Below are 71,791 nucleotides of genomic sequence, written 5' to 3' on the forward strand. Positions count from 1 at the left end.
ATGGTATTGGGATGCCATTGCAGATTGAATCCCTGTAGATGAAAACAGATACATAACCATGTTGTCTTAGGGAAATGACAGTAACTAGAATCCCAGCCTCCCATGACCCATACTCTTTTTTTGTCATAAACTTGCTATTTTGATTTTTCATGTCATATTTCCCAAAACTTTATCACAACTCAATTTTTAGTCTTATATTCAGATTGTTCCTTTTTCTTCAACAAGATTAAAGGCTCCCGGTGCTGCCTCAGCACTTACCTTGCCTTATACCCCTTCCTCGCTGGTGAATCATTGCCTCGATGCCTTTCTACATAGTCTGTCCCTCAGACTGTCCTCAGAGATCCAAACACCAATTTCCTGCTCCTTTTCTCCATTTGGCTGCTTCATGGGCATCTCAGAGTATGGCCAAAATTGGACCCTTGGCCTCCCCTCAGCTGTTATTCCCTGTCTCAACAAATGACCTCATCCTTCAGCCAGCGGCTCCTGAAGATCATTGGGGTCATCTACTAGAACTCTTCATTCCTCACTCTCATCGGCCCAACACCAGATATCATTGATTTTGCTTCCAACAAACCTCAAAATTATCCACCTCTCTCCACCTTCTTGCTAATCATTTCATTGTCACTTATTTGTACCCTAACAAACTCCTAACTTTTTTTTTAACTTTTATTTAATGAATATAAATTTCCAAAGTAGAGCTTATGGATTACAATGGACAAACTCCTAACTTATCATCTCACTCTGAATCCTTTTTCTACTCTAAAATTGCTGCTGTTTTAAAATGAAAATCTGATTTATTTTTCTTGTTTATATTTCCTAATGACTTCCTATTGGCTTTAGGAAATAGTTTAATTCCTTAGATTGTTCCAAATGCCCTTGCATGATCCACACTGGCCTCCTCAATGTTCCACACATCTTCTGTGTTCCTTCCAATTTCTAGGCCCTGGCAGATCTGTTCTGCTTCCATGGAGCACCAACACTCCAACCCACGGCCCAGCTCTTTCTGCTCAGCCCCTAGAACTCTTCAGGGAAGTCTTCAATATCTTCCAAACACCGTAGCCAACCAACAGCAGCTCTGGTGCATTCTGCATTACCTGCTCTAATTGCACGCCAGAAGTGCATATCACAGCAGAGTTACTTGTCTAATGTTTTATTGTCTCTCCTCAGACTATGATCTTTGTGAAGGGAGAACCATGTATGTCTTGTGTTTTTAATGTATAAATAATTACCCTGCCTCTTGCCTCTCTCTGATCTATCATTATGTCCAGTTTTGTCTGGTTTGTGGAAACAGCAGTCTTTTTCTTACTCACCATTATTAGTGTCACGGTCATATGGCATCACATTTTTAAAAGCTCTCTTTTGTTTCTATCAATAAAACATGTCCCAATTGAGCAGACTCTGACCACTACCAGTTGAAAGTGCTGATAGTTAAGGCTACCAGAGAGCAAGCCATCAATTACAAATCTGAAACATCATTAGATAACCAGAGTCTCTTTGGAAAGAAAAGTTATTTCTTCATCCTTTAAGAATAAGGATTAGGTAATTGCCAGAAAGAGAAATCACACAATTAAAAAAAATCTTTGACTACAAAGTTTATGTTGGTAATTGGTATTAGGAGAGAGCATAGGGGACCAGAAACAAAGAACACAACTGGTCTCTGGGTGTTTGTTAAATTCCTCCTTCCACCTTGGCAGCCCTTAGCAAGAGCCTTGGATGTTCACTGATGTCATAAAAAAAGAGTGTTAATTGTTAAAGGAACAAAAGTAGTCACTGTGCACTTGGTCCCCATGTAGGAACTCTGTCCCTATTGAATTGTAATGTGAGAATTGACTGCAAATTCTCCCCCAAAACTGTGCTCTATATGTTGTGTGTGGGCGTCAGGAAAAATTGTTGAAGTCTATGATTAGCATAGAGTTACTCCTCTATATATAAAGTCATAATAAAAATGAACCATAATGAAGAAGGAGATGGGGGAGGGAATGGGAGGTGGGATGAGAGTATGGGGGAAAGAACTACTATATTCCTAAAGCTGTATCTATGTAAAAATGCATTCATTAAATAAAAATTTAAAAAATTCCTCGTTTCAGCACATGGGATTTTATAATGCTGCTCTGTAGAGCTTAACTGAGACACAAAAGCAGGAGCCTGCACTGCAGATGCTGATCTCAAGTGGCTGAATTCTTTTCCTTCTGTCTCTAGAACAAGCAGCTCCTGGTCCCAGAACTCTCCTGTATTGCAGCGTCTTCCTTGACCCACCCTCAAGGGGCTATATACCCTGAGACCAGGAAGGGATACCCCTGAGAAGGCAGTTCCCCTAGGAGTGCATAATTAACCAGAAACAAGAACTCAGACCACAGCGCCTCCCTTCCTCACCAGGATTTGATGGGGAAGAAGAGGGCTGCCTGTTTCTCTCTGCTCTTTACTCATCTCAGTGCTCATCTTCCCACCAGTTCCCCTGAGCTTATACTCACCCAACTACAGAGAGGGTAAGTTATGAAACAGTGAAGAAGATTCATTTCTTTAAAAAGCAAATATTCCCTGAGCAGAATCCCATGAAAGAGACATTAACATGTAGAGCTCAGCATTCAAAATAGATAACAACCTAAAGTCAGCAAAGACAGGAAACAGGAACCAATAAGAAATATATTCTGCCAGAAAGTTCCCTGGGAGGTTTAATACAGATTCTGTGGAGAGAACCCTTTCCCGCCAAACTGAACACCTGCCACAACACACAAACACCCCTCTCCCCTTACCTGGAAAATCTGTGTCCTGAGCCCTTCTCTGATTTTACAGGCACTGCTAAACCAGGATGCTGAGAAGGAGGAGGAGAAAGGAAGTGAAGGGAGGAACTGTTCAAATTTGCTCATGCTAGGGACCCGCCCACCTCACTATGCAGCAGCACTAACAGAAATTCCAGCAGAGGTGGGGTTGTTCTGTGCTGGCCAGTATGGTAGCCATCAGTGACATGTAGCTGTTGAGCACTTTAAATGTGACAGTGTGACTGCAGAGATGAAATTTTAATTTTATTTTGTTTTAACAAATTTAAAGTTAAATAGCTCAGCGTGGCTAATAACTACCCATTGGAGTACAGCAAGACCCTCCGGGGAGCCAGCTGTTCAATTCTGGAAGAAACTGTAGGGTCCACAGCAGAAAGTTGCCAGCTTTTCTCAAAGACCTCTGGGTCCCTGGACGCACTGCTCCACACAGCAGACTTCCCAGCTGACATTTGTTCCTAGTGCCTCCTGCTCGAATGAGGCACTAATCTTATCTTTCCCCTCAACGATGTGAGAGAGGGACAGAGCTGCTGTTTCTAAGGTGTGCCCTCTGAAACATGTGCTGGAAGCAAAACTGGCCTTCATTTGACTGAACAAGACGCAACCAAAGTCACCCTGGGTGGTGATGCTAGGTCCATTTGAAATAGTGTAACACTGACATCTAACCACATATGCCATTAAAATAGAAACTGTGAGACTATTGTAATGGTGGCCCCAGTTCTCTACTATTCCTGTTATTTTCCCATTATAAAGCAACTCTCAATTTACCATTACATCTCACATCTGAGACTTCAGAGAGAGTTGCATACTCACCCTTGTATTGCTTTATAATCATAAATGGCTCACAATTTTAGACAGATTAGAAATAAATTTATCTTGAAATAAATTTCTCTAATTTGCCTTTTGGTTTCTTCTTTGACCCACAGTTTATTGAGAAGCATGTGCATTAATTTCCAAATATTTGAGGTATTTTTCAGATGTTTCTGCTCTTGACTTCTAACTTAATTTCATTGTTGTCAGAGTACATTTTATATTGTTTGAATTATTTTACATTTACAGAGATTTTTGTTGTCTAACATATAGTCTACATAAATATTCTATGTGCCTCTGAAAATAAAGGGTAGTGTTCTGTTGTTGGGTAGAATAGTTTACAAGGGTCAATTAGATTCATTTGGTCAATAGTGTGATCAAGTCTCCCACATTCTAATATCTTGCTATTTATTTTCTACCTGTCCAATCTTTTCTTTATTTTCTTTTAACTATTTCTCTTATTTTCTATTGAATTTTTATGATTTAATTTTTATCTGTTTTTTGTTATATGGGGTATAACCATTTTGTTCTCTTCCTAGTGTGGTATTAGGTATAACCGTTTTGGTTGCTTATTAGTATACCTCTTCAACTTCCTGCAGTCTAACTTCAAGACTGTTAAACCAGTTCACACATAGTAGAAGAACCTCATAATCATACACATCTGTTAACTCCTAGAACTTTGTTATTGTCACACATTTGCTATTTACATGTTTTATAAACCTCAAGTGATCAGTCCTGGGGATCAAGGGACCAGCACATAACATTTGGTCTTAGGACCCCCTGATCCAGTACAAGTCTGTTAATTGTTTTTTTTTTTTTTTAATTCTCCAGATTCATGAGCAAAATGCTGAAATGGAGAGCGTTAAGAGTGTATTTGGCATCCTTGTCCAAGAGGACAAATGAAATGAATAATTGAGGAACTAGACAACACTGTGAGACACAGGCATGGCTAGTCCTGACACACCACGCAGCCCATTCCTTATGGTCCCACATCTTTACACATGCCAGAAGACACATTAAAATATCCCTCAGAGAAGGCTTTTGGGCTGTTTGGAGTCTTTTGAACTTTTCTATATCTGGATGTCCATACCAGTTTCAAGGCTTAGGAAGTTTTCAGCTATACTTCAATTAACAGATCCTCAATGCCCCTTTCCTTCAGTCCTTGAGGTGTGCCCATAATGCCAATGTTGTTCACTTAATAGTGTCTTGTATGTCTCCTAGGCTTTGTCACCTGAAAAAGGTAGGGAAAATTGAATGAATTTGGATAAGGGGATACCATATTAGAGTCAGATCGAAGGAATAAAATCCATGTGTTACACAGCATAGTGGGTTAATGATCATCCACAATTACCTATTACATATTTTATGAGCCAACAGGAGAAAGGCAATCTAAGGCTTCAATCAAAAATAATGCCAAAGAAGGAGGAATGTTGATTACACTGATTTGATCAGTACGTAGTATATACACGTATTAATTATTGCACTGTCACACATACATATGCACACTCATTCTTAATAAGAACTTAGAAAAATAAGACAGGGCAGGTTTTGTCAGACAATGGGCTAGACCAGTTCTTGAAATGACTACATTCCATATCAGAGTGTGGTTCAAGTTCCAGCTATTGGACAATTCCTGTGCAGCTTCCCTCTGATGCCCAACAGAGGCAGCAGATGAGGGTGCTCATGCTTGGGTCCTCCCAACCACACGGGAGAACCAGATGGAGCTCCTGGCTCCCGGCTTCAGCCTAGCCTGGCCCAGATGTTGTGGTCATTTGGGAAGTAAACCAGTGGAAGGGGATCTCTCTTGCTCTCTTTGTGTCTGTCTCTCCTACTAATTCTGTTACTCTCTCTTTCGAAGAAGTAAATCAAGAAAGAAAGAAGGAAGGAAAGAGAGAAAAAAAAGAAAGAAAGACACTTCAAGGACTAATAGAGTACCAAAAATATAATGTACAGATATGAAAATGACACTTTGAGTTTTTTTTTTTTTTTTTTTTTGCAGCCCTTGTCTCTACTGTTGAGGAACACTGTTTTTTCTTCTATTTGCTGAACTCTTTAGTTATTGTACGATTAATCTTAAAATCTTAAAGTAAACTGAAAATAGATCATTGTAAAAATTAAAAGAGAAGGACCAGGGCTGTAGTGTAACAGGTAAAGCTGCCGCCTGCAGTTCTGGCATCCCATATGAGTGCCAGTTCAAGACTGGCTGCTCCACTTCTGATCCAGCTCTCTGCTATGGTCTGAGAAAGCAGTAAAGATGGCCCAAGTGTTTGGTCCCCTGCAACCACGTGGGAGACCTTGGATGAAGCTCCTGGCTACTTGGCTTCTGCCTGGCACAGTCCCAGTTATTGCAGCCATTTGGGAAATGAACCAGCAAATGAACCATCTCTCTGTCGCTGTCTCTGCCTCTGCCTCTCTGTAACTCTGCCTTTCAAATAAATAAGTAAATCTTTAAATAAATTAGGAGAGCTAATATGAGAGGAAGGAGGAGGAAGGGTTGGAGCATGGGCAGGAGAGAGGGTAAGGTGGGAAGTATCACTATCTTCCTAAATCTATATGATATACATGAAATTTATATACATAAAGTTAAAAAAAAGACCATAAAAAGAGTCCTGTGAATTTGTAGCCATTTGATCCTTGGAACCAGGGGAGAATCCTCCAAGTTCTGCCAGAACTTGGGCAGGTGACACAAAGATACCTGTTCAATAAAACCGGCCAGCCCTCAGTGGTGCTGCAGTTAATTTTTCAATAATTTCTTTCCTTCTCTCCATGTCCCTTTTATGGTCACAATCTGATATCTTTTTTTAAACCCATGGTCTCCCCTCTCATACCTATAAAAATATTGATGACACTTTATTAGAAGTTATGTGATAAAGATACCAGAGGATGATTTTCACAGCACTTCCCCAGAAAGTCTGTGGTGTAAAGTGAAAGCCAGTTCATTTCCCAGAACTCTCTGTTATTAAAATAAGATTGCTGATTGCAAAAGCAGCTATGCACAGTGCCACTTCCTCCCTGCCCTAGCCACAGCCATTTCCTGTCTCAGCCTTCACCTTTTGTCTTAATCATCACAACTAGCTGTGGTCCTTTCACAGCAAAGAAATGTTAGAACAGAGGAGTCATGTCCCCTACCTTGTGCATAGGATGCTGCTCCAGAAGCACTGTAGGGAGAAGCCTGGGAAAAAAAGAAATACCCCAAGAAGGTCTCTGGACTCTGAACTGTGCCAAGGTTCCTCCTTGGGCTTCTCTTCAGATTAGTGTTGGTCCAAGAGGAAAGCAGAGGGGAATTTTTCTGGGTTCACAATCTGGACAGTATAAATAGTTAACGATAATCACAGTTCTGTCTTGAATTAAGTAAAATGATCATTGTAAATCATTATAAAAATGAGTAAAACGATCAGTGCATACGTCAAGAATGTTTATAGCTAACAATGCTATATCATAAAGACAGAAAGGTCTCAAATAAACAATATAATGTTGTAACTCAATGAAGTAGAAAACTAAGAGCAAACCAAATACAATATTAGTAGAAGGAAGGAAACAATGGAGACAAGAGTTCAAATAAAAGAAATAGAAAGTAAAATCACAATACAAAAGATCAAAAAAACAAAGAGAAGATATTTATTAACATAATAAAGAAGGTAGTGCTGGTAAAGAAGAGCAGGAGTTGGAGAAGATAAGTTAAAGGTTTTAATATTGTTGCTAAGGCATAACTGCAAGACCTGAACATGAGGATAAAAAATGATTTTACATTTATAAGTGCAACAAAAAGACATCATATTTGTAGGGGGGTAAATGAGTTACAAGAGAAAATAGATCTACATAAATCTAGTTACGAAGACAGGTTTTAACACGTATTTCTCAGTCATTACTAGAATAGGCAGATAAAATAAGGAAGTACATAGAATGCTTAAATGACACATAGACCTACATAAATCTACAGTTATGATGACAAGCATTAACACATATGCCTCAGTGATTACTAGAATAGGCAGATAACAAAATAAAGAAGTGCATAGAATACTTAAATGCCTAGCCATATGTCCTTTCCCTCCCCATTTCCCTCCCTCAATCCCCTTCCTTCCTCTTTTGGTTTTTAATTTTACAAAAACATAAATTCAATTCACTCTATAATAACAGGCTTACTGTACCACTAACCATAATATTCAACAACTAAAGAGTAGAAAAACCAGTTTCACAGGAGTATAAGCAAGAGCTAAAAAGAACAATCAAATTACAAGATGTCCATTTCATTCCTATACATTTTTTTGGTATTCTATATTAACTACCACAAATCAGAGAAAACATATATTTGTCTTTTGGGGACTAGCTTATTTCACTAAGCATAATGGTTTCCAGTTGCGACTTATTTACATAGCAGAATTTTATTCTTTTGTATGGTGAGTAGTATTCCATAGTGTATAAATATCACGTCTTCTTTATCCAGTCATCAGTTGATGGACATCTGGGTTGATTTCATACGTTAACCATGGTGAATTGAGCTGCACTAAACATGGGAGTGCAAATAACTTTTTCATATGCTTATTTCATTTCATTTGCATAAATTCCCAGGAATGTTGGTTGGGTCATATGGCGGATCTATTTTCAGCTTTCTAAGAATCTCCATACTGCTTTCCATAGGGGTTTACTAGTTTACATCCTCACCAACAATATGTTAGGGTACCTTTATCCCCACATCCTCATCAGAATTATTTTTTTTCATTTTCGAGTGATAGCCATCCTAGCTGGGGTAAGGTGAAACCTCCTTGTGTTTCCCTCATGGGTAGTGATCCTGAGCATTTTCTCATGTGTCTATTGGCCATCTGTAGTTCATCTTTGAAAAAATGCCTGTCTATCCTCTTTGCTCATTTCTTAACTGGATTGTTTGAATTGTTTGTTTTGTTGTTGTTGGGTTTCCTGAGCACTCTATAGAACTTGGATATTACTCCTTTATCAGTTGCATATTTGCAAATGATTTTCCCCATTCTATCATTTCCCTTTTCATTTTGCCTAGTGTTTCCTTTGCTGTGCAAAAGTTTCTTAGCTTGATGTAATCCCATTTGTCTATTTTTTTATTTGATTGCCGGTGCCTCTGGTATCCTCTCCAAGAAATCTTTGCTTATGTCTTGCAGAGTTTCCCCAATGTTTTCCTCTAGTAATTTGATGGTATAAGTTCATAGGTATAGATCTTTGATCCACTGTGAATTGATTTTTGTATAAGGTGTAAGATAGGGGTCTTGTTTCATATGTATGCAGAGATCCAATTTTCCTAGCACCATTTGTCAAAGACACTGTCTTTTTCCCAGGGATTGATTTTAGCTTCTTTGTCAAAGATTAGTTGTTTGTATTTGAATATATTAATCTCTGGAGTTTCTGTTCCATTTGTCTACATGCCTATTTTTGTGCCAATACCACATTGTTCTGATTATAGCTGCCCTGTATTATGTCTTGAAGATTGTTATTATGATGCCTCTTGTTTTGTTTTTGCTGTTTTGTGATTGCTTTAGCTATTCTGGGGTCTCATGTTTTTATATGAATTTTAACATATTTTTTCTAGATCTGAGAGGAATACTATTGGTATTCCAATTGGGTTAGCATTAAACCTTTAAATTGCTTTGGATATTGTGGACATTTTGGTGATATTAATTCTTTCAATCTGTGAACATGGAAGATCTTCCCATTTTTGCATCTTTTTCGATTTCTTTCTTTAATATTTCACAATTTTTGTAGAAATCTTTCAAATACTTGGTTAAATTTATTGCAAGTTATTCATTGTTTTGTAGCTTTTGTAAATGTTACTGCTCTTGTAAGTTCTTTCTCAGCCTAGCATTGTTTGTGTATATAAAGGCTATTGACTTTGGTGTTTCTTTCATAATCCTACAACTTCACCAAATTCTCCTATGAGTTCCAATAGTCTTAGTGGAGTCCTTTGGTTTCCCTATATATAGAATCATGTCATTTCCAAATAGGGCTAATTTGAGTTCTTCCTTTCCAATTTATATCCCTTTGCTTTCTTTTTCTTGCCTAATAGCTCTGGCTAAAACTTCCAGAACTATATTGAATAGCAATCCTAAAAGTGGAAATCCTTCTCTGGTTCCAGATCTTAGTAGAAATGCTTCCAACTTTTTCCCATTCAATATGATGCTGGCTGTGGTGTTGTCATATAATGTCTTGATTGTGCTGAGCAATATTCCTTCTATACCCAATTTGCTTAAGGTTTTATTTTTTATCATTAAAAGATGTTGTATTTTGTCAGACGCTTTCTTTTGAATCTATTGATAGAGTCATATGGTTTTATTCTTAAATTTGTTAATATGATGTATCATATTTATTGCCATATGGATGTTGAAAATCCCTGCCTACCAGAGATAAATCACACTTGGGAAGGTCTTTATTACCGATTCAATATCTGTCTTGGTCATTGGTCTATTTAAGTTTTCTATATCTTTATGACTTAATTTTGGTAGATTGTATGTTTCCAAAATAGATCCATTTCTTCTGGATTTTCCAATTTGGTGGCATATATCCATTTGTAGTAATTCCTCATGATTCTTTTTATCTCTGAGGTATTCATTGGAACATCTCCATTTTTATCTTTCATTTCACTAATTTAGGTCTTTTCCTCTTTTTTAGTTAGTTAGGCCAATGGTGTATCTATTTTTTTCCATAAATCCACTTTTTAATTTCAATGATCTTCTGTATCTTTTTTTATTTCAATTTAATTTATCTTTTCTAATTTCATTATTTTTTCCTTTATTAATTTTGCATTTGGTTTTTGCTTGGTTTCCTAGGTGGTGAACAAGCATTTCTGACACAATAAACTGCACACAATTAAAGGGCACACTTGGGTCAGTTGTGATATGCATATATCAGTGAAACATCACCACAGTCAGGTACGGGACATGCCCATCAGCCCCACATGTCCTCCTGTCCCAGCCACCTACCCCTACCCCAGGCACCAGTGATATGCTCTGTGCTTATGTTCTCAGTAAACATCCCTTTCAGTAAACACTCGAGTGACTAATAGCCAGATCCAACCCTGTGATGTCAGACTCTTTCTGAGGAGGAGGATTTGACTCACACTACCATCATTACCACCTTCTATAATGTGGCAATTCAGTGATTCCAAATGAAGAAAACACAGTCTCATTTAAGACAGAATTTGAGATTGACAAGATGCTTTTTTTTTTTTTTAAATCAGAAGAAGGGATGTAATGTTTTGGGTTAAGGACACTGTTGAATCTCTCAGAATTTGGGAGTGAAGTGAAGAGAACTCTGTCCTCTTAGTCTAAGCACAGGATCAGACCTTAATAGAATCTTCTAGGATGTGAAGTTGTCATGTCAGTTTTTCTGCTGTACTGTTGTTATCAGTGACATCAGTTTCTCACCCTCACGTGGCATCTCATTTGATCTCAGGTTCTCCACAGACTTTCATTGGGTACCTACTATATGTTTATCAGAGAGGTTCCCAGTCTAGAGAACCATCCTTTTAGAAGGACGAACTTTACAGATATAAGAGGGATAAAAGATAATGTAGGGGCTGGCACTGTGGTGTAGTGGGTAAGGTTTCCACCTGCAATGCCGGCATCTCATACGGGCGCTGGTTTGAGTCCCGGCGGCTCCATTTCCAATCCAGCTCTCTGCTGTGGCCTGGGAAAGCAGTAGAAAATGGCCCAAGTTCTTGGACCCCTGCACCTGCATGGGAGACCTGGAAGAAACTCCTGGCTCCTGACTTCAGATAGGCACAAATCCAGCCATTGCTGTTAATTGGGGATGAACCAGTGGATGTAAGACTCTCTCTCTCTGCTTCTCCATCTCTCTCTGTAACTCTGACTTTCAAATAAATAAATAAATCTTTAAAAAAAAAAGGATAATGTTGCCAGGATATAATTAAAGGCTTGTTCATTATAGAATGTATGTCAGTGTCGCTGGCCTCTATTTGCTAGATATCAGTAGCACCCTTCCCAGTTCTGTTAACAAAATGTGTCTTCAAATATTGCTACATGTCCTGTGGGGCCCCAAACCACTCCTACTTGAGAATCCCTACCTTAGATATTCAAATTTTAATATTTTTATAACCTTAAGCCTATATATCAGTAAGGTTGTTTTTAAAAGCATGCCAAGGATTTTATAATTATGCATCTATATTCAACAAATGACTATGGAGAAGAATTTTTGGTTGTTATTGATGGAATATGTGCACAGCATATTGGCAAGTGACTTCTGACTCTCAAAAATGTCTCCGTCAACTTCAGAGCTCAATATCACGGTATCTCTGTGTCTGCTCTGATAGAATCATATTCAGAGTTAATTGCCACAAAGGAAAACAAGTTTCTAAACTTTAGTTTTGTTTTTGTCTTGGTCATATGTATGCTTTCAAATTTGATCATAGGTTATTCAGTAGATTGAGATTCTGTCAAAAATGAAATTTATTATTTTTAATCAATTCATTAGTGATGTCTACGATAGGTCAAAAGTTTTGCCGCAGACACATCACAAGTCTGCTGTGAAAGCCTCGGCACAGGTGGAAATATGGTGCCCTTCCTCTACAGAGCTCATTCCTGCCTGTCCACTTTTCCCATCTAGGAGGACTTGGGAGATTCCTCAGCACAGATTTTATAGTTAGTCAAGATCCATCCCTGACTGGCCTTGAGTGGATGGTGCCTGGGCACATTAGAGACACTTCTCCCTCTTGAGATGTTGCAGGCGCTATCCTGTGAGTAGAGGAAGTGTTGCTCTAAAACTGTGACCTTTCCTTGGACTCTAACTACCTCCACTTACTTGGAACACACAGCGTCTCTATTATAGGAACATGGCCTTCAGGACTGGCAAGACTTTGGGACTCTTCTCTACAGTGATCTCCACACAAGCGAGTCTCTCTACCCTCTGTAGGCACTAATCTGATCAATACACGGGGCTTCCTGGGGCCAAGGACAGAGGGAAATTTGTCCTTTTTCCTTACTGCCTCTTCAAACATGCCCCAGTAGGACGAGTTCTTTCTCTCCTCATAAAAGAAATCTTGGATAGGTTCTTCTCTAAGGGAAACACTCTCCCAATCCAAGCACTGTTATTCTCCCATTTATAACTAGGTTCTTCAGCAGAATAGCCAACCTGATCTTCATTTAAGGCTAAAGCTTCTCCTTATCCACTCGTGCCTGCTTCTGACCAAAGGACCTGCACTGTGGGTGGGCCTGGTTTTCTTTTTCCCCCACCCTTCCCTATGCCTCCTTCTCCTCCAGTCACCAGCCTGGTTTTGTCCTCATGGTTTTGAGGAGAAGATGAAACATTGAGGATGGGTTGGATATCATCTGGCCCTTGGGAGGAATGGAGGGACACTTAGTGGCTCTTTTTCTCATGGGGCACCACTGATGACTCCTCAGTCTTCCCTGTAAATCTGTGAATCAAATTCCAGTTGATGGCCAGCATTGTCTCTCCAGTTGGTGAATTCAACTCTCAGCACTTGGGCATCCAGAGGTCAGATCCGCACATGTTGTTGGAATCCCATCCCTGGGAAGGTGACACACTGGACAAACCATGAAAGCTCTGTCCACTCCCATATCTTGCCCTGTGTGTCTCTTATTTCTGATGGTCTCAGAGTTATATACTTTATAATAAACCAGTAAACATAGTATTCCTGGGTTCTATGAACTCTAATATCAAATTATAAAACTTGAGGAAGAAGTCATAGGAGCTCTCAATTTATAACCAGTAAGTCAGAAGTACAAGAGTTCTATTTTGAAAATGACGTCTGAATTGGGGGTAGTCTTGTGGGACAGCTGGATACCAAGAATTGGATTGAAGGACTCTTAGGCAGTGTTAGAGAACAGGTGGGTGCAAGGAGGAAACTAGACATCCAGTGTATGAATGTGTACAGCCATGGTATTTTTGAAGCTCTTCTTCATACTGCCTTCTCCATGGGAAACTTGAACTTCCTCACAACACACAGGCCAAGGGCAAGCATCTCAAGAGAGCAAGGAGGATGTGTATGGCATTTTCCTAACCTGTCTGAGAATTATTTTTTTTAAAGATTTCTTTGTTTATTTGAGAGGCAGAGTTACAGACACAAAGAGGGAGACACAGAGAGAAAGGTCTTCCTTCTGTTGGTTCACTCTCCAAACGGCCGCAATGTCCTGAGCTGGGCCAATCCAAAGCCAGAAGTGAGGAGCTACTGTTAGTGCAGGGGCCCAATTACTTAGGCCATCTTCCACTACCCTTCCAGGAGCATCAACAAGGAACTATATCAGAAGTGGGGCAGCCAGGACATGAATAGCACCCATATGGGATGCTGGCACCGCAGGCAGAGGCTTAACCTACTGTGTCACAGTGCTGGCCCCTATCCTGAGAATTCTTTGGTGTGTTTCAATCATCTTCTTTTTGTCAACATAGTCACAAGGGTCCAATCATTTCAAAGGAGGGACACAAACTATGATTCAATGGAAGAGGGACATGGTCAGACTGTAAGAATAAGAAGTAGGATATAAAATATTGCTTAGCTAAAGATTTGTATCTATTCAGAAAAGTTTTATTTTAACTGTTTTTTCCTAGTATGTGCTTCTGTTTTCAAAATTTTAAAATTTTAAAATTTGAGGGAGAGAGAAATTGAATCTTCCACTCACTAGTTCACTTTCCAAATGGCCACAACAGCCAGGGCAGAGTCAGGCTAAAGTCAAGAGCCTGGGTCTCCACTAGGATCTCTCATGTGGATTCAGAGGCCCAAAGGGCCCAAATTGGGCCATCTTCTGTTGCTTTCCCAGGCACATTAGCGCAGAGTTGGATTGGAAGTGGAATAGCTGGGACGAGAACTGGTACCCATATGATGCTGGCAGTGTAGGTAATAGCTTAACTCGCTGTGCCACAATGCCAGCCTCCCTCTTCTCTGTTTCTGCTCTGAATTTCATACTTTTTTTTCTCTGCTAACTTTGGGTTTTGATTGTTCTTTATATAGTTTATTGAGGTGTAAACTTTAGTTGTTTATCTGAGATCCTTCTTTTCTTCCCACTAAAATATTTTATTAACAATAATTATATATATATATATATATTTATGGGGTAGAATGTGACATTTCTTTATGTTCCTAGAAGCATTTTTAAATTTAAAATTTAACAACTTTTAATATTTTTCCACATTCTCTTCAAATGTAATATTATGTACACACGCATATATTCTATTTTTCTTGAAAACATGGATATTTATATCACATAATGTAGGAGTCACAACCATGATCATAAAGGGGGAAGAAAGATATATTGATATGCAGATGGTATAATTTGGGGAAGACATTAATTATAACTACCTGTATAACAATTAGGATGACATCGGCGCAATTTATATGCTCTGTCTACATGTTAACTTTCACATAGGAGGGACAACACGTGATATTTGTCATTTCTATATTTGGTTTATTTTACTTAGCATAATGATCTCCAGTTCCATCCATTTTGTTGCAAATGTCAGGATTGCATTCTTGTTATGTATGAGTAATATTTCGTTGTGTGTATATATACCACATTTTCTTTATCCAGTCATCAGTTGATGACATCTTGGTTGGTTCCATATCTTTGCTATTAAGTTGCCTGCTAAAAATATTAGTTTACAGGTATCTCTTTTATATGCTGATTTCATTTCCTTCAGATGTATTCCAAGGATTGGAGTAGCTGGGTTATATGGTAGATGTATTTTTAGTTTTGAGAACTCTCAATACTGTTTTCCATAACGGTTATGCTAATTTGCATTCCTGTCAATGTTGTATAAAAATGTGTCAAAAGTGTATCTTTTCCCTCTACAACCTCACCAGCATTTTCTATATATTTATCTATTTATTTTTGATTTTTGGGTAATACCCATTCTAACTAGGGTGAGAAGATACCTCACTGTGGATTTTATTTGCATTTCCCTGATGGCTTGTGGTCCCGAGAATTGGTTTCATGTGTCTTTGCTTTTTCTTAATATGGACATTTTTTGCTCTAACGTTCTCTCTTAGAATTGCTTTAGCAGAGGCTGGTAAGCAGCTTCCTGTGACAAAAATCACGCACACAAGTGCTGGTTTGAGTCCCAACTGCTCTACTTCGCATTCAGTTCCCTCTTGACATACCTGGGAAAGCAGTGGAAGTCAGTCCCTTGCCATTCACATGGGAGACCCATATGGAGTTCTAGGCCTGGCTTCAGCCTGCCCCAGCCCAATCATTGCAGCCATTTAGGGAGTGGACCAGAGGATGGACAGTCTTTCTTTCTCTGTCTCTTCCTCTCTGTGTATGTGACTCTGCTTTTCAGACAAATAAAGAAATATTTTAAAAAAATAACTACTCTTGCTGCACCCATAAGTTTTGATATGTTGTGTTTCCATTTTCATTTGTCTTAAGATCCTTTTATATTTCCCTTTTAATTTCTTCTGTGAACCATTTGATTTTTGGAAGTGTGTAATTTAATTTCCAAATACTTGTGAATGTTTCAATTTTTCTCATGTTACTGATTCTTAGTTTCATATCATGTGGTCAGAAAAGATACTTGATATAATTTTAACCTTCTTCGATCTATTTAAGCTTGTTTTTTGACTTAGTATATGACCTATGCTGGACGCTGTTCTGTATGTACTTGAAAATAATGTTTATTCTGCTGTTGTGGGATGAAATGTTCTGTGTATGTCTGTTAGGCCTATTTGATCTATAAGTGTTATTCAAGCCCACATTTTCCATGTGTGTCTTCTGTGTGGATGATATATCCAGTCTTGAAAATGAGGTATTGGAGTCTCCTACTTTTGTTGTACTTCTGTTTATTTCTCCTTTCAGTTCAGTTAATATTTTCTTTACATGTTTATAATTGTTATGTCTTCTTTATGAGTTAACCACTTTATTATCATATAAAGACCCTCTTCATTTATTCTGCCAATTTTTGATTTAAAGCCTTTTTTATCTGATGTAAGTATAATCACCCATACCCTTTTGATGACCATTTGCATGGAGTTTCTTCCCACCTCTTCACTCTCAGTGTATTTGTGTCTTTAAAGAAAGAGGGAGACTCTTACAGACAGCAAATAGTTTGTTGGGGGAATAGGTCAATCCTGGGATTGTGGGAATTGGACTGGGAGGAGGCTGACAAAGGCAGACCTGGAACCCAGGCCAGTAGGGGTACACCTGGAGCCTGGATCTATGGGAACCAGCATGGTTCTGGGGCATCACTGGTGTCTTGGTCTGTGGGCACAGGTCTGGATCCTGGGTCCACAGGAATTATCTTGGCACCAGGATCCATAGGTGTTGGCTTGAGAATTGGTCTGTGGATTCCGTTAGAATTTTGGGGTTCTGGGAGTTGGCTTTGGGCTAAGATGAGCCTGAAGTCTGGGGTTGTTAGGATAGACCTGTTTCTGGGGTTGGCCCGGAGCATGAGTCTGTATGGGCTGGTTTGAAGCCTGGGGGCAGGAAAGCCAGCCGGGCACTGGGGTGATCCTGGAGCCCATGTCTGCAAGAGAAGCCTCAGAGCCCGAGAGTGCAGAGGGCCAGTTGATAGTAGAGTTGGCCAGGATATAGGAGCACAGGTTGATGTCATACTAAGTAAGAAAAAAGAAAAGAGCCAAATGAATAAAGTTGTAATGAAAAAGGAGACAATACAACTGATATCACAGACATAGAAGGTATCATTAGAGGCTACAGTCAACATTGATAGGACAATAAATTAGAGAGTCTAGAAGAATGGAAAAAATTCCCAGACATATATAACAAATGTTAAGTCATCAAGAAATAGAAAACATGAACAGAACCATAATGAGTACAGACATTTAATCAGTAGTCAAAAAAACCTTTTTACAGGAAAAACCCAAGATCTTCAGCTTTCACTAACAAACACATAAATTCCTTTTAGAAGGATTTTATTCACTTATTTGAAAAGCAGAGTCTCTCCCTCTCTCTCTGATAAACACACACCCTCCCGAGAGAGAGAGAGAGAGAGAGAGAGAGAGAATCTCCTCTCTGCTGATTCACTCCCTCAGTGGCCTCAGTGGCTGGGGCTGAGCCAAGCTGAAGCCAGGAGTCAGGAGCTTCTTTTGGGTCTCCCATATGGGTGCAGGGGTGCAAGTAGTTGGGACACATTCTGCAGCTTCCTCAGCACATTAGCAAGGAGCTGGATCAGAAGTGAAGCAGCCGGGATATGAACCAGTACTCATATGGGATGCTGGCATCACAGCCTTGGCTTAATCCACTATACCACAACACCAGTCCCCAAACACTTAAATTTTAACAATCACTGAATAAATTATAGTGCAAATTTCCCCTAAAATTTTTCCCATAAACTGAAGGAAAGAAAACATTCTCAAACTCAATTTACGAGGTCAGCGTTATACTAAAACAGAATCCAGAGAACACATCACAGTAAAAGTTAATTACAGGATAATATCTTTGATTAAAATATACGTAAAAATCTTAAAAAAAAATATTGTCACAGTGAATTGAGTAGCACATTAAAAAGGCTATATGCCACAGTCAAGTGAGACTATCCCTTGAATGCAAGAGTAACTCAACATATGAAAATAAAAAATTACACACAAAATTAATGATAAAAACCCGATAGTGATTTTAATAGATGCATTAACTGTATTTGAGTACACACAACATCCTTTCATAATAGAAGCTTTCAATAAATTAGGTGTAGAACCTATACCTAATGCACAGTAAAGCTATATGTACCAAAACCACAGCTAACATTTATGTTGAATGGGGAAAAAATGAACACTTCTACTTTAAGATGAGGAACAAGACAGGGATACCCAGTCCTGTCCTACAGTTCTGAAAGTCCTAGTTAGAGCAATTAAGCAAGAAAAAGATACATAAGGCATCAGATAGGAAGGGGATAGGTAAGATTATCTCCACTTACAGAGGAAATGATGTGGATATAGAAAATTTTAACGACTCAACCAAAAAACCCTATTAATACTAAGAAAATTGTTCAATAAAGTCACCATGTACAAAATCCACACAATGAAATTAGTTTTTCTGTTTTAAAATTTTCATTTTATTCAAAGTTAGTACAGAAGTGCTAACATTTACATAAAATAATTATACTTCAGTCACAGCACAAGTACCACAGAAAGGAATGCACTTTGCAAGAAATGTAGCTTATCTTTAGTTTTCAAATACTTCTGAAAGTTAATGCAGCAGCAGGCAAAATAACACAGTACACAAACAGCAGGGCATGTTATGGAGTCAGGAATGAAAACTGATAGTGCTTTAGCAGATTTGCTTCTTTAAAAAAATAACTTATTGAAACAAATTAAACCAAAATTATACATGTTTATAATTTTAAAACCTGGATTGTCTGAAAACTGTAAAAATTGAGGCCAGTATTGTGGAAAAGTAGATTAAGCTGCCTCCTGTAACACTGGCATCCTATATTGCCGCCAGTTCGAGTCCCAGCTGCTCCACTTCTGATCCAGCTCCCTGCTAATGTGCCTGGGAAAGCAGTGGAAGATGGCCCAAGTGCTTGGGCCCCTTCATCCACATAGGAGATCCAGAAGGATCTCCTGTATCCTGGCATCCGCCTGGCCCAAATCTGACCATTGCAGCCAACTGCGGAGTAAACTAGTAGACGGAAGATTTCTCTCCCCTCCCCACTCTGTCTCTTCCTATTTTTGTCTCCCTCCCACACTCCGTTTTTGCAATAAATAAGTATGTCTATAAAAATTGTAAAAATTCATTAGAATAGTCAAGTCAGAATTCTCATGAATGGTTATCCTATTTGAATTGTGTGACATTTAATGCAGAAGTAACCTAGTTTATATAACATTCTACTTTGTGTGTGTATGTATGTGTGTGTATGTGTATATATATATGTGTGTGTATATATATATTCCGTGGATATATATATCCTATATATTTATAAATATATATATATATATATATATATATATATATATATATCCTGGTGAGGACTTTGGAAAGATAAAGTCTATAGATAAAGATTCATTCTTTTTTTTTTAACTTTTATTTAATGAATATAAATTTCCAAAGTATGGCTTATGGATTACAATGGCTTCCCCCCCCTAACGTCCCTCCCACCCGCAACCCTCCCCTTTCCCACTCCCTCTCCCCTTCCATTCACTTCAAGATTCATTTTCGATTCTCTTTATATACAGAAGATCAGTTTAGTATACATTAAGTAAAGATTTCAACAGTTTGCTCCCACACAGAAACATAAGTGAAAAATAATAGATGATTTTTTAAATGATGATGAAACCAAATCAGACCTATTGTCATGTTTAATCCCAGTGAGAGTCAAGTTGGGAATTGATAATTTCTTTCTTTTTCTTTTCTTTTTTTTTTTTTTTACAGAAGTTCAGTTTGGTATACATTAAGTAAAGATTTCAACAGTTTGCACCCCCATAGAAACACAAAGTGAAATATACTGTTTGAGTACTCATTATAGCATCAAATCTCAATGTACAGCACATTAAGGACAGAGATCCTACATGAGGAGTAAGTGCACAGTGACTCCTGTTGTTGACTTTACAAATCGACACTCCTATTTATGGCATCAGTAATCTCCCTATGCTCCAGTCATGAGTTTCCAAGGCTATGGAAGTCTTTTGAGTTCTCTGACTCTTATCTTGTTTAGACAAGGTCGTAGTCAAAGTGGAGGTTCTCTCCGCCCTTCAGAGAAAGGTACCTCCTTCTTTGAAGACCTGTTCTTTCCACTGGGATCTCACTCGCAGAGATCCCTCATTTAGGTGTTTTTTTTTTTTTTTTTTCCGGAGTGTCTTGGCTTTCCATGCCTGAAATACTCTCATGGGCTTTTCAGCCAGATCGGAATGCCTTTAGGGCTGATTCTGAGGCCAGAGAGCTGTTTAGGACATCTGCCATTCTATGAGTCTGCTGAGTATCTCGCTTCCCATGTTGGATCACTCTCCCCTTTATTTATTCTATTGGTTAGTATTAGCAGGTACTAGACTTGTTTGTGTGCTCCCTTTGACTCTTAGTCCTTTCATTATGATCAATTGTGAACTGAAATTGATCACTTGGAATAGTGAGATGGCATTGGTACATGCCACCTTGATGGGATTGAATTGGAGTCCCCTGGTATGTTTCTAACTCTACCATTTGGGGCAAGTCAGCTTGAGCATGTCCCAGATTGTACATCTCTTCCCTCTCTTATTCCCACTCTTATGTTTAACAGGGATCACATTTCAGTGAAATTTCAACACTTAAGAATAACTGTGTATTAATTACAGAATTAACCCAGTCATATTAAGTAGAACAGACAAAAAAAACTACTAAGAGGGATAATGTATTAAGTTGTTCATTAACAGTCAGGGCTATGCTGATCAGGTCACCGTTTCTCATAGTGTCCATTTCACTTCAACAGGTTTCCTTTTTGGTGTTCAGTCAGTTGTCACCGATCAGGGAGAACATATGGTATTTGTCCCTTTGGGACTGGCTTACTTCACTCAGCATGATGTGTTCCAGATTCCTCCATTTTGTTGCAAATGACTGGATTTCGTTGTTTCTTACTGCGGTATAGTATTCTGAAGAGTACATATCCCATAATTTCTTTATCCAGTCTACCGTTGATGGGCATTTAGGTTGATTCCAGGTCTTGGTTATTGTGAATTGTGCTGCAATAAACATTAGGGTGCAGACCGCTTTTTTGTTTGCCAATTTAAATTCCTTTGGGTAAATTCCAAGGAGTGGGATGACTGGGTCGAACGGTAGGGTTATCTTCAGGTTTCTGAGGAATCTCCAGACTGACTTCCATAGTGGCTTGACCAGTTTGCATTCCCACCAACAGTGGGTTAGTGTCCCTTTTTCCCCACATCCTCGCCAGCATCTGTTGTTGGTAGATTTCTGTATGTGAGCCATTCTAACCGGGGTGAGGTGAAACCTCATTGTGGTTTTGATTTGCATTTCCCTGATTGCTAGTGACCTTGAACATTTTTTCATGTGCCTGTTGGCCATTTGGATTTCCTCTTTTGTAAAATGTCTATTGAGGTCCTTGGCCCATCTCTTAATTGGGTTGTTGGTTTTGTTTTTGTGGAGTTTCTTGATCTCTGTAGATTCTGGTTATTAACCCTTTATCTGTTGCATAGTTTGCAAATATTTTTTCCCATTCTGTCGGTTGTCTCTTCACTCTCCTGACTGTTTCTTTTGCAGTACAGAAACTTCTCAATTTGATGCAATCCCAATAGTTCATTTTGGCTTTGACTGCCTGTGCCTCCCGGGTCTTTTCCAGAAACTCTTTGCCTGTGCCAATATCTTGAAGGGTTTCTCCAATGTTCTCTAGTAACTTGATGGTGTCAGGTTGTAGATTTAGGTCTTTAATCCATGTTGAGTGCATTTTTGTGTAAGGTGTAAGGTAGGGGTCTTGCTTCATGCTTCTGCACGCGGAAATCCAGTTTTCCCGGCACCATTTATTGAATAGACTGTCCTTGCTCTAGGAATTCGTTTTAGATCCTTGATCAAATATAGGTTGGCTGCAGATGTTTGGGCTGATTTCTGGTGTTTCAATTCTATTCCATTGGTTATCCATCTGTTTCTATACCAGTATCATGCTGTTTTGATTACAACGGCCCTGTAGTATGTCCTGAAATCTGGTATTGTGATGCCTCCAGCTTTGTTTTTGTTGTACAAGATTGCTTTAGCTATTCGAGGTCTCTTGTGCCTCCATATAAATTTCAGCATCATTTTTTCTAGATCTGAGAAGAATGTCTTTGGTATCTTGATTGGGATTGCATTGAATCTATAAATTGCTTTTGGGAGAATGGACATTTTGATGATGTTGATTCTTCCAATCCATGAGCATGGAAGATTTTTCCATTTTTTGGTAACCTCTTCTATTTCTTTCTTTAAGATTTTGTAATTCTCATCGTAGAGATCTTTAACGTCCTTGGTTAAGTTTATTCCAAGGTATTTGATTGTTTTTGTAGCTATTGTAAATGGGATTGATCTTAGCAGTTCTTTCTCAGCCGTGGCATTGCTTGTGTATACAAAGGCTGTTGATTTTTGTGCATTGATTTTATATCCTGCCACTTTGCCAAACTCCTCTATGAGTTCCAATAGTCTCTTAGTAGAGTTCTTTGGATCCTCTAAGTACAGAATCATATCGTCTGCAAAGAGGGATAGTTTGACTTCTTCCTTCTTGATTTGTATTCCTTTGATTTCTTTTTCTTGTCTGATGGCTCTGGCTAAAACTTCCAGAACTATGTTAAATAGCAGTGGTGAGAGTGGGCATCCCTGCCTGGTGCCAGATCTCAGTGGAAATGCTTCCAACTTTTCCCCATTCAATAGGATGCTGGCCGTGGGTTTTTCATAAATTGCTTTGATTATATTGAGGAATGTTCCTTCTATACCCAATTTGCTTAGAGTTTTCATCATGAAAGGTGTTGAATTTTATCGAATCCTTTCTCTGCATCTATTGAGATAATCATATGGTTTTTCTTCTGCAGTCTGTTAATGTGGTCAATCACATTGACTGATTTGCGAATGTTGAACCATCCCTGCATATCAGGGATAAATCCCACTTGGTCTGGGTGAATGATTTTTCTGATGTGTTGTTGTATTCTATTGGTGAGAATTGTATTGAGGATTTTTGCGTCTATGTTCATGAGGGATATTGGTGTATAATTTTCTTTCAGTGCTACATCTTTCTCTGGCTTAGGGATTAAGGTGATGCTGGCTTCATAGAAAGAATTTGGGAGGATTCCCTCTTTTTCGATTGTTCTGAATAGTTTGAGAGGAATTGGAGTTAGTTCTTCTTTAAATGTCTGGTAGAATTCAGCAGTGAATCCATCTGGTCCTGGGCTTTTCTTTGTTGGGAGGGCCTTTATTACTGTTTCAATTTCTGTTTCAGTTATGGGTCTGTTTAGGTTTTCGATGTCTTCCTGGTTCACTTAGGTAGGTTGCATGTTTCCAGGAATCTATCCATTTCAGATAGATTTTCCTGTTTGCTGGCATACAAGTACTTGTAGGAATTTCTGATGATTCTTTTTATTTCTGTGGTGTCTGTTGTTACGTTTCCTTTTTCATCTCTGATTTTATTGATTTGGGTCTTTTCTCTTCTTTTTTTAGTTAGTTGGGCCAATGGGGTGTCAATTTTGTTTATTTTTTCAAAAAACCAGCTTCTCGCTTGGGTGATTTTTTGTAGTGTTTTTTTGGATTCAATCCTGTTCATTTCTTCTCTGATTTTAATTATTTCTCTTCTCCTACTAGATTTGGGTTTGATTTGCTGCAGTTATTCTAGGTCCTTGAGATGCACTGAAAGCTCATTTATTTGGTGCCTTTCCAATTTCTTGATATAGGCCCCTATTGCTATAAACTTGCCTCTCAATACTGCTTTTGCCGTATCCCATAAGTTTTGATATGTTGTGTTGTTATCCTCATTTACTTCCAGAAAGTTTCTGATTTCTCTTTTGATTTCTTGAGTAACCCAGTGTTCATTCAGGAACATGTTGTTCAATCTCCATGTGTTTGCATACTTTCTGGGGTTTCCTGAGTTGCTAATTTCCAGCTTCATTCCACTGTGGTCTGAGAAGCTGCATGGTATGATTCTAATTCTTTTAAATTTGCTGAGACTTGACTTATGACCTAGTATGTGATCAATCCTAGAGAAGATTCCATGCACTGCTGAGAAGAATGTAAAGTCTTTAGATGTAGGATTGAAAGTTCTGTAGATATCTGTTAGATCCATTTGGGCAATAGTGTCAATTAAATCTGCTGTTTCCTTGTTGATCTTCGGTCCAGATGATCTATCTATTTCTGAGAGTGGGGTATTGAAGTCCCCCAGTAATATTGTATTGGAATCTAAGTCTCCCTTTAAGTCCCTTAACATATCTTTTAAATAGACTGGTGCCCTGTAATTAGGTGCATATACATTTATAATAGTTACATCTTCCTGTTGAATTGGACCCTTAATCATTATATAGTGCCCCTCTTTGTCTCTCTTAACAGTTTTTGTATTACAGTTTATTTTGTCTGATATTAATATGGCTACACCTGCTTTTTTTTTTTTTGTTGGCATGGAATATCTTTTTCCAACCTTTCACTTTCAGTCTGCATGCATCTTTGTTAGAGAGATGTGTTTCTTGTAGGCAACAAATAGTTGGGTTGTGTTCCTTAAGCCAGTCAGCCAATCGGTGTCTTTTAACTGAAGAGTTAAGACCATTATCGTTTAATGTGACTATTGATACATAGTGACTTTGCCCTGCCATTTTCCCAGAGATATTTTCTAGTATATGCTTTGAGCTTCCCATGCTCTTTTACTGGTAGGTATTCTTCCTTTCCCTTCTTTCATATTGATGGCCGTGTTTCTGTGTTTCTGAGTGTAGCACATCTTTAAGTATCTTTTGCAGGGCCGGACGAGTGGCCACAAAGTCTTTCAATTTCTGTTTGCTATGAAAGGTCTTTATTTCACCTTCATTCACAAATGAGAGCTTGGCAGGATATAATATTCTGGGCTGGCAATTTTTCTCTCTTAGCACTTGTGCTATATCTCGCCATTCCCTCCTAGCCTGTAGTGTTTCTGATGAGAAGTCTGCTGTGAGTCTGATTGGAGATCCTCTGAGAGTAATCTGACGTTTCTCTCTTGCACATTTTAGGATCTTTTCTTTATGTTTCACTGTGGTGAGTTTAATTACAACGTGTCGTGGTGAGGATCTCTTTTGGTCATGTTTACTGGGGGTTCTATGAGCTTCCTGTACTAGGATGTCTCTGTCCTTCTCCAAACCTGGAAAGTTCTCTGCTAGTATCTCACTAAAAAGGCCTTCTAATCCTTTCTCTCTCTCCATGCCTTCAGGAACTCCTAGAACACGAATGTTGGTTTTTTTAATAGTATCCTGTAGATGCCCAATAATATTTTTTAGATTTCTAATTTCCTCTTCTTTTCTTTGGTTTGACTGTATGTTTTCCTGTTCTCTGTCTTCTAAGTCCGATATTCTCTCTTCTGCTTCACCCATTCTGTTTTTAAGGCTCTCTAATGTGTTTGTCATTTGATCTATTGAGCTCTTCATTTCATTTTGATTTCGCTTCACTATCACACTTTCCTGTTCTACTAGTTTCTGCGTTTCATTTTGATTCTTCCTTAAAATTTCGTTTTCACGAGAGAGATTTTCAATCCTGTCCAATAAGGATTTCTGTAGTTCAAGGATTTGCTTTTGAAAACTTCTACATGTTCTTATCATAAATTTTTTGAAATCCGTATCTTGCATTTCTTCTATCTCATCATCTTCATAATCTTGCCTTGGGGTGTTTTGTTTATTTGGAGGTGTCATAGTGTCATCGTTGATCTTGTTCCCTCGATTTCTGTGTTTATTGCTTGGCATGGTTAATTCTTTTTCCCTCACTGTGAGGTGTTTTTTTTTATTTTTTTTAATACTATGTCAGTGTTAAGTGGACTGCCTGCTGTTGGAGGAGCCTTGGATGCTTGAGATGGATGTGGCCCGAGAGCTCTGCTTGGTTCTTCAGGGTTATGGGTGTGCAAAGGTGACACCCTCAGGTGTAAATCTCTCTCTATTTATTTATTCATTCATTTATTTATTTTTATTCAGGAGGTAAGTAATACTGGAAGGCTGAGCAGCATTGATGGTATTTAGCTTCCGATCTCTGGTTTCTACCCAAAGAGTCTGTGCAGGCTTGGTTTCTCCTGCGACTCCCACTGGGTTGCCTAGGCTACTGAATTGTAGCCTTAACTCTCCCCTTCTATTATGTATATCCCAAGCGGGGCTTGTTCTTTGTCTCTTGCCTGCCTTTGCAAGGTTGGCGGAGAGAGAAACTTGTCTGTACCAGTACGCCCCCACCTTTTTTTTTTTCCTTCTCTCCTGTAGTCAGTCTGGTGAACTTTCCCGCTTCAAAGCCCGCTTACCTCTAAAATTCTGTCTGCCGTTTCCCCACCAATGTCTCCGGTTACTGAGCTCACTTCCCCTTCCAGCGCCGATGTGTGGACTCGGAGCCCTGGGCATCCCTCCTCTCCCGCTGGTGTCTGTGTCACATCCACTCCCCTTCCTGCACTGGCGCGCAGACTCTGTGGCTCCCCAAGATTCATTCTTATAAAATACATGAGTAGTTAGGGACAGTGTATGAGTATTGGTAGAAATGTGGGTGATGAAGGTCATTCTGATGTGGTCTGAGACACAAATGAGGAACATGTCATTTGGCAATGGAAGAAAGGTTATCCTGTTGTAGGTGGTAAAGAACTTGGCTGACTCGTGCTCATGTTCTGCTATCTCTGGAAGTTAAAACTTGAGAGCAATGAAATTGGACATTTGATTGAGGAAATTTCTAAGCAACATGTTCAAGGTGCTGCTTTATCTCTCTTCACTGTGTACAGTAAAATACAAGAAGCAGATAAGACACCTGCTGCCTGTATCAGAGTGCCTAGTGACCAGCTGAGGCTCAGGAGGACAGTTTCCTGTCCGTGCTGACCTTGGGAAGCAGCAGTGATGACTCAGGTGGTTGGGTTCCTGCCACCCATGTGGGAGACCTGGACTGAGCTCCCAGATCCCATCCTGGGCCTGTTCCAGCCTGAGCTCATTGTGGGCATTTGGAGAGGGAACCAGTGGATGAGCTCCTCTCTCTCTCTCTCTCTCTCTCTCTGAAGCTCAAACAAATAAAATAAATTAATTAAATAAATTTAAAAATAAATGTCTTAAAGGTGAAATTGTTAGCAAAAAAACACAAGGATATGGCCAAGTGATCTTTTGATAAGGAGATTAGTATGATGAGACATCTCAATGGAATCCAGGAGCTATTTATCACAACAGTAAGGATATTAGTCAGCCATCTAAACAGCAGCCAAGGCCCATTGTGCAAGACGTTGGAAAATGACCCCAAGGGCATTTCAGAGACAGTAGGGACTGCCCCGCCTTCATAAGCCCAAAGTGCTACATCTTGAGGGGTAGAGCACACAAAGATTGTTCCTGGGCTTTGAGGTCTTAGAATTTCTTGAGGTTCCTTTCTTCTTCCCAATTTTCCCTTTTGGAATGTGAATGTCTATGCTATGTTTGCCCCACCACTGTATTTTGGATGCACATAACGTTTTTAATTTCAAAGGCTAACAACTGGAGGGCAATTTGCCACAGGATGAATTGTAACTTGAGTGTCACCCATATCTGATTTTGATGAAAATTAGATGAGGCTTTTGGTTTGGATTTTAAACTTCATTCTGGAAAAAGTAGAGACGTAGGGGCTACTGGGAAGGAATGTATTTGATGTGAGAAGGACATGACTTTTGTAATGCCAGGAGGGATGCCATGGTCTGAATGTTTATGTCCCCCCCTCACCCCTAATTCATAGGTTGACATTATCCCTCCCAAGGTGATGGTATCAGGAAGGGAGGCTTATGTGGTAATTAAGTGATGTGGTAGAAACCTCTTGAATAATATTAAATTCTTTACAAAATAATTCTAGCAAGGACTCCCCATTACTGCTGCTGAGATCAGACTAAGAGATGGATATCTATAAGGAAGAGACCTTCACCAAAACTTAAGTCTCCTGGAACTTTGATTGTGGACTTAGCTTCCATAACTGAGAAACAAATTTCTGTTGTTTATAAGCCACACTGTTTACAGTATTTTGTGATAGTATCACAATTGAGCCAAAGCAAGTGTCAAGCAAAATAAATTTGTTACCTTAAAGAGATATCTGCTCTCCCATATTCATTTCAGTATTCGCCACAACAGCCAAGATGTAGCAATGAACTGAGTACCCATAGGCATGTGAATGGATAAAAGAAATGTGGTGTACAATAGAATAATTATTCAGTTTTTCAAAGATAGGAGATCCTGTCATTTACAATACAGTGGGTAAACCTGAAGTACATTATGCTGAGTGAAATAAACTAAGTGCAGAAAGACAAAAACTGCATGGTTTCATTTATGCATGGAATCTAAAATAGTTGAACTCATAAAGCAAAAAATATAATTTTGGTTTCCAGTGACTGAGGGGATGGAAGAAGTAGGATGTGTTGCTCAGGGGGTACAAAAATTTGTTTCTGCAGGAAGAATAAGTTCTGGATATTTGTGGTGTAATATGGTGACTGTAGTTAAAATGTCTGTTTTTTCTTTTGAGATTTTCTAAGAAACTAAATCTTAAATTTTCTCAGTGCACCAAAAAAGAAAAAAACAGATAAATAGCTGAAGCAAAGTATATAGCAATGATTTTGATTTAATCATTTTATGATGTATTCATATACATAATATATTTTTAAAGATAGACTTATTCATTTGGATGAGAGAGAGAGGGAGAGAGAGAGAGAGAAAGGTCTTCCGCTGGTTCACTCTTCAAATGGCCACAATGGCCGGAGCTGCGCCGATCCGAAGCCAGGAGCCAGGTGCTTCTGCCCAGTCCACCACGTGGGTGCAGGGGCCCAAGGACCTGGGCCATCTTCTTCTGCTTTCCCAGGCCACAGCAGAGAGCTGGATTGGAAGAGGAGCAGCCGGTAATAGAACTGGCGCCCATATAGAATGCTGGTGCCGTGGGCGGAGGATTAACCTACTGTGCCACAACACCAGCCCTCATATACATAATATTGTAAAGCAAAATAGACAGAATAATTGTTTTTAAATTTTACCTTTTAAATTTTGTGTGTAGGGGAGGTATTATAACAGCAATTTTGGAAAATATGATCTATCATTTAACAAATCACAGCAAATTAAAGAGAAAGAATGAAATTTATTTCCACAATCTATGCCATATTTTCCCAAGGGTGTTCTTAACCAAACTGAAGACATATTCAAATATATTCTGTCCAGCTTCTTCCATTATATTTTTCATTTTTTCATCATATCTTTTGTTTGCCTCTTGTATTTTTTCAGCTTTTTCTTCCTCTGATTTAAGACTACCATCATTTTCTATAAGTTTAATTTCATTCCTTAACTGATCAGCATAAATTTTCTTCAAAATGTCGGCCTTTTGTTTCAGTCTTTCCTCTATGTCCTTGTATATTTTCTCAGAAAAATATCCCCTTGCATTTTCCAGAACCATCCTCTCTATCAGCTCCATCAGCTCCTGCACCTGACCCTCCTTCTCGGCCTTGTTTGCTCTGTTGCTAATGGCGTAGCAGCGGCCCCCGCACTCGTGGATGAAGCTTTTTAGACTCACATGTGCATTTGCTATATAGTCATCTAGTTTACTGTCCTCCAGATCCTCTCTGCGGGTGAACACGATGACCATGTGTTTTGTTACTGAATTCCCAAAGGTGGCCTTGATCAGTTCAACAGTTTGCTGTTCTAATACCGTGTAGCGGCCCACGGGTATAACCATGAGAAATGCGTGAGGCCCTGGGCAGGAGAAGAGGACACACTTGCAGATTTCCTTGCAGGTGGTAGGCAGGCCTTCCTTGGTATCAAAGAGCCCTGGGGTGTCAACAACAAGGAGTTCTCTCCCCTTCCAATCCCTGGTTGCTTTTTGACATCTCTTGGTAAGGGATTGGGCACTTATTCCAGACTGGAAGACTTTGTCCCCAAGGATGGTGTTTGCTGTTGCACTTTTCCCACTTCCAGTCTTCCCTACCAGAACGATCCTCAAAGCATTGTTTTGATGGTCAGCCATGTCTATGTAAGGATGCTCAGGAGCTTAGGCACCTATAGACCTTAAGGAAAGAAGGAAGAAAAAAAAGACCAAGGTGAGTAGGAATTGTCCCTCATCCTCTTTTCTTCTTGTCCTTGCTGAGAATTTGTAATATTTTATTATGCCTATTCACATCAGTGGAGACTGAAGCAGTCCCATTACCATTGAAAAATAATAGAGAGAGTAGTTAAAACATTTTCCCACAGATGAGTTTCACAGGGAAACCCTATTAGAGTTTTAAATACATTATAATCTCAATGCTATTTAAAAAAGAAGGATAACTATATTCTTTCTTTGAAGCAAATATAATATTGGTTCTAAAAGTTAATAAAGTTTTCACCAATAAAGCTACATATACATCACATTTGCAGTGTTGATACAAAAACCTAGATGAATTATTAGACACTAATAAATAATATGATTTGATTAGGTGTGACATTTCAAAACTGTTAGGGTAGTTCAATATGCTAATATGGGTTGTTATAACATATCCTGTTAATAAATTAATAAGAGAATTATCTAAAATAAAAAATATATTTGATTGAATTTAATAATGATTTGTGTTTGGAGCATTTCACAAAATAGGAATTAAAGCATACTTCTTTAAAATGAACTTTATAAATATAAATTTTAAAACCTTTGTCACTAATATTTGGTTTCCTGTTGTGAAAAATGTTAACTGTAAAGTTAAAAAAAGAAAAAAACTTCAATGTGGACAATCAAGGAAATGGAAAACAATGATGACAGCATTGTTCTACCAGGGGGAAAATATTATGGTTTCTGTAATTGAAGTAGTGTGAAGCTAGTGAATGAGTGAGTCAAAATGGAGTCGGGAACAGAAAATTCAGACAGAGACTACTGTAATTATTGTACTCATCTATATTCAATCATGTTATGTTACATTTACATTGCATAGGGGAGTATATCATGTCAATGGGAAAAAGATGACAATTTTATTAGCAATACTGGAAGAACTATATAATCATGGAGAAAATGAAATTGCATCCATTTCCTCATTCCATTCAAATTAAAAGATAGATTTGAAATGCAAATACAAAAAATCCATATGAATAACTAAAGAAAAAACAGTAGTATTTGTAACCTGGGGATGGCAGGAATATTTCTAAGACTAAAATAGTTTTAGGAAAAGACTGATACATTTGATTACATAAAACATTTAAAGTAATATAAGGCAAGAAGCACAGTTGACAATTAAAATACAGACATCAAACTAAGAAAACTTTTTTCCAATTTACATAAAAGAGAATTAATTTTCCTTTCATACGAAGATTATCTAATCATAGGAAAAACAAAGACTAGCAAGTCGATAGAAAATCAGGCAAGAAATGTGAATGTGCACTTCAAGGAAGATATGAAAATGATCCTTGAAGAAGCTCCAACTGGACAAACTTGCACCAGTTTCAGCATCAGTAAGGAAACTCAGGTCTAAATGCTGAAACATATCAAACATGTCAAAATTAAGTAGTACAAAACAATACCATCTTCCTAAAAGAAATTAATTGTTCCTCTTGGAACATGCTAAGAAAGCAACTCATCGTCAGGAACACTGACAAATGCAGGGGGGAGTCAAGCATTTATCAGGTTTTTCCCATATTTTATCTTTTAACTTTAAATTAAAGAATTGTTGAATGGAATTTACTTTCTATATTAAAATTATTCTATCTAATAAATGAAAAAATAGTAAAATTAGTCTATTATTATTTGGAAACAGTAGTTTAATTCTAGAGAATCAGTAATGCCTGTCAACATCACAAAAGGAGAGACAAACTAATTGCTTTCTAATGCATTTTTAGGATTTATACTCATGAAGTATTCCACCAAAAAAAAGCCAAGCTTTAACCTGATTGAACTTCTCCATAAGTGCAAGTTCACACAAGACACTGGAAATATAAGACTGTGATAAGTGGCATCATCTTACCAGCAAAATGAACTCTAATTCTGTTAGATAGTTATCTCCTTTTCTTAAATTTGTCTGGGGTCACTGTGCAGATAGTTATTGGGCAGAGCAAGGATTGGAGGTTAAGTCTGCCTCACTCCACTGTACCCACTCTTACCCTTGCACATCACACCTTGGGTTCTTCTCTAAATGTCAGTTTACATCAGATCCAAGATTGATCAGGGCAGGCAGGGGATAATCCCCATTATCTCCAGGAAGATGAACCTGGAGCAAGCCTGTGATAGCAGGACCCGGAGGAGGGCCTCTCATCACTTAGCTTTTCTCCTTACTGACAAGCCAGAGTTGAGAGCCACAGTCAGAAGAAGATCATTTAGAAACTTTCCCAAGAAGACCCAGGGGAACTCCAGGTAACAGAAAGAGTTAGCAGTGAGCAAAGACCTGAACTGTGGCCTGGACTCAGCATTTCTAGAACATGCTTTAAGACCCTTGAGAGTCAGCTCCTCTGTGTTCTTGCACACACACACACATACACACACACACATCTACCAAAAATCAACTGAGGAAGTGAAAGCCGCATCGCACCTTTGGCATTTGTCAGGTTGTTCTACTTCTTGTAGACTGAGTGTGATGTGTGTGAGGTAGATAGGAGGGTTGGGGAAGTAATTCATCCTCCCCCTATAGCACTGCCTTCCCCACCTCACATATTGCACTGTTAGACACAGCTTCTGTCTATTAAGTGTCCACATAGCGAATTAACTGTGTTCTATGGTCTTCTATCATTAGTGATCAGGATAAGCCATGCAGTGTTACCAAACTCCTGCGTTCTTTTTTTTCCCTAACAAGCAAGATTTAGACAAATGGTCCCTAATTCACTTCACAGCTCTAAAAACTTGCCTCGAGAACATTTACTTTCCTATTAAGGTTGCCAGACAATGCTGGGTGTCTGTCACCACAGCCATCAGAAAGAAGGCACCCTATTCAGCAAAAGTCTGTCCTCTTAAATATGAGATGAATGCACACCATGATAGAAAATCTCTTACCCCTTCCCTCTCCCATCCTCTACCACCTTGGAAGCATCCTCTGAATGGAATATTACCTGTTGGCATTGCACATTTTCCCTCCTTAGATCAGAATCCACCCCACCCAAGTGCCCTGTTCCCTACTGCCTCTCCAGGCTCTGTCATTCTGGGTCCTCTTCTCAGACAGGCTCACCTTCTTTTGAACAAGCTGGTGAGTTCTCAGGTTTCTCCAGAAAGGCTGTTTTAGCAGTGCTGTTGCTGTGACTATGGGGGAAGTGTTTGCCCTCCACACAGCCTCTATATTCAGGAAGTTCAGATTGGGTGGGGCCAGAGAAGACAGCATTTGCCTTTAAAGAAACAGAAATGTTGTTCCATAATTTGTTTTTATTTTTTTTTATTTTTTTATTTTTATTTATTTATTTTTTTGACAGGCAGAGTGGACAGTGAGAGAGAGAGAGACAGAGAGAAAGGTCTTCCTTTGCCGTTGGTTCACCCTCCAATGGCCGCCGCGGCCGGCGCGCTGTGGCCGGCGCACCGCGCTGATCTGATGGCAGGAGCCAGGAGCCAGGTGCTTTTCCTGGTCTCCCATGGGGTGCAGGGCCCAAGCACCTGGGCCATCCTCCACTGCACTCCCTGGCCACAGCAGAGGGCTGGCGCCCCGACCGGGACTAGAACCCGGTGTGCCGGCGCCGCTAGGCGGAGGATTAGCCTAGTGAGCCGCGGCGCCGGCCCTGTTCCATAATTTGGTCGCTGCTCCAAATTTTCCAAGTTGAAACCTTACGTACATATGCCTGCAATAGCACCAACATTTGTAAAGTTAAATCGTTTTTTAGGGTGACAGTGATGAATTCCAAAGGGACTGCTTCAATGACACAGATATTGACCAGAGAGCAAGGCACATCATTCCTGGGTGCAAAAGGAGGCTGAGGGATGCTCTGGAGAGGAAGTAACTTAGGCATGTATCTTGGTGTTTCCAAGCATGGAGCTGAGTACACTTTTTGGTGACTGTATATGCAATGGGTTTTCTTACTACAGTCTTTTATGAAAAATCTCAACTCACTCATTTAAAAATGAACAGAATTAGACCAGGTCAAAGCCAGAAGGCAGGAACTCAATGCCAATCTCCCAGGTAGGTGGAAGGGACCCAAGCTTTGAGCCATCAGCTGCTGCCTCCCCAGAGGCACATTATCAGGAAGCTGGATCAGAAGCAGAGTAGCCAAGACTCCAACCAAGCACTTCAGTATGGGATGCAGGTGTCTTAAGCAGGGGCCTAACCTCTGCACCAAGCAGCCATCACTGTTGTGGAAATTTTTGGAGACAAGAGGCAAGTTCTGAAAGCTCACACCATTGAACAAATGCTCCAGTTGGCTCTTGCCCCAGTTGGAAATCATCACCATAAGAACATTACAGCACTGAGTTTTCTATATCGTGGGGGTGGGGCAGAGAGAGAGAGAGAATGAGAGGCCCTTCGAGCTTTTTCTGCCACTACAATGTTAGATAAATGCCAAGCTTAATTTATTAAGGCATTGTGGAATAGTAACAGGAGATGAAGGACTAATTCCTTCCACTATTACGGTTCTTATACAAATTAAGTTGTAATCCTAGTGTGTCAGTTTTCTCTTTCAACTACAACAGGTTACCAAAATGTGTAACATTATAAACTCATTCTCTGGCAGTTCTAAAAGCCAGAAGTCCAAAATGAGTCTATGGGTGATAAAATAGAGCTGTTATCAGGGTTTGGTTCCATGGTGAAGCTACAGAGCAGAACCAGCACCTAACTTCTTTGCACTTTCAGAGGCGTCCAGGTTGGCTTGTAGCCACATCACATCCTTCTATTTACTGCAGCCATCATCATACTATCTTCTTTATCCTTTTATGTTCTTGCCTCTGTCTAATAGACTTTGTGATTACATTTAAGACCCCAGAGATATCCATAGTAATCTCTCCATCTCAAGATTCATGTCTGAGTCACACTTTCAAGATCTAACTGATACAAGCAAACAGTCATAGTTTCCTGCAATTAAGATAATTGCCTATGGGGGCATTGTCAAATGAACCATCACCTGCCCTCTGACCCCCCAAATCTCATATCTATCCAACATGTAAAACACATATACTCCACCCTAACATTCCCAAAGATCTAATCTCATCCTGGCATCTTCTCAAGTCCAAAATATCTGAATATCAACAGCCTAATGTCCCAGGTCCCATCACCTACATCATCTAAATCAGACCTGGGTGAGATAGACTCTGGTTGTTCTACCCTAAGGGGAAAAAACTATCTGGAAAGCTAGACAAGTTGTCTGATCACAGAACGTAATGTTAGAGCAGGTATATATTAGCAGTTATGCAATTTCCCACTCGGAAACAGAGGAAAATGGACAGAGAAAGCAGTGATCAGCCCCAGGCAATATCAAAGACAAACTCCACTAGATCTCAAGGGTGGGAAAATTTTCTGTGGCTCATAGCTGCACCTTCCATGAATGAGGCCTTGCTCTCTTGTCTAATCCTTCCTTTATGATGGAGTAGCATATATTTGCAGCTGAGTGGTTTAATCAGCCTTTTTCTGCCTGATGAATTTTGGAAGTCTGATAGTTGTTTCACTTTTTGTCCTATCTCTACCCCATTTTCGATCACCATGGCAGTGTTTCTGTCAGTATTACATTCTCAAAACTCTTGTTAGTCTCCTGTGCATGCCACGGGAATTTATATTAGACATGAGGCTCCTCGCAGGATTTCCTACATAATCTCATTTCTTCTTCTGGTTTCTCCTACGGTGGCTGAGATGATCTGTGAATCTTGTGCCAAATCCTTGCCCAGTTTCTGAAAACTCTTCTTTCTTCATTTCACATCACAGGTGTCTGTCCACATACATAAATAGAACTGAGGGCCCTACAGGGAGAAATAGAGATGGAAATCTTGCAGAACTCTTACTTTGTGTTACCTATAGATTTCAGGTTATTTATCACCTTCTGACTGCAGGAAAGAATTGTACCTTATTAGCAGATATGAACGTCCTGGGGCACTTTCAATTCCTGTCTCAGCAGTACTTCCCATGACAATGCATCCAAAAATGCTTCCACCTTCAGCCTTTAACAAAAGCGCAAAGTCACAAACCTCTGCTAGGAAAACTTCTTCAGAGAGAGATCAATATGGGCCCCATCTCGGGTTGATCCATTTGTCTTTTAGGACTATCAGTTAGAACATGAGTGAAAAAAGCAGCCAGGAGTATTGGCAGGGATATCCATGTTGCTGCATAATACACCTTGTCTCTGTTTCTCTCACTATTTAATAGTTTTCTTCAAGTTAACTACATGGCTTGTAGATATTGCTCAGACTCTCTTGGTTTCTTCCCATTCCATCCTTCCCCAAACAGTATAGCCATAAAAAAGGAAGATTCAGTACCCTCATCTTCTAGGGCATGGGAAATGAGCTATTCGTATCTCCTGAGCCCATAAGTCTTTGATTAAGTGGTCTTCTGACTTCCCAGGTGGACAAGAAAGTGAAGTGCTCCCAGGTTTAGAGGGTTACTTGTAACAAAAGAGGTATAGGCTCTGCTTATAAAAGCACATTTCAGGCTGGATCCAATAAAGGAAATATTGATCAAATTCTTGATCTCCCTAAAAGATACCATTATATTCTGTCATTGACTACTGTAATACATTAACCAGTGACATTCAGTCTCATTATGAAACAACTATCTGCTTCCTTCAAATGCCTGTCTGAAGACTCCGCTGTAAGAAAACCGTCAGAATTCACTTCTGCAGTAGAGAAGTATTGTCTTGGACCTCATGAAGCCTGGTGGCTACTCTGTTCTGTGGAAGCAAGCCTAGTTTGTGGTATTTTGTTTTAGCCGCCTGAACAATTAATAAAGAATCATATTTATTGAGGCTCTGCTGTGTCAAGACACTTACCTTTATGCCATGATCCCCTTTAATTTTTATAAAGTATAAAATGTTATTAACAGGAACTATAACTGGAATTTTGAGTAAGCAGAACTGTATCAAAGCATTATGTTACTTTTCAAGAAGAAACCAGTGGCCATCATTATGGCAAAGTGGGTAGACTTGCTGCCTGTGGCACTAATGTGGGCACCTATTTGAGACCCAACTTCTCCACTTCCAATCTGGCTTCCTGATAATGGCCTGAGAAAGCAGCAGAAGGCAGCCCAAGTCCTTGGACAACTGCTACCCACCTGGGAGACCCAGAAGAAACTCCTTGTTCCTGGCTTTGGATCAGCTCATCTCTAGCCATTGTGGCCATCTGGGTAGTGAACTAGAAGATGGCAAATCTCACTCTCTTACCCTCTCTCTGTAACTCTAATGTTCAAATAAATAAATAAATATATCTTTAAAAAAAGAAGACAGCAAAGAGAGGAAGATAGACATGAAAAGAAAGATTCAGGCAGATTATAAGAATGACTGAGTACAAGGCCAGGACTCCCCTGAAAGCATACACCCATCTGACCAGCAAGAACCAACTCATGTTCTTACAGAGTGTCCATTTTACATCAAATACCTCTTACATCATTTAAAGGGGAGTGGGCATTATCCCTTTTAAAATAAGACAAAGCATTGGCAGGCATTTGGTGCAACTGTTCAGGCTATCATAGTACCTGGTGCAACTCCCAGCTCCTTTGCTTCCAATTAAGCTTTCTGCTACTGTGCTCCCTGAGAAGTAATAATTGAAATACTTGGGTCCCTGTCACACACAGAGACCTGCCTCAGCTCCTGCAGATCCTTGGGAAGTGAATCAATGGATGGAAGAGTGCTCTCTCTCTCTCTCTCTCGTTCTCCTTCAAATAAAATAAAATAAAATCTATTTTTAAAAAGATTTATTTATTTACTTGAAAGGTATGAGAGAGAAAGAGAGAAATGTATACACCCCCCCCCCCACATCCCCCCCACAGGGACAGAGGGAGAGAGATCATCCATGCACCAACTCACTCCCCAGATGGCTGCATCAGCAAGGGCAGGGGTAGGCTGGAGCCAGGAGCTACTTCCAGGTCTCCCACGTGGATGGTACAAGCCCAAATGCTTGGGTCATCTTCCTCGGATTTTCGCAGGGCATTAGCAGGAAGCTTAAATGGAAGTCCAGCATCTTGGACATGAAACAGCACCCATATGAGATGCCAGTGTTGCAGGGGGTAGCTTTACCCCATGCTACAATGCCAGCCCTTGAAAGTTTTTTTTTTAAATCATAAAAACAAGCTTTAATTCATTTAAATATTAGTACTTCAAAGAACTTGTGGAAAAACAATGTTAAATGATAATTCTATTTGTGGGAAAAATATTTTTGAATTTTAATAAAATTCTATACTACTTACATGGGTTTCTACACACTTTGTGAAGACCCCACATACAAGGGAGATTTATCTCTAGGCAACACCAGCAGCACAGGATTATTGACTCTATCTGATTGGTTTATTATTAGCTAGAATCATTTTCAGCCCAATGATGCTTGTTCTGTTCTGAGCTGTTCGGTAGATTTTCAGATTAGTATACAAGCGTTGGATGTCTTCCATGAATACGTGGAGTACACTGTCAATTGGCAAGTGTCTGTGGCCTGTTCTGATGTTAGTGCCATCTATGGCTATAGGGGAAAAAGCTTTCTGTGCTCTAGTGTCTTTTCAATTAAACAGCATGAATGCATTAGATTATCTGAAGTTGATGCCTACTATGGCATTGTATAATCCTGCAATATTTAGGCTTTGCCCAGTGAACACAAATCTCCAGACACTCCTGTTGGCACAAAGCATGAGCCCCATCCGCTATACTCACAGTACTGCTCAGATACTGGGTGGACATAGGTGCATAGCATGTTGATGCCAGGACAACAATCCTCCAAAGGAGAACACAAGGGAGAGAGAGAGATCAGTCTTAGACTCTTGGCTTGATAGTCTGGTGTGAGGGAGCATCAGTAGTCCAAACCCTCCTTTCACAATGCTTTAGAGTACTTATGGTCATTAGAATAATGTGAAGTTACAGACACCAGTTTAATTTCCCATCTGGCACAGAATAGCCAAGGAAGCAACAGGCAAAGAAATGCACTTTTCTTGCAGAGTTCTGCTACTCTCAGCCCACATCAGATCTGTTCGCTACATTCCTACACTGCCTTTTTAGTTATACCCCTCTAAAGTCCAGAAGGCTAGCTTGAATATCCCTTGAATTCATAGCCATTCTGTAATACTAATGATGGCAGAAAGAGCTGTATAGAAGAACAGGCATTTGAATTAAGAGGTTGCCATAACCATCAGATAGCATTCAGTAACTTCCTGTCTGAGTTTTTGAGTTTGGTTTGCACAATTCTTGTTACTGTCTTTATTTTTTTTTTGTTTCGATTTGACATCCTTTCTTTATTTACTTTACTCTCATCTTCCCATAAAGTGTTCTCAACTGTTTATTGCAAATGATAAGTGTTGTAAATAAAACCTTAACAAAGGATAACGGAACCATTGTAATGCACACCTCAGCATGTCACCACAGAAGTTCTTTATTTCCTATAATCTCCTCTCTATTTTCAAGAAATGAGCAACAAGAGGATTTAGTATAAATTACCCTGCACTTAGAAAAGCATGCATCCTACCCATCTCAGCCATTTCCTGCCTCACCTCCCCCCATGCTGTCTTATTTGTCAAATAAAGTTGTGGTCATGTTACAGGCAGAAGTGCAAAGCTGTGGGGCCCATGTTGCCTTCTTTGTACTGACAAAGTGTTCAGAAGAAACTGAAGGGTAAGTCCTGGTCAAGAAAGCACATTACTATGGAGATCACCCTGAACTATGCTCAAACTCCACCTTGGGTCTTCTTCAGGTTGATGCTGGGCAAGGATGAAGCAAAGAATTTCCCCTGAGTCTCCAAACCCACAGCAAGGGCACATTCAGAGCAGGCATAACAGCTTGCACTTTGACTGTGGCATGAGTTGAATAAGGTATACTCTGCTCTACACTAGAACAGATGTTAATTGGTGGTGTTACCTTTCTATATATTCTAACAATGACTTTCTGAAAACCTAAGCAGCTAATGAAGAGCTGAACAGCCTCCTTGTTTTTGATTATTATTTATCATGAAGAAAGATAATGTGAAAGTTGCATGCACATGACTCATTTTTAAGCTGTGAAAGATCATTAAGTGATTATTTGAGAAAAACAGACACCAGCATTTCTCTTATCCCATGTAAGTATAACCTATTTACTTGTAGTAGGAGACCAAGGACTTGCAGGTAAGATAACAGCCTGGGAAACAATGGCAGATGATATCTGCATCTCTGTTTAGAAGCTTTTCATTCTAATAGGGCCACTAACAAGAAGGAAAAAATAAATCTCTATAAAATCCATGCATTTAGCAGAAAGGGAGAAGCAGGGAGTTACCAGTGTGATGAAAGTTTGGTCTGTTACTACTGACAGACTACATCCATTATACATCATGAGGAATCCTGTGTGACATGTTACCAGGTGGAACAACATGACTGGTGATTTTTTTAAAAAAATTTATTTGGCTGGCGCCGCAGCTCACTTGGCTAATCCTCCACCTTTGGCGCTGGCACCCCGGGTTCTAGTCCCGGTTGGGGCACCGGATTCTGCCTGGTTGCTCCTCTTCCAGTCCAGCTCTCTGCTGTGGCCCGGGAAGGCAGTGCAGGATGGCCCAGGTGCTTGGGCCATGCACCTGCATGGGAGACCAGGAGGAAGCACCTGGCTCCTAGCTTCGGATCTGGCTGAAGAACCCATGAGAGTATTTTAGGCATGGAAAGCCAAGACACTCTGGGAAAAAAAAACCTAAATGAAAGATCTCTGCGAGTGAGATCCCAGTGGAAAGAACGGGCCATCAGAGAAGGAGTTACCTTTCTCTGAAGGGAGGAGAGAACTTCCACTTTGACTATGACCTTGTCTAAATATGATCAAAGTCGGTGAGATCAGGGGGCTTCCATGGCCTTGGCAACTCGTGACTAGAGTCTAGGGAGATTACTGACGCCTTAAACAAGAGGGTCAATTTGTTAAGTCAACAACAGTAGTCACTGTGCACTTACTCCCCATGTAGGATCTCTGTCCTTAATGTGTAGTACAATGTGAATTAATGATATGATTAATGCTCAAACAGTATTTGGCACTTTATGTGCTGTGTAGGGGCAAACTGATGAAATATTTACTTAATATATACTAAATCGATCTTCTGTATATAAAGATAATTGAAAATGAATCTTGATGTGAATGGAATGGGAGAGGGAGTGGGAGATGGGAGGGTTGCGGGTGGGAGGGAAGTTATGGAGGGGGAAAAGCCAATGTAATCCACAAACTGTACTTTGGAAACTTACATCTACTAAATAAAAGTTAAAAAAATAAGTTGCATTTAATGACATAAATTCTAAGTGGTGATTGTAAATATGTTCAAAGAAGCAAAGTGAATCAACCTTAAAGAAATGGAACTATGTGGCTGGCATCATGAGATGATGGGTTCAACCACCAGCTGCAATGCTGATATCCCATATGGCAGTGCCAGTTCAGTTTGCAGTTCTTTGGCTTTTTATCCAGTTCCATGTTAATATGCTGGGGAAAGTGGTAGAACATGGAACAAGTATGTGGGCCCTTTCTACCCACGTAGGAAACCAATGGAGATCCATGCTCCTAACTTTGGCCTGTCCCAGCACCAACAGTTGTGGCTATTTATGATGTGAACCAACATGAAAGATCTCTTTCTCTCTCAGTTTCCCCTTTCTGTCTGTCATTCTGTTACTTATTCAAACAAACAAATCTTTAAAAAAGATAGAAATAAGGCTATAATGTTTCATTAATGGGGAGCATCAATATAAAGGAAATAGTTTAAAAAACAAACAGGTGTCAGCATTGTGGTGATGTGGGTAAAGCCGCTACCTGCAATGCTGGCATCTCATGTGGGCCCTGGTTCATTGCCTAGCTGCTCCACTTCCCATCCAGCTCCTTGCTAATGGCCTGGAAGAAGTGTCAGAAGATGGCCCAAGTGTTTGGGTTTCTTCCATACATGTGGAGATGTGGAAGAAGCTCCTGGCTCCTGGCCATTGTTGCCATCTGGGGGGTGAAGCTGAGTATGAGAGATTTCTCTTCCCCTCCCTCTGTAACTGTGATTGTCCAATAAATAGCATAAACCTTTTAGAAAATCAAGCAGAAATTTTAGGACTGAAAAATGCAATCATAGAAATAAAAATTGTGCTAGAGAGTCCATAGTGGCAGAACAAAGCATCAGTGAATTTGAAATATGACAATTATAAATAAGTATGAAGTTAACAATCAAGTCTTAAAATATTTGAAATAAAAGTAGCAGAGATCAAGGGGAAGTGAACAATTAGCCAATGATTGTTTTAAAATTCAATTCTCTCAAAATTGCATAGAACAATTAAGCCGAAAGGCAACAAGGAAATTGTAAACCACCTAGATCTAACAAATGTCTATAGGGTAGTCTACCTAACAGTATACTACAAATTCTGCTCAAGTATACAAGGAACATTCCCACAAACATCCCACATGTAATCTCATACAAAATAAAAATTAAGAGGATTGAAATAATGCAAAATATGTTCTCAAATAATATTTTAGTAAATTTAAATATCAAAAAGAGAAAAAATTAAAAAAGCACAGATAGGTGAATTAAACAACATAGTTCTTCTAATCAATAAGTCAAAGAAATCAAAACAGAAACAAAAATATTTTGATCTCAATAGGTAGAAATGATGTTTGAGAAGGTAGAAATGCTATGTACCCTTATATAATCATTATATATTATATACATGTATTTATTATCATATTGTAGTTCACAAACATGTAAACTAGATGTCAATTAATAAAATAAACAAGAAGAATAAAGAATAAAAATGAATAAAGTATAAAAATGGAGGAACATAGGTAAAACAATGCTTGGAGGAAAATTCATAGCTAGAAATGTCTATATTAAATACAGAAGAATTAAAACCAATAACTTAATATTTCATATATAAGGTAATGATGAACTGCACCACCTGTGATGCTGGTAACCCCTGGTTAATATCCTGCCTCCTCCATTGCCAATCCAGGTCCCTATTAATGGCCTGGGATAAGCAACAGAAGACAGACCAAGTTCTTGGGCACCTGCACCCATGTGGAAGACCCACACGAAGCTGCTGGCTCCTGTCTTCAGCCTGGCCCATTACTGGTCATTGTGAACTTCTGGGGAGTGAACCAGTGGATGGAAGATCGCTTTCTTTCTCTCTCTCTCTCTCTCTTTCTCAATTCTGACCCAAGTAAATAAAAGTAAATCTTTGTAAAAAATAAAACTAAATCTAACATAATCAGAAAACATATAATAAAGATTAGAGCAGGAATTAATATAACATACAAGAAGAAAGAAGAAAAATTCAAAAGTTGATGATTTAAAAAGTAAAAACAAAATTGGAAAATTTCTAGCTATTTTGTTCAAAAGCTATAGAAGCAATTCAAATTACTAAAATAGGAATGAAATAGTGGACATTAATACTGAAATGATAGACATCAATTATAAGGAAATGTTATAAACAATATTATCCCCCCAAACTAGACTACTTAGCTGGTTGTGTTCTGGTGTGGCTGGTAAAGCTACTGCCTGCAATGTCAGCATCCCTTATGGGCACCAGTTCAAATCCCAGCTACTCCACTTCCAATCCAGTGCCCTGCCAAGGGCCTGGGAATAGCAGCAGAAGATGGTAGAAGTGCTTGGGCCCCTACCACCCACGTGAGAACTTGAATGAAGCTCCTGGCTCCTGGCTTTGACCTGGCCCAGCCCTGGCTATTATAGCTATTTGGAGAGTGAACCAGTAGGTAGAAGTTCTCTCTCTTTCTGTCTCTCCCTGTTTCACAGTAACTCTGACTTTCAAGTAAATAAATACACTCAAATTACTTAGAAAGTTTGGAGAAATTCACATACTACCAAAACATACTCAAGATAATATTTCATCTGAATTAATCTATGTCACTGCGCACATGTCCACAAATTACCCCAAGCCCCACCACAGACCTTGACATTTACCACTGTGCCTATGATGGCAGCCCATCCCCGCAGCTGGACCCATAAATGCTGCCAGCCCCAGTCTCCACTGCCATGCTGTGCCTAAGTTAGAACCTGCAGCTACACATGTTCTTACTGCCATTTCTGACCTCTGTAGCTGTACACACGTCCAAAGCTAACTGTATCCCTAGTGCCTATTGCAACTTGTACCTACAGCTGGCAGCAGTGACTCTCCACATGCACACAGCCACCTGGAATATCACAGGTCTGTGTGTGCATTATATGACAGTGGATCCCATCTCCATGTGTTCACCTGAATTTGGTCCCAGACCCTGATTCATGCACTGGTCATCACCACTGTGGGCATACCAACACTGGCCCCTGTTATCACACATGTGCCTGAAGCCAATCCCACACCTAAGCACATGCACACTGATGACCTCGCCTTCACTACTGCCTTCTCTGATCCCCCACCACTGGACCCAGAGACACAGGTAAGCATCCCAAGAGCCCTAGAAGTTTCCAGCAACCCTTGCCACCAAGACCACACAGTTGATGATGTCACGGACCTCATTTTATGAGCTACTGAGACGTCATGTCCTCCAGGCCTAGAGCCACTGCATCCTCCACACTGTATGACCTGCCCCTCCAGACCTAGTGTCACAGTGCCCTTTCATGCCCATCCCCATTCCTCCTCTCAGGAGAACATCTTTCCTTAACAAAAAAAAACTATGACGTCTGGAAGACAGGAGGACTTCTTCCAAGGTGAATACTCAAAAATCCATGAGGAATAAATCTGAACTTATTCTATGAGGTCAGTATCACTGAATTACCAAAACCAGAAAAAGACATTGCAAAACAATGAAACTACATATCAATATCTCTCACGAACATAGCTGTGAAAAATTTCTAAGCAAAATATGAACAGATCAGTTCAACAAGGCACATAAAGAATTGCACATCTTGACCAAGTGACTTTTATCCTAGATGAGAAAAGCATTCTCAGTGGTATATCCCATCACATCAACAGGCTAAAGGAGAAAAACTACATGAAAACATTAATAGATGTATAAAAAAAATTTGACAAAATCCCGCACCAATTCATGATCAAAAACTCTCAGTAAACCAAGCACAGATGGGAACCTTCTCCACTGAGAGGGAATAGCTAGAAAAACCATAGCTGACATCACACTTATGAGGAGTAAAGCAGAAGCTTTCTCATCAAGCTAGGCTCAAGGCAAGGATATTCCCCCTTTACTACTCCTTTCTCCTTTTTAATATAGAAGGCATAGCTCATGGAAAAATAAAGAAAGAAATAAAATAGTTTTTAGGATATGTTGTCATGAGGACATTATCATCTATGTAGAAAATGTGGAAAAATCCACAAAAAATTATAGCAAGGTTGCAAGATATGAAATTATTACAGAAAAGTCTAGCAATGAGCTTGTTTAACTAACTTGAATTTAAAAACAAAGTTCATTTATATTAACATTCCCCAAAATAAAGACTGCAGTATGAAACTAACAGAATATGTACAAGATCTATATGAAGAAAACTACAAAATGCTGATGGAGTACATCAAAGACTAAATGATTGGATAACTACTTCATGTTTATGACAGGAAGACTCAATATTGCCAAAATGTCAATTCTTCCCAATTTGATCAATAGAAACATTGCAATTCCAGACTGAAGGGAGTGGCCGCAAGCCGCCATAAAAGTGAGCTAACAGTGATATTAACAAATATGTTACATTAGGTTGTTAGGCCAAGTAGTTAAGTAACCTGGTCACATTAAGTAAAGCTTTTCCCCTAGATAGTGCTGGTCCCGGAAAATAGGGAAGTAAACTGGTTCTCAGAGGAACGGTTAGATATTACTTGGAGGTATGGGCAACAAAACATCCTGTTATGTACATGGGCCCCCCCCTCCCCTGTGCTTGCTCAAACTTAACCAAGAAAATCGCAAGGCACGTAAGGCACATAGCAGCCCGCTTCTCTTCCTCAAACGACCCTCCCACCCCCGTCATCCCTTTGACCTAATACTTTTCCACTGACTATACCTCCCTACCGTTTCCAAACTGCCATATTAGGTCATTGCTGAGAACTATCCAATGAACTTATGCCACCCTATAGTATGTCAATCTTGTGGTTTTTCCCTTTAAAAACTGTGTGAGATGACTGTTCGGGGCTCCTCTCTTTCTCGCTGCTTGCGGCAGCAGAGGGCCCATTTGCGCAAATGAAATAAAACTGCCTCTTGCTTTTTGCATCGCCTGGTCTGGAGTCTGTGTTTCTGGGGTCATCACAAAAGGGCACCGCTTTTGGGGTCCTTCACAGACAAAACCTAGGAAGTTATTTTGTGGAATTTGACAAAGTTCTTGAAAAGCTTGTATGAAGAAGTAGAAGATCCAGAGTAGCAACACAATAATAAAGGAGAACATTGTTAAAGCGCTGACTCTATCCCACTTTAATATTTACTATTAACCAACAGTAACTGAGACTCTATGATATTGGTGAAAGAACAGAGAAAAAGATCAGTGGAATAGAAGAAAGCATCCAAAACAAACCCAAATATAGTCAACTGATCTTTGACAAAATAGCAAAGGCAATATAAAGGAAGAAGGATAATATTTTCAGCAAATCGTGCTAGGAAAGCTGTACATATAAACATACAAAAATGAATCTAGACCTAGACTTTTTTCCCTTCATAAAAATTGACTCCGGGGCTGGCAACATGGTGTAGCATATACAGACATTGCCTGAGGTGCCAGCATCCCCTAAGGGCACTGGTTTGAGCAGTAGCTGCTCCACTTCTCATTCAGCTCCCCGTGATGCACCTGGGAAAGCAATGGAGGATGGCCCTGGGGCCCTGCACCATGAAGGAGACTCAGAAGAAGCTCCAGCTCCTGGCTTCACATCAGCCCAGCTCCAGCCATTGTGACCATTTGGAGAGTGAACTAGTAGATGGAACATTTCCATCTCCTCTCTCTCTCTCTCTCTCTCTCTCTCCCTCTCCCCCCCTCCTCTGACTTTGAAACAAATAAATAAATAAATCTTTAAATAAATAAATAAATAAATAGATCTTTAAAGTTGACTTAGAATGAATCACAGACCTAAATATGATGCAGAATTATAAAACTCCCAAAACATAATGTATAAGAAAATCTAGATGACCATGAATTTCTGGAATACTTTTTCAATATAACACCAAAGTTTCAATCCATAAGGACAGACTTGATAAGTTAATTTCATTAAAATGTTCTGTTCTGTGAAACACTGTCAAGAGAATAACAAGGCAAGCTACAGACTAGCGGAAAATGTTTACAAAAACATACCTTGTAAAGGACTGCTATCCCAAATACACAAATAACCCTTAAAACTCAATAATACTAGTGAGGTTAACCATAAACTAAGTAAAGAATTCAACAAATAAAATGAAGAAAAAAACACTGTTCCTCAACAGAAGAGACAAAGACAAATAAATAAACATTGAATCTCAAAGTGCCCATTTCACTCCCATGCATTACATTTTAGGTACTCTATTAGTTACCCCAGTTCAGGGAAAATAAATCTTGGTAAAATTAAGAGTGAGAATAGAAGAGGGAGGAGGATTAAGGGTTGGAGCCTGGGCAGGAGGGAGGTAGGGAGGGAGGGAAGTAACACTATGTTGCTAAATCTGTATCTTTGAAACACATGAAATTTGTATAACTTAAATAAAATTTTAAAATAAATAAAAAAACCCAGTGATAAGAATTAAGTGTTAAGGTGCTGGCGCTGGGGCTCACTTGGCTAATCCTCTGCCTGCGGCGCCAGCATCCCATATAGGCGCCGGGTTCTGGTCCCGGCTGCACCTCTTCCAGTCCAGCTCTCTGCTGTGGCCCGGGAAGGCAGTGGAGGATGGCCCAAGTGCTTGGGCACCTGTACCCGTGTGGGAGACCAGGAGGAAGCACCTGGCGTAGCTCCATCCATAACGGCCATTTGGGGTGTCAAACAACGGAAGGAAGACCTTTCACTCTGTCTCTGTCTCTCTCTCTCTCTCTCTCTCTTACTGTCTAACTCTATCTGTCAAAAAAAAAAAAAGAATTAAGTATTAAAGGGATCATATAAATAAGATCAAGTTCTGGCAATAATAATAGATAGAATTAAAAAGCAGAGAATATCCAACATGGGAAGCAGTCCACACAGCAGACTCATAGAATGACAATCACTTTAATTAGCGCTTTGACCTCATAATTATCCCTTAAGGCATCTGGTCTGGATGAAAAACCCATGAAAGTATTTCAGGCATGGAAAGCCAAGAAACTGTAGCAAAAAATGTCCTGCATGAAGGATCTCTGTGAGTGAGAATTCAGTGGAAAGTGGCCATCAAAGAAGGATGTACGTTTCTCCAAAGGGAGGAGAGAGCTTATGCTTTGCTTATGGCCTTGTCTAAATACTAACAGAGACTGGGCATTCAAAAGGCTTCCATAGCCTTTGGAAGCTCATGTCAAGAGCTTCTTCAGATGATCACTGATGTCATACTTAAGAGTGTTAATTGTGGCCGGCGCTGCGGCTCACTAGGCTAATCCTCCGCCTTGCGGCGCCGGCACACTGGGTTCTAGTCCCGGTCGGGGCGCCGGATTCTGTCCCGGTTGCCCCTCTTCCAGGCCAGCTCTCTGCTGTGGCCAGGGAGTGCAGTGGAGGATGGCCCAAGTGCTTGGGCCCTGCACCCCATGGGAGACCAGGATAAGTACCTGGCTCCTGCCATCGGATCAGCGTGGTGCGCCGGCTGCAGCGCGCTGGCCGTGGCGACCATTGGAGGTGAACCAACGGCAAAAGGAAGACCTTTCTCTCTCTCTCTCTCTCTCACTGTCCATTCTGCCTGTCAAAAAAAAATTAAAAAAAAAAGAGTGTTAATTGTTAAATTAACAACAGGGGTCACTGTGAACTTACTTCCCATGCAGGACCTCTGTCCTCAGTGAGTTGTATTATGAGAAATAACTGCAAAAATTGTTCTCTAATAGTTCGCGTGTGTTTTCAAATTGTTGAAGTATTTACTTAGTTTAAGAGTTGGTCTTCTGTTCACAAAGTTAATTTAAAATGAATCTTAATATAGAATGGGACTGGAAATGGGAGAGGAAGGAGGAGTAGGATGGGTGTGGAAGTGGGAGAGGGGGTATAGTGGGAAGAGTCACTATATTCCTAAAGTTGTACTTAACGAAGTTTTTACCCCTTTAAAGAAGGTTTCTTTGGGGGAAAATATTAATTAGAATATGATTCAAAGATTTTAACAGGCATCTCATCAAAGAAGATATATAGATGGCAAACATGTATATGAAAAGATGCAGCATATCAAATGTCATTAGGGAAGTGCACATTAAAACAATAACAAGATACCACCATACGTCCAGTAGAATAGCCAAACTACACAAAAATGACAATACCAAATCCTGTCAAGGATGGGACTCAGTGGGGTCTGCCATTAATTAATGATAGGAATGTAAAACGGCTGAGACACTTTGGAAAGCAGTCTTGCAATTTTTTTATAAAAGTAAACACAGTCTTACCATAGGACTAGCAGTCACATTCCTTGCCATGTACCCAATGGAGTTGCAGACTGTGTCCACATTAGGACCTGCACACATATGTCATGCAGGCTTTGTTCATGATTGCCAAACCATTTTCAATGCAGGGAAGGAGGGAGAGAGAGAAAGAGAGAGAGAGAGAGAGAGAGAGAGAGAGAGAGACCTTCTATTTGCTTGTTCATGCTGCAGCTACTGAGGCTGGACCAGGTTGAAGCCAGGTGCCTGGAACTCAATCCACGCATCATCATGTGGTTAGCAGGGACCCTAGTACTTGAGCAACTATCTGCTGCCTCTGTGATGCACAAACATTAGCAGGAAGCTCGGTCACAGGCAGGGTGAAGTCTTGAACCCAGGCATTTCAATATGGGGTGGTGGCATCTCAGGCAGCATCTTAAGTGCTATGCCAAACACCTACCCCATCCTATGTTTAACAGCCAGAAGAGCCTTCCTTTTCTCTAAGGATGAAGAGACTCTGCATGTGACGTCCTCGCAGGCAGGACCACTGTGACGGCATTGTCCAGACAAGTGCCCCATCATGGGTTCCTGTCAGGATTCCTCCCTGGAAAAGAAGACTTTCTGGAGACCATTTTATAGGAAAATATCTGAAATGAAAAGGGTAACTGGAGGTATGATAAGTGACCAAAGGCTAGCAGATAGGCTTCAGAGACCCAAAAAGTTTTCTGTCTGAGGTTATAGCTCCTTTCAGAGCCAAGACATCAGTGACATAGGGATCTTCTGAAAACATCACCCTAGTCCAAAGCAGGGGATGCAGTTTGTGTTGGAAATCTTGCATGGCCACTCCTTCACTGGTGAGGGTTTCTGTCTCTTTAAGTCATCACCATCGTGCCCTTCCTGGGCTCTAAGCCCTGAGTCTGAGCGACTTCCTCTGTGTGTGGGGGAGGAAGGAGCCTGCTGCATTCGCTGAAGGGAACACAGCAGATAAGGGTTTTCTCAGAGTCCAGTCCAGGACTCGTCTCCAGGAAAGGTGAGCCTGATCCAGGGAAGGGAGGTGGCTGGGGGCTTGGGGCTGGAACTAGTACAGCAGGAAGCCGTCAGTGTCTGAAGGTGTTGCTTAAATGGAACTGGTTGAGTGAGCACCTCCAATCTAGAGAGGGGAGAAGGGAGTGTGATCTAGAAGGAATAACTGCATGCTTCCAGGATGACAAAGATGCTCGGGCTTTCAAACGGACTAGATTTGGAAGAAGTGGTAAGCATTTTCACCGGCTCTGGAATGCACACATCCTTACTTTTGGACTAAATCCTTTCTCCTTCCCTTCTCCCCCTATTCATCATTGACAAGGGCTTCTTGCTTCAGCTAAATTCTTGCTCTAACTAGCACTCTAAATACACCAGCTGTTTTGTTTTGTTCTGGTGTAAATTATGAGAGTCTGACAATTTCTTGTTTCAGAATAGTTTCAGATTTATAAAACAAAAACCGTGAAGTAGTATGAATAGTTCCCATATACTCCATACGGAACTTCTCCTATTTTTAACAACTTGATATATTTTCCACAATAAATAAACCAGGATAAGATTCACCTATTATTAACATCTATTATTGGTACAACTTATTTGTCAAAATTAATGAACAGTGCTCAGCTTCCCCTGCTTTTAAATACAAACTTCCTCTATTTCCCCAACCACTCCCAACCTCTAGTTATCACCACTCTGTGTTCAGACTGAGGGAGAACAAGCAGTATTTGTCTTTCCATGTCTGCCTACACTACTTAACATGCCCTCCAGAGTCATCCATTTTTCTGCAATAATACGATTTCATTATTTTTGTTCCTTAATATTGTTCCATTATGTTTATATGCAGCATTAACTTAATCATTTCATTTGATGATGGGCCCATTGGTTGATTCCATATCTTGGCTATTGTGAATAGCGCTGCAATAAACATAGTGGAGAAGCTATCTCTTTAATATGATGTATTTATGTCTTTTGGATATATACCCAAAGAGGGATTATTGGATAATACAGCTACTCTTTTTCTAGTTTTTAAAGAAATTTCTATACTGCTTTCCATAGTGACTGCTAATTTATAGTTCCACCAACAACATGTAAAATTTCCTCTTTCTCCACATCCTCACCAGCAATTGTTACTTTCTGTTTTCTTAATAACAACATTATAACACGGGTGAGATGCTATTTCATTGTGGTTTTAATCCCTGGAAGCTATTGCATTAAATATATTTTTTTTTTTTACAAACTTGCTGGTCATTTGTATCTCTTCATCTGAGAACCTTGCATTCAGGTCCTTTGCTCATTTCTTAACTGGATTACTTCTTTGGGGGTTTTTGAGTTTCTGATATATTTTGGATATTAATCATTTCTCTGAAAAGTAGCTTGCAAACATTCTCTCCCATTCTGTTGGATATCTCTTCAGTCTATTTATTGTTTCCTTGGCTGTGTAAAGGTTTCCGTGTTTGAAATAATCCCCCTTTGTCTAGTTTTGCTTTTTGCTTGCACTTTTGGAGTTTTATCCAAGAAATCAATGTGTCCATCAATATGCTTAAGTATTTCCTCTGTGTTTTCTTCTAGCAATTTCATAGTTTCATGTTTCACACTTAGGTCTTGATCCATTTTGAGTTGCTTTTTATAAATGGTGAAGGGCAGGGATCCAGTTTCATTCTTTTTCAATCTGTGTCTGTCCAGTTTTGCCTTGACACAATGTTGAGAAGACTGTTCTTTCTCCAATGGATGTTCTTAGAATACTTGCCAAAAATCAATTAGCTACAATTGGCCATATTCACATGTATTAATTTCTAGTCTCTATTCTGTTGCATTGATCTATATATGTCTGAATTATTGAATTAATGAACCATACCCAGCAAAAGTCCTTCTACAGCTAATTTATTGAGAATTCCTAATAGTTTCTTATGATCCTTTGTAGTGCTGTGATGTGATGTCTTACTTTTTTATTTTTAATTTTTTTCTTTTTGACATTTATTTAATAAATATAAATTTCCAAAGTACAACTTTTGAATTATAGCAGCTTTCCCGACCAATAACCTGCCTCCCACCCACAACCATCCCATTTCCCAATTCCTCTCCCATCCCATTCTTCATCATGATTCATTTTCAATTATATTTATATACAGAAGATTAACTTAGTATATACTAAGTAACGATTTTGAAAGATGTCTAATTTTTTATCTCTGATTTTATTTATTTATTTTTTCTAGTCTCACTAAATTATTAGGGTCTATTTTGCTAGTTTCACTAAAGTTTTATGTGTTTATAAGCAAGAACAAATGAAACCCAAAATTAGCAGGAGGCAAGAAATAATAAGAATCAGAGCAGAAATAAATGAAATTAAAACTAAACAAAAAATCAACAAAATGAAAATCTGTTATTTGACCAGTTTATTGATTCTACATGCAAAGTATTTGATCACATAGTCCAAACAGTGAATTTTAGCAGAATTAATTAGTAGTGACAAAATTCACCTGATTCTGTCTCGCCACCTGCCCCTTCCTAAAACTATACATGTAGATGTTAAGAAGCTTGCAGGCAGAGGCTGGGTCCTGCCATCGGTGTCACGGTGGTGTCACCTTGGTTGGTCTTTGCCTGATGCACTCCATCAACTGGACAGATGAGTAAATGAATGAATGAGCTGTGTTTGGGACTGTTTCAGGGAAGCATGGGAGGTCGGAGGATGGTGAGAGATGAAGAGAGCGCCTATGGTAAGGAACCAACTCTGCAACTCATCCTTGCCCCTACCCCAGGTGTGAGCTTAGGGAAATAGGGGAAAAGGGGCTTCCCTGAGATTGAGCAGGGGCAAATCCCAGAGACATCCAAGGCCTGGGGCAAAACAGCAAGAGTCTGGGGTCTGCACTGTAGCTGGATCTCTGTCCCACCCCTCCTCTGAGATGCCCAGTCCTCTGACCAGCCTGCACCCTCATTCCTAAGAAATAAAGGGAGGTGAATAAACCAGCTGTGATCACCACAGAAGAGGTCAAAGAGGATATAATCATACACTATGATAAACACCAGTTACCAGGTGCACTGTGTTAGTGGGGGCATGAGGGAAACCCCAATTCAGAAGGAAAACCAGGGTACACCCCCCACCAAGAGCTCAACGTCTATAAGCAGATGACTGAACTAAAGGTTTGGTTAAAAGGGGGAACGTTCAAATCTCATTCTCTTTTGTTCTAAAGACAGTTTTTTGTCCTGAAGGGAGCTCTGGGTTGACTGCCATGAGACTGTGAATCCTTTGCTCTCCCAGGTTTGGAAGAGGACAGCCAGTCCTGCCAGGTGCCCAGGCTGAGGCTCGTCTTGGTTGGGAGGACAGGAGTCGGGAAGAGCGCCACGGGGAACAGCATCCTGGGCCAGAGAAGGTTCCTCTCCAGGCTTGAGAGCTCGGCGGTCACCAGAACCTGCTCCATGGCCAGCTGCAGGCGGGCCAGGTGGCACGTGGACGTCATCGACACCCCAGACATTTTCCACTCCCAAGTCCCCAGAACAGACCCAGGAGGTTTGGAGAGAGGTCGCTGCTACCTGCTCTCAGCCCCAGGGCCCCATGCGCTGCTCCTGGTGACCCAGCTGGGCCGCTACACGGCCCAGGACCAGGAGGCGGTGAGGAAGGTGAAGGAGATGTTCGGGGAGGGCGTGATGGCTTGGACAGTCGTGGTCTTCACCAGGAAGGAGGACCTGGCCGGGGGCTGCCTCCAGGACTATGTGCGCTGCACAGAGAATCGGGCTCTGCGGGAACTGGCGGCCGAGTGCGGGGGCAGAATCTGTGCCTTTGACAACCGAGCCACCGGCCGTGAGCAGGAGGCCCAGGTGCAGCAGCTGCTGGGCCTGGTGGAGCGCCTGGTCAGGGAGAACGGAGGTGCCCACTACACCAACGAGGAGTACGGTGTGCTGCAGGCCCTGCACTGGGCCAGCCCCGAGGAGCGTCTCCGAAGGGTGGCAGAGAAGGTGGCGGCCCGCATGCAGAGGTCCAGGGGCTCCTGGCTGCTGGCCCGGCTGTGGGAGTGGCAAAAGTTGCTCAGGAACCACTGGAGACTGGGCCTGGCCCTCCTCCTGGGGGGTGCCTGTCTGCTCTACTTGCTGTTCTACAGGCACCAGCCTGAGCCCTCGGCTGAGGTCCATTCTGATTGACAGATTGACCAGGTCACTTGCTGGTCTCATTGCTCCGTCTCTGTTGCTTGGTGTTCTGTACCAGGGCCCACGCTGACCCCTCCTTTCCCTCCACACCCATAAACTTCCAGCTGGAGAGTCGTGTCCTGGCCCCCTCCCAGCCAAAGCCTTTCCTGGGACCTGGCCCTCCCTGTGCTGGCCCCTTGCTGCAGCTAAAACGACCACTCTCACTCTTGCCTATTTTCCTGACACCAGATTGCCTTTCCCTGCCATCAGTCATCTTCTCTCCTGAATACAGATGAGGAATGTTTGTCCTCTCAGGCCCCATGTATCCCACAGGGACAAAGCCAAGGACCAAGACAAAGAGAAACCTAGCACCCTCGTGTTTATTTGAATTGAATACGTTAATTCCAAAAATAAATGCACTGTGGGATCACATTGTCTTAAAGGACGTCAGTAATTGTGGATGTTTGTTCAGAGCCTCATGTGCCCGCTGAACAAGGCACTCTGCTGTGTCTTTCCCAACCCCTTCTGCCTGCACATGCACACACATCCACATATGCATCTTTTGGTGTGCAGTCGTAGGAAGGGAATACACAGCAATGGAACTTTCCTTTTCTCCCAGTAGGGGAGTGTGTCCCCACTATCCTTATTCAGATCTCCCAGCAACTTGAGAGCAGAGAATTCTGCAGATCCAAGGAGGTTAAAAACTCAACTCCCAGTAGCCACTGAGGGCCTGCAGAGTGTCTGCTTCCCAGGAGAGGTTTTCTCATTGGCTTATGGGCTCACAGTTCAGTTATGCAAGAATAGTAAATCCTGGAGCTCTTTAAACTGAGATAAATCAAAACATTCAAGAGATTTGGAAAACCTTTCACTTCTATTTTGAATCTCCAAAGGTGGGAGGGCACCAATCCGGTGTTTGTGGGCTGAGAGCTGGAGACAGGACTCTGGGCTCTGGAGTCACCTGCTTCTGTCCCATGTGTGTGTGGGGGAGTGTGCTCTCTGCTCCAAATCAGGTGTCTATTGCTCCTCCCTATTCATCTGGCCATGTTTGCTTTGTACCCAGCACCACCACCCTCACAGACAGACCTCCAGTCATCCCTAATCCTGCTGGGTAACTGCAGGTCCCTCCCTGTAGTGTCCCTTGCCTGCTATCTCCACATCCAGAGCTCCTCAGATGATCTCTGCAGAGACATGCAAAGAGGGGAAATATCCACATAACTGAGCCTCCACTGGAGAGGGAGGCTCATACGTCCCTCATGTGTGAAGCTCTCACATGTGATACTAACGGAACGCCAAGGCCATGTGATGAGACTGCACATTTCTTCGGTAGCAGAGACCAGGTTAGTTTAAGGAATTGTAAACAGATCCCAGCAGAAGCTCTGATAGGGAATCTTGATTTGATTTGTTCATTTTCCAATATATGCTTAGGGCAGACATTTGGAGTAGTTGTTAGCACACTGTTTGGGACATCCTCATTCCACTCCAGAGAGTCTGGGTTTGAATCCTGGCTTCACTGCCAGTCCAGCTTCCTACTGTTGCACACCCTGGGGGCAGCAGGTGATGACTTGTGTACTTGAGTCCCTGCCACAATGAGATACCCCAACTGGATTCTGGGCTACTAGATTTGTCCAGGTTCAGCAATAGCTGTTGCAGGCATCTGGAGAGTGAACCAGCAGATGGGAGACATCTCTCTTCTCTCTCTCTGTAGTAAATAAAAATAAGTAAATTAATAAAGCCTTATTTTTTTTAAAAGAAGTTCTATGACTGTCATAAAATAATTATTTGTCTACATACATGTATGCACACACATGCACACACACATAGACACTTGTAGTGAACAAGCAGAGAAAACTCTGCCAAGGGCACTCTGCTGATCACTGATGAAAATAAAAGGGGCCAGCTGGCGCCGTGGCTCACTAGGCTAATCCTCCACCTTGTGGTGCTGGCACATCGGGTTCTAGTCCCGGTCGGGGCACCGGCTTCTGTTCCGGTTGCCCCTCTTCCAGGCCAGCTCTCTGCTGTGGCCAGGGAGTGCAGTGGAGGATGGCCCAAGTACTTGGGCCCTGCACCCCATGGGAGACCAGGATAAGTACCTGGCTCCTGCCTTCGGATCAGCGCGGTGCGCCGACTGCAATGTGCTGGCCGTGGCGGCCATTGGAGGTGAACCAACGGCAAAGGAAGACCTTTCTCTCTGTCTTTCTCTCTCTCTCTCACTGTCCACTCTGCCTGTAAAAAAAAAAAAAAAAGAAAAAGAAAATAAATGGGTCCAATGTGTCACAGTGAGTAAAGCTGTCACTAGCAAGGCCGGCATCCCATATGAGCGCTGTTTGAGTTCTGGTTGTTCTACTTCTGATCCAGCTCTCTTAATGCACTAGGGAAAGCAGCGGAAGATGGCTCAAGTCCTTGGCCCCTGCACCCACATAGGAGACACAGAATAAGCTCCTGGCTCTGGCTCCTGGCTTTGGCCAGGCCCTGCCACAGCCATTGGAGTTGTTTGGGGAGTGAATCAGCAGATGGAAAACTCTCTCTCTCTCTCTCTCTCTCTCTCTCTCTCTCTCTCTCCCTTTCTCTCCCTCTCTTTTCCCCTCTCTTCCTCTATCTTTCCCTCTCTTCCTCTCTCTTTCCTGTTCTTCTCTCTCTGTAGCTCTGCCTTTCAAAAAAATAAAAATATGTATTAAAAAATACTGAAAAAAGGTAGCACCATTTCTGGTGTAAGCAGTGGGAGGTTTTAATCCTTGACTCAAACCAAGTGAGAACTGTTTGATTCCTGCTGGTCAGTTGCGTGAAGTAGAGATTTTTCAAGGGTCAGTGACTGAGCTGGTTGGAATATGGGAAGAGCACTTAGGGGTCCTAGAGGGTAAGGCAATTGTCTGGCTCAACCCTCATCCAGCTGAGTTCAGGACACAGTGGAGGAGAAAAGTGTTTTCCAGTCAATATCTTACATGGCAGTCTGTGTACATGAGGGTTATAAGAAAAAATGTATAAAAGATGCCATGAAGACAGAGAGAGAAATCTCCCATCCACTGATTCACTCCCCAAATGGTTGCAATGGCTGTGGCTGGGCCAGGCTGAAGCCAGGAGCCAGGGGCTTCCTTCAGGGCTCTCACATGGGTTCAGGGGCCCCAAAACTTGGGCCATCATCTGCTGTTTTCACAGTCATGTTTGCTGGGTGCTGGATCAGAAGTAGAGCAGCTAGAACTTGAACTGTCTCCCATACAGGATGCTGGGGTCACAGGCAGTAGCTTCATCCAGTATGCCACAATACCAGCCCCAAAACTATAACATTTTTTCATACTTGTAGCAAGAATCACTAGCCAACTCCCTTCATCAGGTCAGGGATCCTTGTGGTGTTAGCAAAAAAAAAAAAAAAAAAAAAAGCTTTCTTCTCATGTAGCACACTACCTACACTTCTTTTTAAAAGAAAATTATTTATTTATTTGAAAGGCAGAGTTACACAGATTAGAAGGAGAGGCAGAGAGAAAGAGAGAGAGAGAGAGAGAGAGGTCTTCCATCTGTTGTTTCACTCCTCAACTGGCCTCAATGGTCAGAGTGCACCAATTCGAAACCAGGAGCCTGGAGCTTCCTCTGGGTCTCCCACATGGATGCAGGGACCCTGGGCCATCTTCTAACTGCTTTCCCAGGCCATAGCAGAGAGCTGAATGGGAAGTGGAGCAGCCAGGAATCGAACCAGACCTTATATGGGTTGCTGGCATTACAGGTGGTGGATTTACCTGCCATACCACATCGCCAGCCCCATACTACCTACACTTCTGAGTTCACTGGCCAAACAGTGGCCTCAACTCTAAGCTCTAGCAGTGTGCACAGTTATAATATTATGAAAATACAATTCATATATATATATATATCCTTGTATAACATGGTGTTTTGAGTTATGTATGCTGGAAAATAATCACCAATGTTAAACTAATTATCATATCTCTCACCTCACACAGTTTTCTTTTTATTAAAGTGGTGAGAGTACTTAAGTTCTTCACCCTTAGTAAGTTTCAGTCTTAGTTATTAGTTCCATACCATACCGGGATGGTTACACTTTTTAAAAAGATTAAAGTAACTTAAATGAGATAATGACAGAATTTCAGTGCTACTACTCTCCTTTCATTAATTTGCAGCATAAAGGCAAAACTTTTAGGAGCTAGTGTATAGATTATTTGAAAAAGGAAAATATAAGAGTATAATTATCTCTTTTTATTGGACGACTGTCAGATCCATTCAATGGATTTATCCCACCTATTTCGCAAGAGTTGAAAGTGTTTATGCTCTGTAATGCTAATAAAATCTTTAATTGTGGGACATTTCTATGTGATTTGGTTTTGAATTTTGCTATTTTGCATTTTAAAAATGCAACATTAAAATATTCCTACGTAATAAAACTTCAAAATATATTATTTGGCTTCTCTGATCATTTGTAGAATATTATTGTCTTTAAAATGTCCCTTTTAACCAAGATTAATTGGGAAATAAAATAAGATAATGAATCCACAAAGCCTGTGGGTAGAATTTTGCAATTTCTATTAATAAAACTTGAATGATAAAAAAAAAGATTAAAGTAACAAGTGTTATTTGTGAGCGTGTGGAAAAATTTAATTCTTGTAAATTTCTGGTAGGGATGTGAAGTTGTGCAGCCACTATGGGAGATGATATTCTATTTCCTCAAAAATTAAACACAGAGTTCCCTGAGCTCAGTAATTCCACTGCTAGGCATAAATTCAAGAGAACAAAAGACGTATGTTCATATACAAACTTGTGTTCTCTTTTAAAAGATATATTGAAGTCCTAACCCCAGTACCTGTGAATTTGACTTATTTAGAAATCTGTCTTCTAGGCAGAATTGAGTTAAGGTCATTAGGATGGGTTTTGATCCAAATACAACCTTATTAGAGAAAGTAAATTTGGACTCAGATGCAGATTGTAACCTCCCCCTCTGACTTTCAAGTAGATGAAAATAATAAACATTTAAATTTCTGTGAGCTATCACCTCACCCCAGTTAGAATGACTGGTAAAGGTGTGAAGAAAAGGAAACCCATGCACATGGTTGATAAAAATGTAAATTAGTACAGCAATTGTGGAAACAGTGTGGAGCTTCTTTAAAAAATTAAAAATAAAAGTGCCATATGATCAGCTAAACCCACTACTCAGTATATATCCAAAGATAATTAAATTAGTCTGCCAAAAGTGCATCTGTGCCAGTGTATTTATTATAGTACTGTTTACAATACACAAAGACAGAAATAATCTAAGTATATATCCAAGGGTGAATGTATAAAGAAAATTTTGCACGTAGAATCCTGTTATCTGGGACAACAGGGATGGAACTAAGGGTCATTATTCCAAACGAGATAAGCTAGCACAAAAGAGAAGTGCCAAACCTTCTAATTCATATGAAGTCTAGAAATGTTGGTCTCATAGATGCTGAGAATAGAGTGGTGGCTACTAAAGGCTAGGGAAAGTAGGGGTAATGTAGAAATAGGGAAAGGCTTGTTAACAGATACTAATCTATAATTAGGTAGGAGGGAACTTCTAGTGTTCTATTTAACAGTAGGGTGACTAAGATAATGATTAGGCGCTGTATTTTCTTAAGATGTATTTGTTTAAAAGGCAGAGTTGAGAGAGAGGGAGAGAAAGAGAGAAAAATCTTCTATCCGCTGGTTCACTCCTACAGTGGCTGCAATGGCTGAAGATGAACCAATACAAAGCCAGGATCCCGGAGCTTCTTCCAGTATCCCACATGAATGCAGGGGCCAAGGACTTGGTTCATCCTCCACAACTTTCCCAGGCACATTAGCAAGGAGCTGGATTGGAAGTGGAGCAACTGAGACTTGAACCAGTACACATATGGGATACTGGCAATGGAAGTGGCAGCTTAATCTGTTATGCCACAGCACTGGCCTCAGTACTGTATTTTTTTAACTTTTATTTAATAAATCTAAATTTTCAAAGTACAACTTTTGAATTATAGCAGCTTTTCCCCATATAACCTCACTCCCAGCTGCAACCATCCATCTCCCACTCCCTCTCCCATCTCATTCTTCATCAAGATTCATTTTCAATTATCTTTATTACAGAATATCAACTTAGTATATACTAAGTAAAAAATCAACAGACTGCACCCACACAGACAAACAAAGTATAGAGCACTGTTTGAGTACTAATTTTACCATTAATTCACATAGTACAACACATTAAGGACAGAGATCCTACTTGGGGAGTGGTGCACAGTGACTCCCATTGTTGATTTAACAATTAACACTCTTATTTATGACGTCAATAATCACCCGAAGCTCTTATCATGAGCTGCCAAGGCTATGGAAACCTCTTGAGTTCACCAACTTTGATCTTATTTAGATGAGGCCATTGTCAAAATGGAAGTACTATCCTCCCTTTAGAGAAAGGTACCTCCTTTTTTGATGGCCTATTCTTTCCACTGGGATCTCACTCACAGAGATCTTTCATTTAGGTCATTTTTTTTTTGCCATAGTGTCTTGACTTTCCATGCCTGAATAGTCTCATGGGCTTTTCAGCCAGATCCGAATGCTGTAAAGGCTGATTCTGAGCCCAGAGTGCTGTTTAGAGCATTTACCATTCTATGAGTCTGCTGTGTATCCTGCTTCCCATGTAGGATCATTCTCTCCTTTTAATTCTATCAATTATTATTTGCAGAAACTGGTCTTATTTATGTGATCCCTTTGACACTTAATCCTATCTTTTGATCAATTATGAAATGAAATTGATCACTTTGACTAGTAAGATGACATTGGTACATGTCACCTTGATGGGATTGAATTGGAATTCCCTGGCATGTTTCTAGCTCTACCATTAGGGGTAAGGCCGAGTGAACATATGCCAAACTGTATATCTCCTCCCTCTCTTACTCCCACTCATATTTAACAGAGATCACTTTTCAGTTAAATTTAAATTTAAATGCCTAAGAATAATTTTGTGTTAATTAAGGAGCAGCCAATCATATTAAGTAGAACAAAAACTACTAAAAGGAATAAAATACTAAGTTGTTCCTCGACAGTCAGAACAAGGGCTGATCAAGACACTATGTTTCTCATTGTGTATATTTCACTTCTACATGTTTCCTTTTAGGTGCTCATAGTTGTCACAGATAGGGAGAATACATGACATTTTTTCCTTTGGGACAGGCTTATTTCACTCAGCATGATGTTTTCCATATTCTTCCATTTTGTTGCAAATTACCGGATTTCACTGTTTTTTACTGCTGTATAGTATTCCATAGAGTACATATCCCATAATTTCTTTATCCAGTCTTCTGTTAATGAGCTTTAGGTTGAATTCATGTCTTAGCTGTTGTGAATTGAGCTGCAATAAACATTGAGGTGCAGACAGCTCTTTTATTTGGCAATTTAAATCCTTTGGGTAAATTCCAAGGAGTGGGATGGCTAGGTCAAGTGGTAGGGCTATATTCAGATTTCTGTGCAATTACCAAACTGTCTTCTATAGTGGCTTTACCAGTTTGCATTCCAACCAAAAGTGGGCTAGTGTCCCTTTTTCTCCAAATCATCACCAGCCTCTGTTTTGAGTTGATTTCAGTATGTAAGCCATTCTAACCGGGGTGAGGTGAAGCCTCATTGTGGTTTTCATTTCCCTGATGGCTAGAGATCCTGACCACTTTTTCATGTGTCTGTTGGCCATTTGGATTTCCTCGCTTATTTTAAAATTTTTATTTAGTAAATATAAATTTCCAAAGTACAGCTTTTGGATTACAGTGGCTCCCCCCTCCCCCATAACTTCCCTCCAAACCCGCAACCCTCCCAGCTCCCGATTCCTCTCCCATTCCATTTACATCAAGATTCATTTTCAATTATCTTTATATACAAAAGATCAATTTAGTATATATTAAGTAAAGATTAAACTGTCTACACCCACACAGAAACACAAAGTATAAAGTACTATTTGAGTACTAGTCATAGCATTAATTCACAATGCACAACACATTAAGGACAGAGATCCAACATGGAGAGTAAGTGCACAGTGACTCCTGTTGTTGACTTAACAAATTGACAATCTTGTTTATGGCGTCAGTAATCACCCAAGGCTCTTGTCAAGAGTTGCCAAGGAAATGGAAGCCTTATGAGTTTGCCAACTCTGATCTTATTTAGACATTGTCATAGTCAAAGTGGAAGTTCTCTCCTCCCTTCAGAGAAAGTTACCTCCTTATTTGATGGCCTATTCTTTCCACTGGGATCTCACTCAAAGAGATCTTTCATTTAAGTTTTTTTTTTTTTTGCCAGAGTGTCTTGATTTCCATGCCTAAAATACTTTCATGGGCTCTTCAGTCAGATTTGAATGCCTCAAGGGCTGATTCTGAGGCCAGAGTGCTGCCATACTATGAGTCTGCTGTGTATCCCGCTTCCCATGTTGGATCGTTCTCTCATTTTTAATTCTTTCAGTTAGTATTAGCAGACACTAGTCTTGTTTATGTGATCCCTTTGACTCTTAATTCTTTCATTATGATGAATTGTGAACTGAACTGATTACTTTGACTAGTGAGATGGCATTGGTACATGCCACCTTGATGGGATTGAATTGGAATCCCCTGGCATGTTTCTAGCTCTACCGCATGGGGCAAGTCAGATTGAGCATGTCCCAAACTGTACATGTCCCTCTCTTATACCCACTCTTATATTTAACAGGGATCACTTTTCAGTTAAATTTAAACACCTAAGAGTAATTTTGTGTGAATTAAAGAGTTCAACCAATAGTATTAAACAGAACAAAAAAATACTAAAAGGGATAAAGTAGTGAGTTGTTCATCGACATCAGGACAGGGCTGATCAAATCATTGTTTCTCATAGTGTCCATTTCATTTAAACAGGTTTCCTTTAAGGTGCTCAGTTAGTCATTACCGGTTAGGGAGAACATATGATATTTGTCCCTTTGGGGCTGGCTTATTTCACTCAGCATGATGTTTTCCAGATTCCTCCATTTTGTTTCAAATTACCGGATTTCATTGTTTTTTTATTGCTGTATAGTATTCTATACAATACATGTCCCATAATTTCTTTATCCAGTCTACTGTTGATGGCCATTTAGGTTGAATTCATGTCTTAGCTATTGTGAATTGAGCTGCAATAAACATTGAGGTGAAGACAGAACTTTAATTTGCCAATTTAATTCCTTTGGGTAAATTCGAAGGAGTGGGTTGGCTGGGTCATATGGTATGGTTATATTCAGGTTTCTGAGGAATCTCCAGACTGCCTTCCATAGTGGCTTGACCAGTATATATTCCCATCAACAGTGGGTTAGTGTCCCGTTTTCCCCACATCCTCTCCAGCATCTGTTGTTGGTAGATTTCTCTATGTGAGCCATTCTAACTGGGGTGAGGTGAAACCTCATTGTGGTTTTTATTTGCATTTCTCTGATTGCTAGTGATCTTGAACATTTTTTCATATGCCTGTTGGCCATTTGGATTTCCTCTTTTGAAAAATATCTATTGAGGTCTTTAGCCCATCTCTTCAGTGGGTTTTTGTTTTGTTGTTGTGGAGTTTCTTGATCTCTTTGTAGATTCTGGTTATTAACCCTTTATCTGTTGCATAGTTTGCAAATATTTTTTCCCATTCTGTCGGTTGCCTCTTCACTTTCCTGATGGTTTCTTTTACAGTACAGAAATTTCTCAATTTGATGTAATCCCAAATGTTAATTTTGGCTTTGACTGCCTGTGCCTCTGGGGTCTTTTCCAAGAAGTCTTTGCCTGTGCCCATATCTTGTAGAGTTTCTCCAATGTTCTCTAATAATTTGTTGGTGTCGGGTCATAGATTTAGGTATTTAATCCATGTTGAGTGGATTTTTGTGTAAGGTGTATGGTAGTGGTCTTTCTTCATGATTCTGCTTGTGGAAATCCATTTTTCCCAGCACCATTTATTGAATAGACTGTCCTTGCTCCAGGAATTAGATTCAGATCCTTGATCAAAAATAAGTTGGCTGTAGATGTTTGGATTGATTTCTGGTGCTTCTATCTTCTTCCATTGGTCTATCCATCTGTTTCTGTACCAGTATCATGCTGTTTTGATTACAACTGCCCTGTAGTATGTCCTGAAATCTGGTATTGTGATCCCTCTAGGTTTGTTTTTGTTGAACAAGATTGCTCTATTTATTCAAGGTCTCCTGTGCCTCCATATGAATTTTAGCATCATTTCTTCCAGATCTGAGAAGAATGTCTTTGGTATTTTGATTGGTATCGCATTGAATCTATAAATTGCTTTTGGGAGAATGGACATTTTGATGATGTTGATTCTTCCAATCCATGAGCATGGAAGATTTTACCATTTTTTGGTAACCTCTTCTATTTCTTTCTTTAAGATTTTGTAATTCTCATCGTAGAGATCTTTAACGTCCTTGGTTAAGTTTATTCCAAGGTATTTGATTGTTTTGTGGCTATTGTGAATGGGATTGATCTTAGCAGTTCTTTCTCAGCCACGGCATTGTCTGTGTATACAAAGGCTGTTGATTTTTGTGCATTGATTTTATATCCTGCTACTTTGCCAAACTCTTCTATGAGTTCCAATAGTCTCTTAGTAGAGTTCTTTGGATCCCCTAAGTAAAGAATCATATCATCTGCAAAGAGGGATAGTTTGAGTTCTTCCTTCCGAATTTGTATCCCTTTAATTTCTTTTTCTTGCCTAATGGCTCTGGCTAAAACTTCCAGAACTATATTGAATAGCAGTGGTGAGAGTGGGCATCCCTGTCTGGTGCCAGATTTCAGTGGAAATGCTTCCAACTTTTCCCATTCAATAGAATGTTGGCCATGGGTTTTTCATAAATTCTTTGATTGTATTGAGGAATGTTCCTTCTATACCCAATTTGCTTAGAGTTTTCATCATGAAAGGGTGTTGAATTTTATTGAATGCTTTCTCTGCATCTATTCAGATAATCATATGGTTTTTCTTCTGCAGGTTTTTAATGTGGTGTATCACACTGACTAATTTGCGAATGTTGAACCATCTCTGCATACCAGGGATAAATCCCACTTGGTCAGGGTGAATGATCTTTCTGATGTGTTGCTGCATCCTATTAGCCAGAATTTTATTGATTTTTTTTTGTGTCTATGATCATCAGTGATATTGGTCTGTAATTTTCTTTCAATGCTGCATCTTTCTCTGGCTTAGGGATTAAGGTGATGCCTGCTTCATAAAAAGTATTTGGGAGGATTCCCTCTTATTTGATTGTTCTGAATAGTTTGATAAGAGTTGGAGTCAGTTCTTCTTCAAATATCTGGTAGAAGTCAGCAGTGAATCCATCTGGTCCTGCTCTTTTCTTTGTTGGGAGGGCCTTTATTACTGATTTAATTTCTGTCTCAGTTATGGGTCTGTATAGGTTTTCTATGTCTTCCTGGTTCAATTTAGGTAGGTTGCATCTGTCCAGGAATCTATTCATTTCTCATAGAAATTTTCCACATTTGCTGGCATAAAACTCTTTGTAGTAATCTGATTATTCATTTATTTCTGTGGTGTCTGTTGTCACATTCCCTTTTTCATCTCTGATTTTATTGATTTGGGTCTTTTCTCTTATTTTTTTGTTAGTTGGACCAATGCCGTGTCAATTTTGTTTATTTTTTCAAAAAACCAGCTCTTCGTTTTGCTGATCATTTGTAATATTTTTTTGGATTCAATCCTGTTGATTTCTCCTGTGATTTGTATTATTTTTCTTCTCCTGCTAGTTTTGGGTCTGGTTTGCTTCAGTTTTTCTACATCCTTGAGATCCATTGAAAGTTCATTTTTCTGGTGCCTTTTCAATTTTTTGATGTAGGCACCTATTGCTAGAAACTTTCCTGTTAGCACTGCTTTTGCTGTATCCCATAAGTTTTGATATGCTGTGTTGTTATCCTCATTTACTTCCAGAAAGTTTTTGATTTCTCTTTTAATTTCTTCTATGACCCAGTGTTCGTTCAGGAGCATGTTGTTCAGTGTCCATGTGTTTGCATACTCTCTAGGGATTCCTAAGTTGCTAATTTCCAGCTTCATTCCACTGTGGTCTGAGAAGCTTCATGGTATGATTCTAATTCTTTTGAATTTGCTGAGACTTGCTTTATGGCCTAGTATGTGGTCAATTCCATGTACTGCTGAGAAGAATGTAAATTCTTTATGTGTAGGATGAAAAGTTTGTAGATATCTGTTAGATCCATTTGGGCTATAGTGTCGTTTGAATCTACTATTTCCTTGTTGATCTTCTGTCCAGTTGATCTGTCTATTTCTGAGAGTGGAGTATTGAAGCCCCCCAGGACTATTGTATTGGAGTCTAAGTCTCCCTTTAAGTCCCTTAACATATCTTTTAAATAAACTGGTGCCCTGCAATTATGTGTGTATATATTTATAATAGTTACATCTTCCTGTTGAATTGATCCCTTAATCATTATATACTGGCCTTCTTTGTCTCTGTTAACAGTTTTTTTTTTGTTAAAGTTTATTTTATCTGATATTAAATGGCTACACCAGTTCTTTATTAGTTTTTGATGGCATGGTATATCTTTTTCCAGCCTTTCACTTTCTGTCTGCGTGCATCTTTCTTGGAAATATGTGTTTCTTGTAAGCAGCAAATAGATGGGTTTTGTTCCTTAATCCATTCAGCCAGTCTGTGTCTTTTAAATGGAGAGTTGAGGCCATTAACGTTCAATGTGAGTACTGATAAGTGCTAACTTTGGCCTGCCATTTTCCCAAAGATATTTCTAATATATGCTTTGAACTTCCTGTGATCTTTTATTGGGAGGTTTTCTTCCTTTACCTTCTTTGGTATTGGTGGCCGTGTTTCTGTGTTTCTGTGTGTGACACATCTTTCAGCATCTTTTGCAGGGCTGTATGAGTGGTGACAAATTCTTTCCATTTCTGTTTGCTATCAAAAGTCTTTATTTCACCTTCATTCACAAATGAGAGATTTGCAGGATATAATATTCTGGACTAGCAGTTTTTCTCTCTTAGAACCTGGGCTATTCCCTCCTAGCCTGTAGGGTTTCTGATGTGAAGTCTGCTGCGAGTCTAATTGGAAATCCACTGAGAGTAATCTGACATTTCTCTCTTGCACATTTTAGAATCTTGTCTTTATGTTTCACTGTGATGAGTTTGATTACAACGTGTCGTGGTGAGGCTCTTTTGGTCATGTTTGTTGTGGGTCCTATGAGCTTCCTGTATTTGGGTGTCTCTGTCCTTCTCTAAACCTAGGAAGCTTTCTGCTAGTATCTCACTAAAAAGGTCTTCTAAAACTTTCTCTATCTGCATGCCTTCAGGAACTCCTAGAACTCAAATCTTGCGTTTTTTTAGTAGTTTTATGTAGATTCCCAACAATAGATTTTAGATTTCTAATTTTCTCTTCTTTTCTTTGGTTTGACTGTATACTTTCCTGTCCTCTGTCTTTTAAGTCCGATATTCTCCCTTCTGCTTAACTGATTCTGTTTTTAAGACTCTCAAATCCCTTTGTTATTTGATCTATTGAATTCTTCATTTCATTTTGATTGCTCTTCAATATCACTATTTCATGTTCTACTAGATTCTTCATTTAACTTTGATTCTTCCTTAAAGTTTCATTTTCATGAGAGAGATTTTCTATCCTGTCCAGTAAGGATTTCTGAAGTTCAAGAATTTGTTTTTGAGAACTTCTAAATGTTCTTATGAATTTTTTGAAATCTGTATCTTGTATTTCTTCTATCTCATCATCTTCATAATCTTGAATTGGAGTGTCATGTTCATTTGTGGGTGTCATAATATTCTTGATTCCTTGGTTTCTGCATTTGTTGCTTGGCATTATGGAGATATTCTTTGGTTTCTTCTTTTTTTTTCCTCGCTGTGGTGGCTTTTATGATTATACTATGACTCTAGGTTAAGTGGACTGTCTGCTTTTGGTGGATCTTTAGAGGCTTGTGATGGGTGTGGCCAGAGAGCTCTGTTCAGTTCTTCCGGGATAAGGGTGTGCCAAAGGTGACATACCCAGGTTTGGCATGGTAAATCAATCTCTCTCTCTCTCTCTCTCTCTCTCTCTCTCTTTATTCAGAAGGGAAATAATTCCACACAGCTTAGCTATTCTCCTTGAAGGCAATCAGTGTCTGAGCACTGGCCCCCGTGGGTATAATATTTGTCTGCTCTGTCCAAAGGACCACACAAAGAATCTGTGTAGTACTCAATGTAAGCTCAGATTCCCCTGCAAGCTACCACCAGGTTGCCAAGGTTACCGAGTTTGTGGCATCTCCAACCGAGAGTCCATGTTAGGCACTCTGTGAGTTGTCCCACACACCCTCCGTTTTTTTTTTTTTTTCACAGTCCCAGTTCATAAACTTCACACATTCACTAGGTCGTAACCTGTTGTTTATCTCCACCAGAGTCAGGTTTTTCTGCTTGGTTGAGGGCGGGCACAGCCCTGAGCCAGGGCAGCTGTTACGTATGTCCAAAATGGCACCTGCTCTTGGCTTGCTCACCTTTGTAAGGTGGGTGGAGAGAGAGAATCGTGTCCGTACTGTCCCTTTTATTTATTGTTTTTTCTCTCCTCTAGTTAGCCTGGTGAACTTTCACCAATGGGGCTTCAAGCCTCATTCCCTCGAGGCTCTTCCTGCTACTTTTCTGCCAGTGTCTCGGGTTACTGCAGTTTCGCCTCACCTCCCTTTCCAGTGCTGGTGCATAGCCTCGGCAGCTGGAGTCTTGAGCCATGGGCACCTGTGCCCTCCACGTAGGTCCACCATGTCCCACTAGTTCCAGAAGCGTTTTCTCTGCAGTTTTTTCCCTAATTCTTCCCTGAAACTACAGTATCCCCACTTTTATTAAACTATCTTTTCCCATACAATCAGTGAGCTCCCTACCTAGTCTGCCATCTTGGAGGACCCAAGGCTGAGCATTCTTCAGCTTGATAGGTTTTTTTTCTTTTTGACAGGCAGAGTGGACAGTGAGAGAGAGAGAGAGAAACAGAGAGAAAGGTCTTCCTTTTCACCCTCCAATGGCCGCCGCGGCCTGCGTGCTACACCTGGCGCACTGCGCTGATCCGATGGCAGGAGCCAGGTGCTTCTCCTGGTCTCCCATGCGGGTGCAGGGCCCAAGGACTTGGGCCATCCTCCACTGCACTCCCTGGCCACAGCAGAGAGCTGGCCTGGAAGAGGGGCAACCGGGACAGAATCCAGCGCCCCGACTGGGACTAGAACCCGGTGTGCCGGCGCTGCAAGGCGGAGGATTAGCCTAGTGAGCCGTGGTGCTGGCCGATAGGTTTTCTTAAAAATTACTTGAAATTTTTCTTAGCCTGTTCATAGATTTCCATATCTTTGCTGGAGAATTATTGTGTTTCTTTGGTGGTGACATGTTTCAATGGTTTTTCATGTTCCTTATTGCATCATGTAATGGAAGAATCACTTTTTCCAATTATTACAAACTGGTTTGGGTGGAAAAAGGCATTCACCTGGTGTGATGCAAGGGAACTGCTGGGTGGGGAGCAGGTGTTCCAACTTGTCCGGTTCTGATGAGTACTCAGTGGCACAGACTCCATCAGATTCTATCAGACTTTATCAGCTGAGGACAGCATTGTAAAGAGTGCAGGGATCCTGAGTGGCTAAGTTTTTAGATGTCTGTAGTAGTGGTGAGGACTGTAAGGGACTTTATTGTCAAAGACTTTTAGCATTCCCATGATCTCTTTTTCTTCCATGGTGATGCCATGGCCAAGGGGACCCTGCTCCACTGGTGCAGCTTCTGGGTAAGCTTATGGAGGCAGCAGTGTCTGGTGTGTAGTGCTCATGGAACAACAAAAGAGCAGGTATCTAGAGCATGAGTATGCATGGAGGGACTCTGGCTCTAGGATTTGTGGTAGCAATGGCAACAGTGGCTGCACACAAGTCCCCCACTGCTGAATTGGTAATGGTGAATGAGACACAGGCACTCACAGAGTAGCTTCTGAACCTGGATTTGGATAGAGGTCTGTGCAGTGCTACCATTACTTCAGGGACTGGGACAGACATAACTACTGGAGCAGAGGCTCCGGTGTCTGTAGCAGCAAAGGCAACAGGATCTATAAAGGGGTTCATGTCCATTAACAGTGGCTCTGAGGTCAAGTGTGCAGGTTAGTTTGCTGTACAAGTTGTTCTGGTGTCCAAAACGTGAGCACTCACACCTTGGCCATGGGTAGGGGCTCTGGAATACAGATGTATTTGTAAATCCCTTAACCCTGGGTTGCAGGGTTAAGCTAGCCTGCTATCACTCCATTGTCTGAGGCATGTGTGCCTGCTGTGCAGCCATCGAACCAGAATTTGAAGCAGCCATACTTCATGTCTGGGACATGTGTGAGATTGCAGGGTGGCTCAAATCCCAAAGTGACACCGTATTGGTTGCTTCCTGGGAATAGGGGATGAAAAAGCATTTCCCTCTGCAGAGGGTTTATGTCACTGATGGGTTTTGGTTATCTCTGAGACATCTGGTTATCTCTGGTGCCATACTCAGCAGAACAGGCAGGGTGGACCACATGGCTGCTACAGATAGTTCCATGCTTTTCTTTGTTCCTTTCCTTAGGTACCTCAGATACATCAGTCCTCTTGGCATTTATTTTTTTATGCAGCTACACTATGTCTTTTTTTTTTTTTACAAATTACTTGCTTACTAGAGAGAGAGAGAGAGAGAGAGAGGCAGAGACTGAGAAACAGAGATAGCTCCTATCCACTGATTTAGTTCCCAAATTCACACAAAATCCAGATTGGGCCAGCAAAAGACAGGAACTGGGAACTCAATCTGAGTCTTCCATATCGCTTGCATGGACAAGTAGCTTATCCATCTCCTGATGCCTCCCATGGTGTGCATTTTCAGGAATCTGGAAATGGAAGCAGAGCTGGGACTTGAATGCAGGCACTCCAATACGGAGTGTGAGTGGCCTCATCAGCAGCTTTGCCACTAATGCCCTGCTGTATGCTTTCAGGTCCTTAAGTGGATTCTTGAGCCTTTTGGCCATTTTGTTGATGGATGGCTATAGAATTATTGATTTTTGTAAGGAAATGAAAGTTGCTATCCCCTGGTATCCCATCTTGCTATCACACTGCACCTGTAGCTTTTTAATTTTCTTTTTCCAAAGGTAGGATTCCACTGTCTTAACTTAGTATTAACAGAAATACCTAG

General features: G+C 40.4%; 3 protein-coding genes across 7 annotated transcripts in view; 1 reads left to right on the top strand and 2 right to left on the bottom strand.

Annotated features, from left to right (window-relative positions):
* The window catches only part of GIMAP4 (GTPase, IMAP family member 4), a 17,129-nt gene extending 14,274 nt beyond the window's left edge, over positions 1-2,855 (bottom strand). The window contains exons 1-2 of one of the 2 annotated variants that reach the window (XM_051836996.2): positions 2,754-2,855; positions 1-32 (exon numbers count right to left, since the gene is read on the bottom strand). The exon at positions 1-32 is cut by the window's left edge and continues 1 nt beyond it. In XM_051836996.2, the coding sequence (XP_051692956.1) occupies positions 1-18 (18 nt within the window). In that variant the 5' untranslated portion in view covers positions 19-32; positions 2,754-2,855. The remainder of the gene's footprint in view (positions 33-2,753) is intronic. The other variant, XM_017338450.3, reaches the window with a different exon arrangement.
* A 25,838-nt stretch (positions 2,856-28,693) lies between these two features.
* LOC100342250 (GTPase IMAP family member 7) lies at positions 28,694-33,342 on the bottom strand. Of its 3 annotated transcripts, none has more exons than XM_008250072.4 (2): positions 33,246-33,342; positions 28,694-30,137 (listed from the first exon to the last, which is right to left on the bottom strand). In XM_008250072.4, the coding sequence occupies exon 2, from the start codon at positions 30,095-30,097 to the stop codon at positions 29,219-29,221; it is 879 nt and encodes a 292-aa protein (XP_008248294.1). In that variant the 5' UTR covers positions 30,098-30,137; positions 33,246-33,342; the 3' UTR covers positions 28,694-29,218. The 3 variants fall into 3 exon arrangements, with proteins under 3 accessions (XP_008248294.1, XP_069932949.1, XP_051692958.1); XM_070076848.1 differs by having other exon boundaries at positions 28,694-30,129; positions 33,246-33,319; XM_051836998.2 differs by having other exon boundaries at positions 33,130-33,264.
* Positions 33,343-50,457: 17,115 nt separating this feature from the next.
* On the top strand, positions 50,458-55,130 carry LOC100342498 (GTPase IMAP family member 1). 2 transcript variants are annotated; one of them, XM_008250074.4, is made up of 3 exons: positions 50,458-50,579; positions 53,235-53,283; positions 53,826-55,130. In XM_008250074.4, the coding sequence occupies exons 2-3, from the start codon at positions 53,241-53,243 to the stop codon at positions 54,701-54,703; spliced, it is 921 nt and encodes a 306-aa protein (XP_008248296.3). In that variant the 5' UTR covers positions 50,458-50,579; positions 53,235-53,240; the 3' UTR covers positions 54,704-55,130. The 2 variants fall into 2 exon arrangements, with proteins under 2 accessions (XP_008248296.3, XP_002722556.4); XM_002722510.5 differs by having other exon boundaries at positions 50,521-50,801.
* Positions 55,131-71,791: the final 16,661 nt, after the last annotated feature.

Source organism: Oryctolagus cuniculus, chromosome 7 (assembly GCF_964237555.1).
Source record: "Oryctolagus cuniculus chromosome 7, mOryCun1.1, whole genome shotgun sequence".
Lineage (NCBI taxonomy): Eukaryota > Metazoa > Chordata > Mammalia > Lagomorpha > Leporidae > Oryctolagus > Oryctolagus cuniculus.

What these genes read in the sequence shown, in the direction of transcription:
- LOC100342498 (XM_002722510.5), top strand. Translation starts at nt 50,754, where the DNA reads ATGACAAAGATGCTCGGGCTTTCAAACGGACTAGATTTGGAAGAAGTG. An exon ending in GACTAGATTTGGAAGAAGTG is followed by an intron (nt 50,802 to 53,234) that starts GTAAGCATTTTC and finishes GGACTGTTTCAG; the next exon opens with GGAAGCATGGGAGGTCGGAG. An exon ending in AGATGAAGAGAGCGCCTATG is followed by an intron (nt 53,284 to 53,825) that starts GTAAGGAACCAA and finishes TTGCTCTCCCAG; the next exon opens with GTTTGGAAGAGGACAGCCAG.
- LOC100342250 (XM_008250072.4), bottom strand. Translation starts at nt 30,097, where the DNA reads ATGGCTGACCATCAAAACAATGCTTTGAGGATCGTTCTGGTAGGGAAG.